This window comes from Haliotis cracherodii, unplaced genomic scaffold (assembly GCF_022045235.1).
Source record: "Haliotis cracherodii isolate W230 unplaced genomic scaffold, xgHalCrac1.p SCAF_31, whole genome shotgun sequence".
In the NCBI taxonomy this organism is placed as follows: Eukaryota; Metazoa; Mollusca; class Gastropoda; order Lepetellida; family Haliotidae; genus Haliotis; species Haliotis cracherodii.
This window is the reverse complement of record NW_027266288.1, coordinates 1095135-1155126: the sequence shown is the minus strand read 5'-3', so window position 1 is coordinate 1155126 and position 59992 is coordinate 1095135. Positions and strand designations below refer to the sequence as shown.

Below are 59992 nucleotides of genomic sequence, written 5' to 3'. Positions count from 1 at the left end.
TTCAGTATTTTGGATAAAACATATTCGAGTATTATGCACAGAAAAATAAAACATATCCCTTCAGCGAATTCATGCAGGTTAACGATTTAAATTTGAGATAGTTCATCACTATAGACAATATTATTTACCGTTCCAGTCGTATTTCCTGTCCTGCTAGTCATTGTTTTATACGGGTTAAAAATTACCCCATTATAAAACTTCAAAGAATTTTGACGCAATGATCGGCAGAATTGTATCTGAAACTATTATTTTATCAGAAATAACATTTTCCAAAATCGTTTCATTACATTCCAGGAGATATGTTGTTCTTTAATGTTTCAGCTCCACTTATGAGCGTCACTTCAAAAAATGTGTTGTTCTTAAATGTTTCAGCTCTATAATGAGTCGTGTTGACGATTCATATCCAGTTTGAGACGCGTCACTCAGACGAATCAGATTATGTTCCTTGGCATACTTAATCAATATTATGGTTTAAACTCGGCGCTACTCTAACTCCCTATAGTTTCTATAGTCATGGTGACGTGGACTGTATGTAAGCATGTCCTTCTAAAATTGTAAGTTATACCCAGACGACCAAGGTGCCTGGACATGGGTTACACATTGCAACTGTCCGTGGTCACGTGGGCTCCATCCTGAGAAAGCCATGCTATGCTGGACTTTCTCTGTGAAGAATGTGGTCAGTAGATATAGGGGTGTATTTTGCTGGTCCGAATGTTCCGAGTAGTGGGGAAAGTATAACCTTCCGCATTCATGGCGAAGTGTAAGAATGAGTTGCAGGTGCTGTCCACACCCAATGATACCCCAGTTACCGTAGAAAGGCAGTTGTAATGTCAGCTGAGGTCGTCTGGAAGTCTGATCCCTTTTGCACATATTTTGATAGTTATTAAAAAGCTCTTAGCTTTAGGTTAAAATGAAGATATACAATGTGTCCGTTTGACCATTGACATAGCACAATAGTCAATGCAAAGATTTCGAGTTATGGACCTCTCTTGTGCGTACTCGTTCCGGCTATTAAATCTTTTAGAGATTTATAACGATCTGTTATTCACTACCAAAGGATCATTGCAAAACCAAAATCAAGACTCTATATTGAAATGTGCCACCTCCTATAATGATTTCTTTGAGTGGCATTTAGAAGTTGGTGTTATGAAGTAAGACGAGTTCTATGGATGAACAACTTCTTTATTACAATTAGTACGACGTTTCGGTGTAGATCCTAACACCTTTATCAAGCAAGTGATGGATAGGGCTAAACAACATAGGTATATATACACTTATTGACATCTAAAATTATACAGTGACTAGTTGATGGACACACGTGGAAAATCCTACTTCTTGTTAAAATGGCTGATTGTGTTATGGTTTTTGCTCCAGTTGAGACCCGCCATCTCCTATTGTTATCAGATGGTCTTTAAATGTTTCAGCTCCCGTTGTGACACGCCACTTCATGGAATGAGTTGGTCTCTTATGTTTCAGCTCCAGTTGTGATGCACCACTTCATACAATGTGTTGGTCTTTTGTGTTTCTGCTCCAGTTGTGATGCACCACATCATACAATGAGTTGGTCTCATGTTTCTGCTCCAGTTGTGATGCACCATTTCATACAATGACTTGGTCTCATGTTTCAGCTCCAGTTGTGATGCACCACTTCATACAATGCGTTGGTCTTTAATGTTTCAGCTCCAGTTGTGATGCACCACTTCACACAATGTGTTGGTGTCTAATGTTTTAGCTCCAGTTGTGATGCACCACTTCATACAATGAGTTGGTCTTTCATGTTTCAGCTCCAGTTGTGATGCACCACTTCATACAATGAGTTGGTCTTTGATGTTTCAGCTCCAGTTGTGATGCACCACTTCACACAATGTGTTGGTCTCTAATGTTTCAGCTCCAGTTGTGATGCACCACTTCATACAATGAGTTGGTCTTTAATGTTTCAGCTCCAGTTGTGACACGCCACATGATAGAATGAGTTGGTCTCTAATGTTTCAGCTCCAGTTGTGATGCACCACTTCAAATAATGAGTTGGTCTCTAATGTTTCAGCTCCAGTTGTGATGCGTCACTTCATACAATGTGATGGTCTCTTGTTTCAGCTCCAGTTGTGATGCTCCACTTCATACAATGAGTGGGTCTTTAATGTTTCAGCTCCAGTTGTGATGCTCCAATTCATACAATGAGTGGGTCTTTAATGTTTCAGCTCCAATTGTGATGCGCCACTTCATACAATGAGTTGGTCTTTGATGTTTCAGCTCCAGTTGTGATGTGCCACTTCATACAATGAGTTGGTCTCTTGTTTCAGCTCCAGTTGTGATGCTCCACTTCATACAATGAGTTAGTCTTTAATGTTTCAGCTCCAGTTGTGATGCGCCACTTCATACAATGAGTTGGTCTCTAATGTTTCAGCTCCAGTTGTGCCGTGTCACTTCATATAATGAGTTGGTCTCTAATGTTTCAGCTCAAGTTGTGATGCGCCACTTCATACAATGTGTTGGTCTCTAATATTTTAGCTTCAGCTGAGATGCGCAACCTCCTAGTTTAGTGTGATGCTCTCTCATGTTTCTGATCCAGTTGAGATGTGCCAAATCCTATTATTAATATGTGTTGGTCGTTTAATGTTTGAGGTCCAGTTGAGACGCGCCACTTCCTACTATGATGAGTCTTGTTTTGATGATTCATATCCAGTTTGAGACGCATCACTCAGACGAATCAGATTATCTTCCCTAGCAGAATCATTTTTGTCAATATTATGGTTTAAACTCGGCGCTACTTTAACACAATATAGTTTCTATTGTCGTGGTGACTTGGACTGAATGCGAACATGTCCTTCTAAAATTGTAAGTTATACCCAGACGACCAAGGTGCCTGGACATGGGTTACACATTGCAACTGTCCGTGGTCACGTGGGCTCCATTCTGAGAAAGCCATGCTATGCTGGACTTTCTCTGTGAAGAATGTGGTCAGTAGATATAGGGGTGTATTTTGCTGGTCCGAATGTTCCGAGTAGTGGGGAAAGTATAACCTTCCGCATTCATGGCGAAGTGTAAGAATGAGTTGCGGGTGCTGTCCACACCCAATGATACCCCAGTTACCGTAGAAAGACAGTTGTAGTGTCAGCTGAGGTCGTCTGGAAGTCTGATCCCTTTTGCACATATTTTGATAGTTATTAAAAAGCTCTTAGCTTTAGGTTATAATGAAGAGATACACTGTCTCCGTTTGACCATTAACATAGCACAATAGTCAATGGAAAGATTTCGAGTTATGGACCTCTGTTGTGCGTACTCGTTCCGGCAATGAAATCTTGTAGAGATTTATAACGATATGTTATTCACTACCAAAGGATCATTGCAAAAACAAAATCAAGACTATATTGAAATGTGCCACCTCCTATACTGATGATTAGTCTTGTCATGTTTCAGACCCAGTTAAGACGTTGAAATTCCTATTTTTATCAATTGGTCTTTCAATGTTTCAGATCCCGTTGAGAAGCGCCACTTCTAAAGGAGTTAGTCTTTCAATGTTTCAGATCTCGTTGCGAAGCGCGACGTGCCATAATCAACGGCTACCTTTTTGTTTCAGCTCAAGCTGAGAGGCACCACTTCCTATAATAATGATGCATTTGGTGTAAAGTGTTTTAGCTCCAATTGATTCCAGCCACCTTTCATAATGAGTTGGTCTTTTTGCTCCAGTTGAGCCACGCCACTTTCTTTTGAGATGAGTTGATTTTCTAGCTCCAGTTATAAGGAGTTAGTCTCTTAGTGTTTCAGTTCTTCTCACTCGCCACTGCTCATTGTAATGATCTTACCTCTCGTATTCATGGTCAAGTGAAAGAATGAATTGCAGGTGTTCCAAATGATAGAGGGTGCCAACCCACCCCATCTAGGCATCCGGCATACCACTTAATTTGCATCGGGATCCAATTTTTAAAGAACTTTTGAGCGTTATCAATGAACACAGATGGTACTAGTAAATCAGATTTCCATATACAATGCGTGACCATTCGAGCTTATGAACTAAGGGCTATATATATATTCATATATTTTGCATAAATAACAGTATCACGAAAATTAAATTTTAACATGGACATTCTGGCACTCGCTTACCAGATAAACATTTCGTGGCATCCGGGTAACTGCACTGCGACTTCCAGTGTACCAAAAGGTGGGGGTTTGGTGGCCTCATGACGCCCCAGTCACTGTACAAAGGCAGGTGTGGTGTCAGCTGATGTCATCAGGAAGCATAATTTCGATCGTGTGTTTATAGTGAGTATGGTCTTACGCCGCTTTTAGCAATATTCCTGCAATATCACGGCGGGGCACACCAGAAATGGGCTTTACACATTGTACCCATGTCGGGAATCGAACCCGCGTCTTCGGCGTGACGAGCGAATGCTTTAACCAGTAGGATACCCGACCGCCCCTCGTGTGTTTATAACAATTTGGTACACCTACTAGACGATTGCAATCAAATATTTGAAAAAATATGTCTTCAGTAAATTTACGAAACTGTTAACCACAAGTTTGTACGGGATGTGAATGTTGAGAATTTAGATCCTTTATTTTAAGCAAGAAGTTTCATATGTGAGCTGTACGTTTTTTTATAGGCCACACGACATTCGCCACTCTCAGTAACCTGCAATCATGTTGGATATAGCAGTTTCAACATGTGAGTTATGCCATCCATATTTGACAGTACATGGTGTATTTTCTAACCGTACGGCATCCTTTACATCATCTATGAGACATAAAATTACAGGCATATGATTATTCTCAACGCTGTTGACTACTAATAGCTTACTTTTGCAACAGTGAGTGAGTGAGTTTGGTTTTACGCCGCTTTTAGCAATATCACGGCGAGGGACACCAGAAATGGGCTTCACAAATTGTACCCATGTCGGGATTCGAACCCGCGTCTTCGGCATGACGAGCGAACTAAGCTACCCGACCGCCCCTGTTTTTGTAACAGAAACGTTCGACTAGAAATGAAATAATTGATCCACCACTGTCTCCGACAACACAACACAATTTATTTACAATCTAAATATGTAGGAAAAATTCAAAAGCAAATTTCCGAATGTGTTAACCCAGCTCTCACTTGAATATCGGCACAGGCTCATCTGGAAAAATAATATTGATGCCGCTTCAAAATGTAGAGAAACAGGTGGCTGATTTCCACAGCCGACTCTGGTGTTAAAGTCTCCGTATAACTGAATTTGACAGGCTGCAACATAGCTGGGTTGTCATACATCCACTGCTCTAAACGTTCTTAGGGCGGTGGCCGGGGTAGCCTAATGGTTAAAGCGTTCGCTGGTCATGCCGAAGACCATGGTTCGATTCCCCACATGCTTACAGTGTGTGAACCACATTTCTGGTGCCCTCTGGATATTCCCGGAATGTGACTAAAAGCGGCGTAAAACCATACTCACTCACTCAATCCCTCACAAAACGTTCTTATAACATATAGGTTGACTTGTAACACTATCATATATCGACACATGGGGAGATCTTTAGCTGTATCTACAGAAGGGGCGGTCGGGTAGCCTATTGGTTAAAGCGTTCGCTCGTCACGCCGAAGACCCGGGTTCGATTCCTGACATGGGTACATTGTGTGAAGCCCATTTCTGGTGTCCCCCGCCGTGATATTGCTGGAATATTGCTAAAAGCGGCGTAAAACCATACTCACTCACTCACTGTATCTACAGACAAAGTTTGTAAGATCAGCTCTCAAACAGTATAAAGATTTTTTTTTAAACTTGAAAGTGAATTAATCCATTAACAAACGAGCCTTTCAGGTCCAACGGGCCTCTTCAGGCCATACTCAACACTATCCGTCAGGATCTGACTTTATTTAACAGCTAGTGCTCATAAAGAAAAAAAGTGCAGATGTACTTAAAGCGCCACTGACCTAGTTCGAATAGGTCTTCAGCAACCCATGCTTGGCAACTAACGGGATCGGGTGGTCAGGCTCGCTGACTTGGTTAATGCATGTCATCGATCCCAATTGCGCGGATCGATGCTCATGATATCAATCACTGGATTGACTGGTCCAGACCCGATTATTTGCAGACCGCCGTCATATAGCTGGAATATTGCTGAGTGCGGCCTTAAACAACAAACCAACCAACGACCTAGTTCGAGATGTCCGTACTGCCAAATATAACCGCTTGCGGTCATCTGACTGCCAATCCTAATCCGGATTGTAACCTGGTGATCACAACTTCGTTAATAAATAATTGCGATAATTTAGTGATTCATTATCAAGTGGCGAGGACTATAGTGTAGAGGCTAGTTATGAAGCAAAACGTCATTTGGCTTGGCGAAATGTATATCGCGTCAATTAAATATTAGGTTTGATCAATATCAGAACAACCTTGATAGACAACGGTATAAGGATCTATACCGAAACGTCGCCTTCAGAGTAATAAAAGCCGTTGTTATCCATAAATTGTGTCTTCTTTGTCAAAACAACTTCGATTTAGTTTTTCACATTCGAAAAGGAGGATTCACTCTCTCCTACCAGAGTTTTTTTGCGGTCATCTCTGTACCTCTTCCTCAGAGGTGTCAGAGTCTGTTGACACATTAAGAGAAACATAGATCGTGAAATGGTTTGAAACTTCGTTTGAGAAAATATTCTAGAACGTGGAACTTGGTTATTATCCCCCGCCCCAACGAAATTGGCGGGGGATATTGACATGGGTTTCGTCCGCCCGTCCGTCCATCCGTGCGTCCGTGTGTGCGTGTGTGCGTGCGTCCCAAAATCGTTTCCCCGGAGCAGAACTCAGAAACCGTTAAATATTTCTCTACGAAACTGTGCATGTCTATCCGGCTCATAATCAACAGATGCCCTTTTTTGAAATTTGAATTGTTCATGTTCCCTGACAACAAGTTGGATATACGTTTTAATGTAGGGTGGGTTCACTTACGGAGTATAACAAATAAACTGTTAAATATTTCCTTGCCAAACATTGCATGTCTATTTATAAAGCACATACTGAACTGGTGCCATTTGATATCAAGGAGTTTTAGAAATGTTTATTTTAGAATTTCCATTGCAGCTTTTTTGACATGGGCTAAGAGAAATGTTATGACAGTTAACTGGTTTGGGACCATAGAGTGTTAAAATGGGCGGGGGATATAGATGACTTCGTCGAGTATACGCTTGTTTAAGTTTGTTTCCAAAACCTTCCATTAACCGGACGTGATATTACACTAGCTGTGTGAAACGCCCCTAGTTCAGTATTTCCGAGTTACGCCAGTTTTACACGCACGTAAGACTTACGACTGCTTTGTGAAACGGTACCCTGCTCAGATTTCAGAATAAGCGCGTCTGCTTACAACAGGGGAAAACGCCGGACTGATAAGGTTTCTATTTTACAATGTCGAAAAACATTTTGTGTTTTAAGATTTCTGGGCATCGAATACTCTGAGAACGCATAATGTTTACCTTCTAAATATTCACCTACTGTAGATACGTGATCAGGATTTAATTCCCGAAGCTACCCGTTGTGTGAGTTAAACAGCTCTCTTGGTACCTTAGATGTCAAGTGTACAGAACATGATAACCACCATCCCAGTCTCTGGGGTCGTACGGGGCGGTGGGGGAGCCTGGCGGTGAAAGCTTTCGCTCGTCACGCCGAACACCCCGTGTTCGATTCCCCACATGGGTACAATGTGTGAAGCCCATGCCTGTTGTCCCCCGCCTTGATATTGCTGGAATGTTGCTGAAAGCGGCGTAAAACCATACTCACTCACTCTAGTGTCGTGCTGCATATTTGTATAGACTCTGTGTCATTGCAGTTTGGCATGGCGCTAGTCACGAAACGACATTGCAGATTGTCATTTTGTTTATGATGCTGGGCCTAGATTTTCGAAACGATCAGAGATAGGATATCTTAAGTTTATGATAAGATACAGCCTTGAAACTATCTGAACCTGTCTTATATCGTTTTTAACGTAACTCGTAGTCTGTCTTACAGACCCTGATACAAATATATCAACTACAGCCCATGCAAGTCTATGATGTTTGGCAAGTCTAGATTACTGCAGTATCAGGAAATGAAGAGAATCACTAGGCTCCCTTTTTATTATATTTTTATTAAGATAACTGAACAACTGGGTTTTTTTCTGTACGATATGTTCATTTCAGAGACTAGATGTTAGTCTACGTAACTCGGAGAGAGAACTCATTTCTGTTGGAGACTGAGAAAGCGTGATGTTTATCAATGACAGCACGGAGATTTCCCAGACGCAAACGATACCACGGAGAAATAACTCGGAATAAATGATCGGCTGATGGTTGTCAACTGGTCACATTGTGCAGCACGCGTCTATTTCCGTTCTTCCCGGTGACAAAAAATGTTTAGTGGCTCCAACAATACCATTCAATGTGTCAATTTTTCAACACTGACCGATTATATAGGCTTTGAATGTTTGTATACAACAAACGGTTGGCGAATATTCGGAAAAGACAAGGCCACAGAATAGATCCGAAACGCGGTAAAAACATGAGCAGCTGTGTGCATTTATTAGACGTGTCGTCAATAAGTAGTTGTCTATCAATGTATTGCGGCAAATACAATATGATCATTACAACTGTATGTAATTCATTTGTAGTCAACTCGTTCACATGGACAGCCGTACGCACAAACCTGTTATTGATTTGGCATCCACTGTTAAACAGATGCGCACTAATGCATGTTAGCTACATTAATCAGAACTTTCCTAATGTTTGCATACTACAGTCACATGTATGACACCTTTGTAAGTCTACGTATCAGGAATGCAGGTGAGAATAATTGTACATCCAGCTAGATTCTAGTCGTAGATGGGGTAGCCCGTCACGACGAAGACCCGGGTTCGAATCTCCACATGGGTACAATGTGCGAAGCCCATTTCTGCTGTCACCCGCCGGGATATTGGTGGAAAATTTCTACAAGCGGCGTAAAACTATCCTCACTCTCGTCGTTGATGCTACTCTTTGTAGCATATGTGTGTCATGTATTGACATTTTTCGAAAAGGAAAAAATGTTAAATATAGTGTTACTACACTATAGCTATTTGAATTAAAATAATGTGAGAAAAGTTACTATATTATTCTTGCTTGAAATTGTCATCTCGCGAATGCGCCGTTGCGTAAAAACAGGGAGTAAAGAGTCATGGACGAAAGTAAGGGAAGTTATTCTAAATGCAAATGATGAAACCTTTGATGGAACAGCAGATATTCATCATTATTCAAGTCTCTTGTATACTTGGTCAGTTTGACAATGCTGCTTATGTCTTTGTTAATGACCAAAGTCACCTTACTCGCGAAAACCCCAACATTACGCCTTGAAACACACAGGAAACAGCGCACACCTGAACTTGTCATTAATGTCAAGCTGGTTATATAATTATGTCTCCAATGTATTTCATGAATTATCAACGGAGACAATTATGATAACAAGCTGTTTGTGTGTACATGTAGGGAGTTTCCGTCATCTCGAAACCTAATAGACCATGTCCGTGCTGAAGAAATATTGTTCTTTAGGGTTACATATGTAACCCGTAACTTCCATCAGGATAGGATCGCCACAGATATAGAGCAGTAGTGTGCAGAGTAAGAGTAGGTTATTGAGGATCGTGTAAATGGAGAATGAATGCACAGGCCTTCAAGTGTTGTTCTTGTATTGTGAGTATTTCACGTAGGTGGACACCAATAATAGGATTCAGACGTTGAACCAACGTGGTACTTCCAGTCAGCCAGGAATGATAAAATCACACCATTTATCAATATGACTATCTGAATGGTATGAACACACAATGCCATTTAGAATGTGGTCAAATGTAACAAATGTCATATTTGGGATAACACTTTCTTGGGAAAGTACAGATTCTCGTACTTTTTTTCGATTGAGTCTCGGTCGGGTCGATTCCCGACATGGGTACAATGTGTGAAGCCCATTTCTGGTGTCCCCCGCCGTGATATTGCTGGAATATTGCTAAAAGCGGCGTAAAACCATACTCACTCACTCACTATTGATGAGGACATTTACTGCCCTGTTGAATTTGTACCACCTGCATGTGCAAACAATTCATCTTCCATAATTGCGTATAAAATATTTCACCTTTGTCTTGTCAATGGCCGATTGTAAGACACGTCAGGGGATTTTACTTTCATTGGGGCAAATGATTTCAACACCTCAGAGTGTGTGTGTCCCTATTTAACTGCCTTCACTGTAAAAACGCGCAGACTCAGATCATGTCCCCCTTCTCTTAACTTGAATTTTATCTCGTGAAGGAGTTAGTCATACCAACCATATTAATTTTATGAACGTGTTATCTGCAGGATTGGAGAGAGTTGAGTATTATGGAATATTGCATTTAAACAACTCTCGTTGAACATTTTGAACCAGTTTATATACGGAAGCAGTTAGACAGGTTTATGGAAACTGTTTACGAAAAGAACGACACTGCTGCATGTAGGCTTGTCAATGATTTGAGATCAAGAGGATTACTGATGAAAAAGACGAACTCAAACCGAGTATATTCTAGTATATTACAGCCTGAGTGGTTTGATCACGAATGTGTTGTTTTAAGAAATATTAGATTTTAACTTCGGAATTTGCCCAGATAGAGAAAACTTTCTCATGAAAAGGCACATGTAAATTTATGAATATTTGTCGTCAAATGGTTATGGATTTTTAATTAAATGTTTGTAAAATATGTGGGTAAAATATTGGCATATATACTAAATAAGAGAATACTGTTAATAATCTCCGAAAACAAGCAAAAGACGACTTCCATTGTAACTTAGATGGGTTTCTATCAACGGAATCCGAAGAAAATAACTCCAACTATTGGAAATTACTTAGATTTATTATAGTTATACCCAGGTTCCGTCCGTCTGTCCGTCCGTCCGTCCGAAAACTTTGTCCGCGCGATTTCTCAGTGGTTTCATCTCAAACTTAGTACATAAGTTTATAATCTGTGTCATAAGGAGGGGTGCAAGAATTGTTCAAAAGAATTGTTTTTATTAATTTTCAATTTTTTTGTGAATTTTTCAAACTCTAACCCTATCCTAGCTATTTAATTTGAAACTACTGACACACTAGGCGGGTCGGTGGTATTAGTGAGCCATGCTCACTTTTGCCCTTGTTCTAAAGGATTCTGGTACGACAACAACTATACCCCCTTTGGTCACTGATGTTTCGAGTATGGCAACCGATTTTTCAAATTCCGAAAAGTCTGAAGCGTTATATACATATATCAGTTCAGTCACAAATATCGATAACTGTAACCATGTGTTACCTGATACTTATAACAAAGGCGATGCTGAACTCCAAGATTTTCATGTTGAACATACGAAATAATCGATTTGATAAAGTCACTTCCAAGGTCCAGATAACATTAATCATCGCTTACTGAAACATATTGACCATTCAATAGCCACGCCATTGTATTAATTGTTCAATTTGTCTAAGCACGAATTTCCACACCAGAAAGGGGATAAATCTTCACCTTCCAACTATCACTACTATCATGTATCAGTAAGATTTTTGAGCGAATCGTTTTCAAGAGGTTGTATAATCATCTTATAGATCATAACTTGCTGTGTAAATACGGATCAGGATTTGTACCAGGGCACTCGACTACTTTTCAACTATTAGAGATATATCAGCAAATATGTAAGTCTTTAGATCAGCATGAATATTTTGGCATGGTTTTCTGTGACATTTCCAAAGCATTTGACCGAGTGTGGCATAAGGGTTTATTACACAAGTTACGACAATATGGTATTAGTGATAGCCAGCTTAAATGGTTCCAGAGCTATCTCACAAACAGACGCCAAAAAGTAAATGTTAACGGTTGTCTCTCCAGTGAACAAATCCTACACGCTGGCGTCCCTCAGGGGTCAGTTCTTGGTCCATTACTATTTTTTTATTTGTATTAATGATATATGCTATGAAATGAGAAATGTGACACGTTTGTTCGCAGATGATACTAGCATTGGCATATCATCTCCAGATATTAAGCATATTGAAAACTCCATAAATAAAGATCTATGCAAACTACATAAATGGGCACAAACGTGGTTAGTACAATTCAATCCCGGCAAAACCAAGAATATATTCTTCGCGCATGAAACCCCAGATGAAATACCATCACTAGTTTTCAATAACACATGTATAGAAAGGGTAGACTGTCACAAGCACTTTGGTGTTACGTTATCACAAGACACAAAATTGAACGATCATATCAATAATATTCTTTCAAGTGCATCAAAAATGGTGTCATCGATGAGAAAACTTAAAGTTCGGTGAAGTAGATCAAACTTGGCTAGAATTTATCTAGTTTTTTATCAGACCGACGTTAGAATATGCTTCATTTGTCTGGGACAGTTGTTCTTCCTGTAATGCTAATAAATTATAATTACTACAACTTGAGTGAGTGAGTGAGTGAGTTGGGTTTAACGCCGCTTTTAACAGTATTCCAGTTATATCGCGGCGTGTCAGCTTAATGTGGGAGGAAAGCCCGAAGTGATGCAGGTCTTAGACGTTTACCACTTTGGTGAAACCCACGAGCACAGGTATGGTGCTGACACACCTAGAAATATAATCGGGGCGAACCGGGATTCGAACCCAGAATCATAGGTTTCTGGCATGCCCAAGGGCTGAAACTCTGCACAGCGAAGACGACTGGGCCACCCGTGCCCCCTACTACAACTTGAGGCAGCGAGAATAGTAACAGGATTAACTATATTTTCCTCCCGTCGCAGCCTGTATCACGAAACTGGATGGCAGCCTAGCGTATAGAAGAAACGTCAACAAACTTGTAACTATGTATAAAATAATAAATAAGCAATGCCCTTCACGTGTAACTGATGATCTTATACCACCATCTGTGTCACAGAACGTCAATTATAATCTCAGAAACCGCCATGATGTTGTAGTACCATTTGCCCGGACATCTACGTATAAAAGGTCTTATCTTATAGACACATTAGGCCAATGGAAAAATCCATCATCAGAAATAAGGGATAGTTAGTCAATATCCTCTTTTAAGCTGTCGCATCTGAGCATCCTACATCACCACCTATGCACTATAATTGCGGTAATAGATCTACAAACATATTGCACACTAGATTGAGATACAATTGTAGCACACTAAATTCCAACCTGTTTCGTACAAACTTCTCTGATACTGTTTCCTGTAAATGCAGAGCTCCTCATATGATGATTTTACGGAGACATTACTGACAGCTATCGATAATCTTGGAGGACAAAAAACTCTACACAGTATTACTTTTGGTGACCCAAACCTAAATATTTTCCTGAACACAAAAATAGTCTTGTCTGTACACAAATGTATAGAAACGACTAACAGATTCGGTAGCTAGCATATTATTTCCAAATCGTTAATCATTAAATCTATAATCTATATTCAACACTAGCATGTATAATATTAGCATATGTATGAGATTCACACTGTTTTCACTTTCCAGCACATTGTACATATCCTTGATATGAGCACTGTATATATATTGCGCACTATGTTTCCACAATGTGAAGCTTCAACTGTAAATTGTTTATTTCCATTATGCAATATTATGTTTAACTGTATATAGGGAGAAGGCGGTAATAAGTGCTGCACGTGTGCCCAATCCCTTTGTCTTATTGGACAATAAAATATGGTTAATAATAACAAGAGAATGGATACTTTTCTAGAAGAGAATACCAAGGTGGGTTCCGGAAAAATCATTCAGACAATATATTCATTGTACAAGCATTTGTACAGAAACATCTAACAGGTAAAAAAGGAAAGTTTATTGCGATTTCGTTGACTTTAAGAAAGCATTTGATATGGTGAACAGAAATAAATTGATGTTTTACTATTAAACAACCGCATAACCCCTAAGCATATCTGGACTACAGCTTCTAAACCCTCGCAGAACAGACCATTAGAGCATTGTAAAAAATGATTGTACATTAATACATATATATGCTAATAATGCCTTTCGAATATTTCACGCGAAATTGATGTATAGTAGTGAGTTGTCGGGATACACCCAACGGGAGAGTATAGACATTTGACATAGAGAAATTATATATAGTTTTCAAATATGTGTTATTGCTTGCCAAATGCTGTTGCATATGGCAAATGTATACAAAATATGATGTCATATGTATTGAAGAAAGTTACGTTTTGTTTTTGTTTTTTGTTATTTAACGCCGCACTTTTGTTATTTAACGCCGCGCAACATTCCAGCTATATAAATAGTCCAGTCTGTAAATAATTGAGTCTGGACCACACAATCCAGTGATTGACATCATGAGCATCGATCAACGCAATTGAGATACGATGACATGCATCAACCAAGTCAGCGAGCCTGACCACCCGATCACGACAAGCCTCTTACGACAAGCAAAGTGAGTGAGTGAGTGAGTGAGTGAGTATGGTTTTACGCCGCTTTTAGCAATATTCCAGCAATATCACGGCGGGGGACACCAGAAATGGGCTTCACACATTGTACCCATGTCGGGAATCGAACCCAGGTCTTCTGCGTGACGAGCGAACGCTTTAACCACTAGGTTACCCGACCGCCCCGACAAGCAAAGTGTTTTGCATAATAATACACATATACACATCTGCTTTGGTGTTATCAAATGCTATACGATACATGTCAGAGGAAATACTTAAATTGGGCATCTCATATTAGAGATTTGCTGTTTAGTTACGGCTTTTGGCATGTTTGGATATCCAGGGAGTTGAAATAGCATCTATCTCTGTCCTGAAAAAATGTATTACTGATATTGTGCTAACAAAACTGGCATTCAATTCTCATAGATATACTCACACTTGTATTTTACTCAACCACAGAATCTGAATTTAAGTTGGAAACAATCTTGTCGAATCTGGGATTCGAACCCATGACCAATGGTTTCTGGTACGCCTGAGGGATGCAACTCTGAGTGAGTGAGTGAGTGAGGGAGTATGGTTTTACGCCCCTTTAAGCGATATTCCAGCAATATCACGGCGGGGGACACCAGAAATGGGCTTCACACAAAAAAAGCCTGTTTAAAATTTGGAAGTCGATACGAAAAGGTCAAATCAGTGTAGGGGATGAAGATTCTCTCTGCTCGGCGTCGCAATGTAAATGCCTAGAAGTATGTTTTGTTTGTATGTCCATCTGTCCATATACATATATAAATAATTAAATAAGTGGAGTAAGATTGAACACAGTTTTAATAGGCTAGCGCTTCCAACTCGTACCACGTACGAGTCTCATCAGGCCATAACTGAATAACGGAACTTTATTAAACATAACCCCTAAGCATATCTATTATATAGAAGCAGATATATATTGTGTTCTATATCTTTTATATAGATAAAATACAAAAGTCCAAAGATGAGCTGTATAATTTAGTCAACCGGTTTCACGCATGTGATTTTCAAGAGTACAGTAATACCGTTATGCTGTTTTGAATTAGATAAGTGGTGTAAGATTGAACACAGTTTTAATAGGCTAGCGTTTCAACTCGTACCACGTACGAGTCTCATCAGGCCATAACTGAATAACGAACATTTTAATTATTACTATATATATATGAAATGTATGTATATATTTTGGTGAGTGAGTGTCTGGCGCTCGGCATTAGGGGCTTAAACAAGCACTAGTCGGCTCGGGGTCAGTGAGCTAGCACTACAAATCGACATCCGTCAGGACTAGTACAATCAGCCACACACAGACACGTGCATGCACGTCGCTATAAAAGTGCAATTATCTTGGACGCCACTTTAAACCCCGTTTCAATGATAGTGTACATATTTGCAGCGCAACGTTGACATTGACGTTTCATTTTATATAGATCGGGTTTACAAAAATGTATTTCATAACCAACATTGTAGTTGCTTCTGAGCCCTCATGTGAAATATGCGGTACAATAACAATAACATTTTCACATTTTCTGTATGGAGTAAATCTTGAAACTTTATGATATTATTCATTATTAAATAAGATCCCATACAAACTAAATCCAAGTAACAAAAAACGTATTTCATCTTACACACATATGTGAAATTATTAAGTAAACACTTGGCAGAGAGGCGTGAACGGAAGGTCAGATCAGACCCCTGCTCTCGTGCAACGCCCCAGCTTGTGCGCAACAGATGCAGGGGACCAGTCTAAGAGGAATGTATATTTGGCGCACAAACGTTTTCGCTCCCTAATAACAAAGCCAGTCGAATATGCTAATATACAAAGGGACTGGTCATTTATCATAGGGAGGGGAGGCGTGGGGAGAGATTGGCCTTATCATATTTCGCCGACCCCGACCCCAACACCACCCTACCACCACCGTTGTATGTAACATTATTTTTCTATGGACACCCCCACCAAAAATAATAAATAAAAAAATAAAAATAAAAAAAAGTCCTCACCCGGTATAATAAATGAGCACTCCCACTAAGTTCAAATTTATATTTTCTTATTTAAAAAAATAGAACTGTGTCATACATTTTGGTGCCTCCCTCCCTCTCGTTATGCAAACGGGAACTAGTCTACATTTAATTTTACAATTAATATTGAAATTGAAGAAAACTGTATCTGCGGAACTATTTCAATATCAGCTCCGCAGAAACGCATGGTCCGGCAGAGTGACTTTCGTTGAAAATGTTACGGTTTGGGATCAGAGCGCGTCCCCGGAAGATGGCTTCTCTGGAAGGATTAGGCAGCGGCCCTGAGGGTAGACTGAAGCGTCTGAGGAAGATAGTGACCGGCTTGGTGCGTCACGAGAGACTGGAGATGCCGCACGGTACGGCGGACGAGGCGAGGGGATATGCCGAGAGGGTAAGGAAGCGCACGTACAAGGTGCAGCCGGGTGTTGATTGTCTTAACTGTTGAGTCTGTTCGATTAGTGAAGACTCCACGCGCTGCACTACTCATAGACATATCTTTGCAATATGTATCAGTTGCCTGAGAAATACGATGCAGTCACCGCTTGCCAATCAGAAGACCCAATACTTCGTCATCGCAGATTTGGGGAGATAACTCTGACTTAGTCTGTACATTTCATTGATCATGATCATGATGATTGAGTTTGCACAAGTCTCTGTTTGTACTTTATTGTCATAATGTGTTTTCCCTGGTTTCTAGGAACTGTCAAGACAACTTGTGTTTTTTTCTTCTATGTGTAGCAGCCGTAAAATACTGTGATGGGATTCGAACCACAGCCCAGGGGTAGACACCATGTAAAATTTGTCATATCCGATTAGTCATCAGCTCATTTCATTATATAAAACAAATAGATTTGGGGATAAGACACCCAGTCAATCTAGATTCAAGCCTCAAAGTTGTAACTAAAATTGTCGCCAATTCGACCTAAATTTCAATTTGTCTACGATTCCAGGGTAGAATAGGTCTTCAGCAAACCATACTTGCCGTAAAAGGCGACTATGCTTGTTGTAAAAGGCGACTATGCTTGTCTTAAAAGGCGACTAACGGGATCGGGTGGTGAGACTCGCTGACTTGGTTCATACATGTCATTGATCCCAATTGCGTGGATCGGTGCACATGATGTCAATCACTGGATTGTCTGGTCCAGACGCGATTATTTACAGACCGCCATCATATAGCTGTAATATTGCTGAGTGCGGCGTTAAACAACAAACAAAAAACCAATTTGTCTACTGTCTAAAATTCTTGAAAATATCTTGTGGCAACTAAATTCTATTGCTTCACATTTGAAGACACACAAATAAAAAACAGCTAAATGTGGTAAACAGCTAAATGTGGAAAACATGTCTCCTAGTAATTGTACTTGGGTAAAAGTCCTGCTAATGTTTGACAATGAACAGAAATACATGTCCCATGAATAATGATACATATGATATCATGTCCTTACTGTATCGTTTCACCCCTATTGGAGGGGTACGGTTGGCCCAGTCGTCTAAGGCGCCACGATTCGCTGGGCACAGTTGCGTCCCTTGGGCACGCCAGAAACCTATGATTGTGGGTTCGAATCCCGGTTCGCCCTGATTATGTTTCTAGGTTTGTCAGCACCATACCCGTGCTCGTGGGTTTCACCGAAGTGGTAAACATCTGAGACCTGCATCACTTAGGGCTTTCCTCCCACATTAAGCTGACATGCCATGATATAACTGGAATACTGTTAAAAGCGGCGTTAAACCCAACTCAATCACTCACTCACCCCTATTGGATGACTCAAAGCCCATGGTTAAAAATCGATTTTTTTCAACTTCTAACTTTTGCCATATGCCACATTCATTGTGTGTCAGGTTCACAGGGGAGACAAGCAATTGTTTTCTTTGCCTCGGGCTTATTACTTCATACATCGAGCTGCTAAAAGAGGGCGCATGGTACTGTTGATGTGTAATGGGATTAAGCGTCGCATTCAAGATTATATAGCAATGTGTGTCTGTGTCTGTGTTGACCTGTACTTGTCCGGACTGATGCCCATGTTATAGTGCTAGCCCACTGAGATACCATGTCGCAGTTTAACATGAATACCCCACTCGGACATTGTGGACTGACTCCGAGCCGACCAGTCTTGTTTTAGACCCCACAATGCTGAGCGCGGGACAGGTTAATTACATGTACCATCTTTTAATGTCTTTTGGTATGACTCGGTCAGGGATCGAACCCTGGACCTTCAACTCTCTGGCAGACGCTCTACCACTATGACCAGATACCATGCTTAGATTTAGATTTTGTGTAATGTTTATTTGGTGTTTAAAGCAGCATGAAATATTTCAGCTATTTTTAGGTTTGAATTTGTCCTCAGACCTCAGATCAGCTTAACCATGTTAACAGAGCTCCAGATAATTTTTTGAGCAATTGAGTTTTTACTCTTGGGTTTCTATTTCAATTGGGTTATTAGTAAAATATTACATTCTTCATTGGGTAATCAATATATTGGCACTCATCTATTCATCACTCGATTGTTTTTTTTCCCAAATTAGTGAACATTTTAAGATTTAAAAAAAATGAAATAATGTTTTAGATGCAAATAACTGTTCTAAATATAAAGGCTTGTCTCGGAAAGTAAATTGGCTCGTAATTGTGTTTTGGAAAATAGCTCCATTGTACACATGCTGGAAAAGATTCCTTGGGTATTTATCCGTGCTGTTTTTATACATTTGAGTTTTTCATTTAATGCATCCATTTAATTGAAAGTAATTGGGTTTTGAATATTTTGGGAGGGTATTTCACACAAATACGCTGCTTATCTGTAGCTCTTGCTTACACAAATGACCACCATCATTAGCTCACCTTGTCCGTCAACAACGTCATTCCTGACACAGCATATGGGCGCTACACCACCATAGTGACAGGAATTGTTTAAGTCCAACAGCACATTTCAGATTTGTGAGTTATGTAAAACAATGAGTCCCGCTAGATTTTCACTGGTCTCAGACCAACAGACCAGTGGTCGTGTCTATAACTGTAAAATAGAGATGTTGTTCCCATTATTCACCATTGCATCATAGAGTGGTGATAACCATTATAACAGTTGGCCGATATTTTTTGGGTCAAATATCTGTTTTTTCTTTTCTATTTTCTTGGGGTTTTTTGTCGGTCAGTCTTGTAAAACCAGGGGATACTTTTGGTCTGGAAATCACTTTTGCGATAACTATTGATATTTCAAGAAACTATTGCGATAAGTATTGATATTGCAAGCAACTACTGCGATAAATACCGATAGTTTTCAGTGTATCATCTTAGATGGATTTTAGATTTGAATCAAACCTTGGAACTGAAGTTTCCTTTGAATGTGATAACCATAACAACAAATAAAATGTAAAGTTTGAGATCACCCTCCGCCATTTTACTTTAAAGGGCAAGTTCACACGGAAATGAACCTTTTTTTCTTGTACTTTTTCCACATTAAAAGTGTTAACATAGAAGTGTCATAGACAAAAATATAATTAACATATTTTTTGCACTAAAACGATTTATATTTTTCACATTTACCAAGTGTTCTATTTCCATAACAAAAACATCATGGCTTATGTCCCTTGCAATATGACGTCATTGGTGCCAATTGATAAACATTATGACGTCATCATGCTTTGTTAGAGCCGCTTCACGTGGTGTAGGTACAGTTTTGTGATTCTAGCATCTCAGATGCCAGCCAGAATTGTGTTATGCTGAGTCACCACTGCGCCGCAGTGTGTCGTAGACCATGTTGTTTTATCGCAAACTGGTCCTTGATATCCTTTGCGTTGAGAATAGACAGGGACCCAGTTGAATTGGCACCAATTACGTCATAATCTAAGGGGGATAACTCAGGCCTATTTCGCTCGTAAAACGAAGGCCTCATAACGGCATATCAATTTCACACTATTGTGAGCTTCCTACTTTCACTGTGAAAAAAAATGAGTGTATATTTTCAAACACAGATACTAACTAATTCTAAAATTGCGTTTTGTTTAGAAAAAGAAAGAAAGTGATTTTTGCGTGTAAACTTCCCCTTTAAGAAAGACCAGTTGATTAGCATCAAGGGCAGTTAACTCTAATCCTCACTTGGCTACTTGTTTTGGTGACTCAATCGCATGATATGGTAAATACAATCGAAACTATCGATATTCCTAACTGAAATCGATACTATTGATCGAAAACGGATTTAACAATCAACTTATTGACTTTAAGTGCTTACCAATGGCAATATATTGATATTTAAATTTATCATGACACCCCTATGTAAAACAGCTAAAAAATATGAGGTCTTAAGAAGTTTTTATTTATTTGATGTTTGTTGCAGCTCATCCAGCTTGCAATGAAGCACGGAGATCAGCATCCTCCCACCATGGAGATGGCCGACTACTGGCTGCTGGTAGGTTGACCTTCACCTTGTAGTACAGTCATGGCCAGCTCCATCCCAGCGCGAGACACCTTTGTTACACTCCCAGCATTATCGCTGCCATCAGTGTTAGTGTTCCCGTTTACCAGTAATTATCATTTTTTTGCCGGTAAAATTAGGCTTGGACCGGTAATTCATGTGACTGCCATGAAGTACTTATAAATCTTTGTTGTTGAACAAAACATCAGTGATACTCATATAAGTACATTTTTCGAACAAAGTCAGCTTGTCTGTTACCATCAGGGTTTACCCTTGTCTATTTCTAGGGTAAATATTCAGTTGTAGCGACTTTATCTCGAAATATTAAAAAGTAAAGAGAAAATTGTGACTGAAGTTTGTGTGAATGATGTAATGATCTAACTAAGTTACTTCAGAGATGACATCTTTGCACTGAGCATAAAGTTGAAAGAATAAAAAAATAAATAATTTTCATACGTGTTTTATTTGTTGAAAGTTGCGTCTGGCAAAAATTAGGGAGGCGAGGGTGGGTGAGTGGGTGGTTTAGGTTACATACCCTACTTAAAGGGCCGAATCACTATGCAATCAGCTCATAGGGTGGTAGGGTAGTGATAGTATACAGAGCTCTGCAAACAACGATTGAGGATCTGTTGTGGTCTTGACCTTGTAGCATCGTTCACACAGGCTGTAATTAAGAATCGGCCTTGTAAAGTCTTTGAATCAGAAAGAATATAAGAATCGGCCTTGTAAAGACTTTGAATCAGAAAGAATATAGGAATCGGCCTTGTAAAGTCTTTGAATCAGAAAGAATATAGGAATCGGCCTTGTGAAGTCTTTGAATCAGAAAGAATATAAGAATCGGCCTTGTAAAGTCTTTGAATCAGAAAGAATATAAGAATCAGCCTTGTAAAGTCTTTGAATCAGAAAGAATATAAGAATCGGCCATGTAAAGTGTTGGCTGTTGGTGTCTGCCTCCAGGAGAAGGACCTCATCCACAAGCTGTTCAAGGTGCTGGTACCACGGTTCCAGAACAGCCCGCACAGCTTCACGTCCATGTGGAACCTCCCTACCAAGTACCCTGGGCCAGGTGGTGCCATGGCCATTCTCGAATTTAAAGGTAACCGCTGTAAACCAATAAACTTCTGTCGTATCAGAGCTCCAGATAAACTACATATTTCCATAAAATATGCCAAATAAATCACCAATTTAACACGTAAGCTCTGTACATGCATACGCACGCACACGCACGGAAACACGCACACACGCACGCACCAGGTTGGAGCTAATTACTTTCAAAGATGAGACAATGCTCTCAATGATCAAAATGAAACTTACTGGCCAAATTTGGCTGATCTTTACTGTAGCAGTTTGCTGCCAAGTGCCTTTAGTGTGAGTGAGTGAGTGAGTGAGGTTTTACGCCGCTTTTAGCAATATTCCAGCAATATCACGGCGGGGGACACCAAAAATGGGCTTCACACATTGTAGCCATGTCAGGATTTGAACCCGGGTCTTCAGTGTGACGAGTGAAAGCTTTAATCACTGGGCTACCCGACCGCCCGCCTTTAGTTTGAACTCCTGGATTAAACCCTGCCATGTCGAAATAACAATAACCGAGACAGAGCATCTTTTTTGTGCGTTTTTTTCTGCATGTGTGATGAAAAGAATATATATTTTTATCAAAAAACAACATTGTTTTCATGCCAACAAGTTGGCTCGTTTCCAGAGCAGAACTCCAAAACCATGAATATTTCTTGTAGAAACTTGCTATTCAGATCAGTCTCGTGGTGAACTGGTGCCTTTTGATGATTTGGGATATTCAAAAATACTGAACAGCATTATTTTATCTTCACTGAACTGTAGGTATCTGATGGCAATGAACCAAACGTGGGGTATAAGTAGCCAAACTCCATTCCCGAATTGCACCAGACAGGGGGGGTTGTGTCTTCTCCTGATGTTGAGATAGAAACAGGCACTAGTCCTTTAGCCCTTGCCAAACTGCCCAATAGTGAATGTATCCTAAGGACTAAAGTACTCACGGAATTGAAAAAAACCCTGTTTTTTCGACCTCAGATCTTAAATAAATGCAGTTAATATACAAAATATGTAAATATTCAAACAACTAAGTTAGTACTAATTGGGCCGTGGCACAAATACAGCGTATCAAATGTTTTTATGCTTTTTTACACGTAAAAGTGTGTAAAAATGTTAATAAAACAGTTTTGTGAAACAGGGCATAACCAGGTGTAAGTAGATCAAGGTGACCTATGACACCTTGACGAAAGGTGAGAACAGGTGCATAATGCCTATAGTCTGTTTCTGCTATGTCAATTTGGATGTTGAAAGTGCCGACAAATTACCTCCTGTTAAGTACATTTTGTATTGTTCACTGAGATCAAACTAGTACTTTTCGAGTTGTTTTGTTATTTCGTATTTACAGCTACGTAACACTTTGTATCGATTTCTAAATTGAGAAAAACAGGTTTTGTTCATTTCCGTGAGTACTTTAGTAGAAATTTTCCAATTTTAAAGGTTTTGCTCTATGTTATCATTATAAGGACCAGTAGACTGAAACTGTTAGTTTCTACCGCTGTAAATACTGTTATTTTCAGTCTCCTGTTTCATGGGAATACTGTGACATATATGACTGGCTTAAAACTACACATTGAAGTTGTCGTCTTGGTGTACACTTTTGGCAATGAGGATTTATTTTCTCTGTGCCATTACAATTATCACATTGGCTTTTGTTTTCTATACTTGTGAAGATCCAAGGTAGAATAGGTCTTCAGCAACCCATGCTTTCTGTAAAAGGTGACTGTGCTTGTCGTAAGAGGTGACTAAAGGGATCAGGTGGTCAGGCTCGCTGACTTGGTTGATGCATGTCATCGTATCCCAATTGTGTAGATCGATGCCCATGATGTCAATCACTGGATTTTCTTGGCCAGACTAGATTATTTATAGACCGCTGTCACATAACTGGAATATTGCTGAGAGCGGCGTTGAACAACAAACAAACAAACAAAAAAGCATATTATATATTGCCCTTACATATGCCCAATATCCTGCAGGGTTCGAGCCAAAAAACATTCAGTGACATTTCCAAATCTGCAGCAGGTCGTTTTTGTGGAGTAATGAAAATACGTAATTATTTTGCTGCCTGCTAACTTAACTGTGAGGACCCAGTATATAAGTTCTGCTTGGAGGGGAGATAACTCCGTGAGAACTATTGTACAAAACAGGCTGCATCACCCATCATGGTGAAGTCATTTATTGATTTGTGACGATGAAGACAGCAAACCTGTATTGGAGGCAGGTGTTGCAGTTACCGTTGTTGCACACAGCAAGTTGGCTTCCCACTGCTGAGTTCCGTTGTCTTATTGTAGCACTGTAGCATTGAATTATCTATTCACTAGGGCTGGGACGAGTCCAAATTTACTACCCCGGTACCCACCCCCCTATTACCCGACCCTACCCACTGTAGGTCTCAAGAGACAGGTACAAAATGTCAGATTGGAAATATTTTTACCATATCCTTGGCAAAACGTATTAAGATACATGCATCAAACTATCTGGTCATGCATACACTGAAGTTGAATTAAGTTATATCTTTATTCAACCATGAAAAGTCAGAAGGAATGGGTGCATAGTCAGAAAGTCGCAAATATTCGTGACTTGTAGTGTAACCATAGATTTGTACACAATTTTTGTCATTGTCGCAATCTTTATAGGTCACGGAAAACCAATCAAGTGTTCCAAAATACGTAAAACAAAAAGTTTATTTACATATGGTTGCCCAGTCTCTTGTCACGCTCAGTTTCGTAAGCGAGGAAATTGACTCACGGCAGCTAGTGAGCCCCAGCAGCTGAGAAAAGGCCAGAGATTAGTGCCCCCTTAAACAATATATCATATGACTAACCACGGGTCCGGGTAGTCCTGTGGGTACCCGGGTCCTACTCAGTACCCACCCGACCCGGGAACCCGAGTTAACCGTCCCAGCCCTACTAGACACTCAACTCAGTTTGTTGTTTAACGCTGCATTCCGCAATATTCCATCTACATGAAGGCGGCCAGTAAATAATTGTCAGTGAGTCCCCTACAATAAATGGTCCTCTCCGAGCTGTCCCCCACTAATAGTACTCGTATGACCTCTGTTGATTTGGTTGATGCATGTCATCGTATCCCAATTGCGTCAATTGATGATCATAATATCAATCACTGGATTGTCTGCTCAGTATTGCTGAGTGCGGCGTTAAACAACAAACAAACATATTTCCTGTAACGACCCTTGAATTTAATTATTGGGGTCATTAGACCCCTAATTTTGTAGGTCAAGAACATTGTGTATTTTTTTTTGTTTAACGCCACACTCAGCAATATTCCAGCTATATGACGGCAGTGTGGAAATAATCGAGTTGAGTCTGTTGAAATTAATTATTGGGGTGCTTTAGACCCCTAATTTGGTAGGTCAAGAACAATGTTTGTGTATTTTTTGTTGTTTAATGCCACACTCAGCAATATTCCACGTATATGACAGCGGACTATAAATAATCGAGTCTGAACCTGACAATCCAGTGATTAACAACATGAGCATCAATCAATGCAATTGGGATCGATGACATGCATCAACCAAGTCAGCGAGCCTGACCACCCAATCCCATTAGTAGCCTCTTACGACAAGCATAGTCGACTTTTACGGCAAACACGGGTCGCTGAAGACCTATTCTACCCCGGATCTTCACAGGCTCAAGACAAGCCAGCTTGATGACGGTGAAAGAATCTACATTGAAACTTCGCTATATGAAATAAACCAGACGTTGTTATCCATAAAATCGTACATTTTTCTTAATTAACTTCTAGAATGCCAACCAAACAGTTTCAGGCAAAAATGGTGCAAATAAAATACATGTATAACAAATTTATCACTAAGTTTACAAGTTGGCCATCAGAATCTCACCATGGTAACGTGAAGTGTGGACAGGGTCACTTGTGGCTTGACACGAATGTGACGTCACATCAAACAGAAGGACGTCCTCAATTCATACAGGCCGGCAAGTGAGATAGCGAGATTTTTGGACGAGTAGTGATATCCTCTTTATATGTGTTGATGGCATATAAAAAACATTGAGCAGGATGTTGTATATCATACAATAAAACACTTGCGGTGAGAATAAACCATGACAGGCACAGCTCAACCCAAACTCGTCATTTATTTCTCATATGAGATTTCAACATTGTTTTCAGCCTCTTTAAGGATGATGATAAAATGTGCAAGTTTTAGAAATATTTACCAATTCTTGGCCATCATGTTTATCTGTGTTGTCCAGCTACATCTATGGGGAACAACTCACTAGACACTTCCCCCCTCACAAATAACGTCGTCCAATATACGACGTCATCAAGGTGTGAGCCAAAGGTTCGAATCTCCAGAAATGACTTTATAATAGAGGGGGGCATGGATGGCCCAGTCGTCTAAGGCGCTGCGATTCGCGGTGCAGAGTTGCATCCCTTGGGCACGCCACAAACCTATGATTGTGGGTTCGAATCCCGGTTCGCCCCAATTATGTTTCTAGGTTTGTGTGCACCATACCCGTGCTCGTGGGTTTCACCGAAGTGGTAAACGTCTCAGACCTGCATCACTTCGGGCTTTCCTCCCATATTAAGCTGACACACTGTGATATAACTGGAATAATGTTAAAAGCGGAGTTAAACCCAACTCACTCACTCACTTTATGATAGAACAATGTATTATTGTGAAATGAACCAAACTTCATTCTTCATTGTTCTTTGCGATTCACCGGGTAGCTAGCTGTCTTATGTTTTACTTTAAAGATCGTCAAAGTCCCCATCCTATATACCTGTGCTCATCTTCATTAGACAATACATCCATGCTACCAGGACTGGCCCTTCTGTTCATCTGTCCGGCACTCCCAAAGGAGTTAGAACCTTGACCATACCATGCAAACCGATATTATCCCCACCCTTTGATAAACAGATACATTATATACATTTTTTTGTTTTGAAGAGAATAATACCTTTAATATGATTGATCCTGGATCATGACATGGAAACGGTTCAGATCTTCTGCTACATTTGTATCTAGAGAAATACACATTCATGCTGTCAGATTTGCCATCCACCCATTTTAAATGCTGACAGTCAAAATTACAAAATAATGGCAGTATTATATACATGTACAATGCAAATGTATATTTTGTCATCATTGCGTAAATACAATCAATCATCATTATTTTTGTTCAGAAAGACTGTCAATTATCCATCGATGATACAATGATAAATTTTGCCAAATTTTTAATGTACGTGTTCTCAACAATAGAAAGTATCAATTAGGTAACTATAAGATAAAAATATATATGATGTAAATGTATTCATATGGGTCAGTTGTCCTTTGTACAAATAAATCTGTCTGTCTGTATGTCTGACTGTCTGCCTGTGTTGGGTAGGTATATCATGGCAGCCCAAATTATCATTATTATGGGTATGCAGTATTACCGGTATATTGTGATGCAAATCTTCAGCAATACGTATTACAAAAGTAACAATACGTTTGTAAATGTAGCAATATATTGGGGCAAATATTAATAAGTATATTTATGTGTTCCTAATCGACATGGCGATGGAAAATAGTATTTCTGATACATCTTGCCTCTGACGATCTTTTTATCAGTTAGCGTGTACACATTGCGACTATCAAGCTCCTCGCAGCGATAGCCCTTTTGTGAAGCTCCCTATACCGAGAGTATAACGAAGGTGTCACACGCTGGGAAGGAGCTTGATGGTATCTGACATTAATACTGGGTATTACTCTGATTGCAATATCACAATACAGGTTAAAGTATGGCCTGCTGACTTGGTTGATACATGTCATTCATCCCAATTGCGTAGATCGATGATCATGATGTCAATCACTGAAATTTCTTGGGCAGACTAGATTGTTTATAGACCGCTGTCATATAACTGGAATATTGCTGAGTGCGGCGTTAACCAACAAACCAACCAACCACAGTCGACTGGTGAAGGTCTGGGGTAGAATAGGTCTTCAGCAACCCATGCTTGCCATAAAAGGCGATTTCGCTTGTCGTGAAATGCTACTAATGGGATTGGATGGTCAGGCTCGTTGACATGGTTGATGCATGTCATCCATCCCAATTGCGTGGACTGATGCTCATGAGGCCAGGCTTGATTATTTTCAGACCGCCGTCATATAGCTGTAATATTGATGAGTGCGGCGTTAACAAACAAACAAACAAACAAACATTGATTATTTACAGACCGCCGTCATATAGCTGTAATATTGCTGAGTGCGGCGTTAACAAACAAACAAACAAACAAACATTGATTATTTTCAGACCGCCGTCATATAGCTGTAATATTTCTGAGTGCGGCGTTGAACAACAAACAAACAAACATTGATTATTTACAGACCGCCGTCATATAGCTGTAATATTGATGAGTGCGGCGTTAACAAACAAACAAACAAACAATGATTATTTTCAGACCGCCGTCATATAGCTGTAATATTGCTGAGTGCGGCGTTAACAAACAAACAAACAAACAAACAAACATTGATTATTTACAGATCGCCGTCATATAGCTGTAATATTGCTGAGTGCGGCGTTAACCATCAAACCAACAAACAAACAAAATTCATTATTTCCCTTGTTCCCATGTTACAGGGAACCCATGGCCACCGGTGCAGGCAAAGCAAAGAGACACTCGGTTCCTGTTGTCTAATGTTCTGTTGGATGCCGCTAAGCAAGACTACAACAAACAGAAGAAGATGGAGCAGAGCCTGGAGACAAGGCAGTCACATGACCAGGGTGAGACAACTGCAGCTGAACACCATGCTGAACAGGAAGTGACATCACAGGATGGCAGTGTTGCGTTTGTTGGACAGAGTGGCCAGAGTACTGTAGACTGTGAAACACAAGACATTTGGGATGTGACCTCACAATCAAAGAACACAGATCTCAAACCAGCATGACATATCTACAGGCTGTTGTAGAGAATTGTTTCACGTCAGCATTTTATCTAGACTTGCTTTGAGGCCATATTCAGCCCCATGTCAGAAAAAACTCCTATTTTGGAATTAAACATTTCCCAGTTGATGCTGTTATGTTGAGGACCAATTTGGAGGAGTGAGTGAGTGTGGTTTTACACAGCTTTTAGCAATATTCCAGCAATATCACGGCAGGGGAAACCAGAAATGGGCTTCACACATTGTACCCATGTTGGGAATCAAACCAGGTCTTCAGTGTGACAAGCGAATGCCTTAACCGCTAGGCTACCCGACCGCCTCTCTAATTTGGCTTCAATGCTGTGTTAAAATACAATGTTAAAATACCTCTATATTCAGGAAAATAGCAACTTGAAAATAAATCCCAATTTTGAACAAAATAATGGTTTTTTTACTAATTTGTGTGCTTGGGCACTTATTTTGGAATTCTATATAAATCTATGCATGCAGCTTCCGTATGTGATGAGGAATAACATAAGAGTTTGTGTGTGAAATTTTGTCTGTTGATCCATGTTGTGGGAATATTAGCAACAAAAACCTTATTAATAATCATAAGAAATGTCTGCTAATAGTACGATTGTACAATTCCGACTATCGTCGCATGTGTTTGTGAATTACTGTGAAGATCCGGGGTAGAATAGGTTTTCAGCAACCAATTCCAGACTCAATTACTTACAGGCCGTCTTCGTCTCATGCCTGCCCCTCAATTCAACGTTCAATGGGACACCAAGCTGAACATTTAAATGTGTTCCACACTGGGGATGTTAGAATCACAATGTCACTTCCTGGTTGTCTCTGGAAATTGTGCGCCGTAAAACAATAAAAAATCCACTTCAGACGGATTTAAGGCTCCACAAGTCGCTGTCATTTAGTCATACCAGAAGCCATGATCGTGGGTTCGAATCCCAGATTCACCCTGATTATGTTTCCAGGTTTGTCAGCACCATGCCCTTGGTCTCGACCTGTTATGACCTTTCACATTAAACTATGCCGTGTTAAACAAAACTTACTCAAGTCTGGATTTCTTCGTAGCATGACGACTTACAAAATGCTGTCTGAAGTATATGTACTACCTAAAATAATTTAAAGAAAACCTGATTTTCCATCTGGTGTTTGTTAACTGTCATGTCTGATGGGTAACTTGTTTTGAGTAGTACATCTTTTAGGATGAGGGAGCCTCGAGAAGATCGTGGTTACAGGGTATACTCGTCACGCCATAACACCCCAGGTATGTGCATGATACACACGGGCGGCGGGGCAGTCTCGTGGTTACAGGGTACACTCGTCACGCCATAACACCCCAGGTATGTGCATGATACACACGGGGGGCGGGGCAGCCTCGTGGTTACAGGGTATACTCGTCACGCCATAACACCCCAGGTATGTGCATGACACACACGGGGGGCGGGGCAGTCTCGTGGTTACAGGGTATACTCGTCACGCCATAACACCCCAGGTATGTGCATGATACACACGGGCGGCGGGGCAGTCTCGTGGTTACAGGGTATACTCGTCACGCCATAACAACCCAGGTATGTGCATGATACACACGGGCGGCGGGGCAGTCTCGTGGTTACAGGGTATACTCGTCACGCCATAACACCCCAGGTATGTGCATGATACACACGGGGGGCGGGGCAGCCTTGTGGTTACAGGGTATACTCATCACGCCATAACATCCCGGGTATGTGCATGATACACACGGGGGGCGGGGCAGCCTTGTGGTTACAGGGTATACTCATCACGCCATAACATCCCGGGTATGTGCATGATACACACGGGGGGCGGGGCAGCCTCGTGGTTACAGGGTATACTCATCACGCCATAACATCCCGGGTATGTGCATGATACACACGGGGGGCGGGGCAGCCTCGTGGTTACAGGGTACACTCGTCACGCCATAACACCCCAGGTATGTGCATGATACACACGGGGGGCGGGGCAGTCTCGTTGTTACAGGGTATACTCATCACGCCATAACACCCCAGGTATGTGCATGATACACACGGGGGGCGGGGCAGTCTCGTTGTTACAGGGTATACTCATCACGCCATAACACCCCAGGTATGTGCATGATACACACGGGGGGCGGGGCAGCCTTGTGGTTACAGGGTATACTCGTCACGCCATAACATCCCGGGTATGTGCATGATACACACGGGGGGCGGGGCAGTCTCGTGGTTACAGGGTACACTCGTCACGCCATAACACCCCAATATGTGCATGACACACACGGGCGGCGGGGCAGCCTCGTGGTTACACGGTATACTCGTCACGCCATAACACCCCAGGTATGTGCATGATACACACGGGGGGCGGGGCAGTCTCGTGGTTACAGGGTATACTCGTCACGCCATAACACCCCAGGTGTGTGCATGATACACACGGGGGGCGGGGCAGCCTCATGGTTACAGGGTATACTCGTTAGCGGAACACCCACAAGGTTACAATGTGTGAAGCCCATTTCTGGTGTCCCCAGCCGTAATACTTCTGGAATATTCCGGCTTAAAAACCACACTCTCCTACTCACATAATACACACACTGAACAACTTCATGAAACACAAACTGCCAAGGGTGATTAATCCGAATCTCACCCAGCGCTACAGATGTCTGTATACTCAATATGGGCGTCAAGTGAAGATTGGAGACGATTATCAGGATATTGCCTACACCACCCTTCCTGTAGGATGTGTTGCTCTGTGTCCTGTCACCCCTGATATTGACATGGTGAGTTGAGTGCCTACACCACCCTTCCTTTAGGGTGTGTCGCTCTGTGTCCTGTTACCCCCGATATTGACATGGTGAGTTGAGTGCCTACACCACCCTTCCTTTAGGGTGTGTCGCTCTGTGTCCTGTTACCCCCGATATTGACATGGTGAGTTGAGTGCCTACACCACCCTTCCTTTAGGGTGTGTCGCTCTGTGTCCTGTCATCCCCGATGTTGACATGGTGAGTTGAGTGCCTACACCACCCTTCCTTTAGGGTGTGTCGCTCTGTGTCCTGTTACCAGGCATGGCTTTTGTCAGTGAATTTGTTGTGAAAAAACATTGATCCTACGAATGACCAAATATTATGCTGTTATTTTAAATAACATAACATTACACCACTTTATACAACACAGTTACATTTCTCCGTCAGTAATGAGTATAGATATATCTTTTATTTGTAGTATATTTTAAATTGTTCAGGTGTTCTGGTGTCCAGTGCGGAAAGACTTTGTGGACGATTGCTTTAAACAAATAATTGTCAATGATAGTTGGCAAAATGCTTAAAATAAGGTTATCAAAATAGTAACTGTCAGGACTTGAAACACAAACAAGATCAAATAAGGCAGCTCGCGTGCGAGCGTGCGTGCTTGCGTGCATGTCTCTGTCTGCCTGTCTGTCTGTATCAGTCAGAACCTGATAGTACTGCCAGTCCTCTGAGATACCATGCTGCAATTTGAAATGGACACAGATCCCGAGCCGACCTGTCCTTGTTTTATCCCCTGGATGCTGATCGCCAGACAGGGAAACACCAATACCATCTTATAAAATCTTTCGGTATGACGCGGCCGGGGATTGAACTACCGACCTTCCACTGCATTCACTGTACAATGGAGACGATCCCGTACGCAGAACACACCAACGTTTCTGATGTTTGGTCACTACTCCAATTCGCACAATCTATATCTCTGATAGGAGTGCCAAACATTTACGAACAAATTGTTAATTATAAAACCTTTTGTTCAACACATCCGGCATATCCAAAGAGTGAGTATTGTTTTACGCCGCTTTTAACGACATTCCAGCAATATCACGGCGGGGGACACCGAAAATGGACTTCACACATTGTACCCATGTAGGAATCGAACCCTGGTCTTCGGCGTGGCATACGAACGCTTTAACCACTAGGCTAACCCACCGCCCCGCACATGTTTTGAGTGTAAAACCTGTGGCAAAATTACACATATTGTTTTAAAAAACAAAACAAAAGGCAAACCCAGAGCTGTTTGTTTATTAAAATGATCATGTGCGTCGTCCCAATATATCGTTGATGCTGTTTGTGATCGAACGGTAATTAACTTTTCTAGATAAAAGAAATATGTATAAAAGACATATGTATAAAGATCCTTAGTTTCAAGGTCAATTAACAAGGCGTATATCATGTCTATCAAGGTTAGTGTCCCTGAAATTAGAGGTCGTGGGTTATTTTACACACTTCCATACAGGGAGACATGTCAGTTTTGTCAAGGTTAAGATCTTTGAAGAAGGATTACTTCATCAACTGTGCGACACGGGCAATACAGACACGGGCATCCTTCTGGCAAGTCACCAAGGTGCCCACCAACTCGGAGTTGGAGAGCGACGGTCCTGTGTCAAGAGTGGCTTCCATGGTCGCTGCACACGACTCCATTCTTGTTACGACTTTCATGAGGTCATTGCGGAGACGTCCTGGCAACATGTCATCCATTGCTATGGCAACGTTTTCGATCACGTGATGAAGTTCGAGTATGATACTGAGCATGCGCCTCAGGAAGTTAAAAGTTAATCTGAATAATGGTTGGTCAGCTATTTCTTGAGTATGGTCGCACATTCGAGTTATTAGTTTCTTGTTCAAACCTATTTCAGCGGTAAGGCGTTTGGTTAGAGTGCGCTCCCGGGAGAATTATTTCTGAATATTAATATTCTGTCGCTGCTGGCGATGTTCCAATGCAGTGGTGTACAACTGTGTCCTTTTGAACTCGATACAGTCAATGGCATTCTCTTCAATTATAAAATCTCTCTGTTCTTTGGGAAGACAAGTATGGCATTGATGCGATGTGAGTGTGGCGCATCTCCAGCAGAATTTAGCCCCACAAGGACAAGTCATGTTGGGACATCCAGATATCTTCTCGATGAACCGACTGCACTTCGGGCAGCTCTTGCCATTCACAAAAACAGCATTGGGGAAAAGATCAAGGAAGGTGTCCTTCGCAAGGTTGATGTAGTCCTTCAGTGCAATCACCTTCTTACGGAACTGCTTGGCCTGGGCACATGTAGCAGGCCAGTGGGCGTTTTTCATGCAGGCAAAACATAGATCTGTGCCACAGGAACACACTACGGGAATAATTTTGTTCCTGATAGGAGGTCCTTCTGCCAGAATGGCCCGTCCACACTGAGGTTTAGGGCACCAGTTTGCCTGAGCGGAGCAGTTGATCTTCTCACTTGTCTGCCTCTCGATGTGTTTCTTGACGTCACCGATGTGAAGGAAGGAAAGAAGAGTGGGGAAGTCTGCTTCTACATTGCAGCCATACTCAGGGCACGTGAAGGCACTAGCTCCAGATCGCAGTTTGCTGACCAAATGTTGCCTCCAACAACTATCACAGAACCAGTGACCACAGGCGTCGAGACTAGTTGCAGGGGAACGTGTGTCAGTAGTTTCAGAGGAAACCCTAATGTCGTCAAAGCAGATACCACAGACATCGGGAGGACTGCCAATCTCTGCAGATTCTCTGTAGGTCCTCTGCAGACTGCAGAGGTTGTCGGATAACTCGTGCGGGTGGATGCAGTTCATGCTCCATCTCCTTCCCTCAGGCACGAGCTGAAACGTCATGAACGGTTTTACCAGGCAGCTGAAGGCGTCACGTTTCACGAAGACGTCCCTTGGGAGAGCATCGATGTATGATAGGCAGTTGTCCTCGAGCTGTGCCAGTGTGTAGGTCTCCATCTCCTCGACCGTGTCCATCTTAATAGACTCCATGTGAGAAGCAATGTTCAAGGCAACGTGATAGACACTCAGAGTGACAGCGTCCCCACATTTTTCAATCTCAGTAAACGAAAGGTACCCATGGAGATCCAGCGATGATGACGTCACATCTTTGAAGAATTTCGACGTTCTAACATGGTCTCTAAGTTTGTCGGTCATATTAATACAAAACTTGCGAGGTTCACACCTTGCCTCGATATAACGCCGACCATACACAGTTTGTAGGTTATCAAAAGCGGCTTCATTTGAATCAACCTTAACAGCTACAGGAATAACACTTGTTGGGTCTTTGAGGCAGATCGAAGGGGAATTCTCACCGTGAGAATATTTTTCATATCCGGCTGTCACTGAGCGAGCAGACGACACGTCTTTATCAACAAACACAATGCGACTTCTCTTAAACTCACGGTCGTCTTCTCCGTGGCTAGGTCGCCGAGTGCGAGATTTCCGGTTCGTTTTCCGTGCAGGTTTGATAAAGTCTCTCAATGTAAAGTTTCCGATTGGAATCACATCCCCAGTATCGGAGTCGTCTGCGCCAAGAAGATCAAACTCCTCGCTCCTGTCATCTAACACCTCGTTCAAATCTCGCAAAGTTTGACGAGACCGTCGCTTCTTTTTCCTCCCTACATTCACAGAGGCGCTTGCACTGTCTCTATCCACCGGCTTGATGTACTTCGGGTTATGAACAATGGAGCTTCTCGGGGAACAGGGGTAGAATACCTCATAGCTGACTGTTGATTCATCACTATCTGGTTGAAGTGTTTCATCAATGTCCGTCACCGTATTCTTACCCCTCCCCTCTTGTTTTGGACGTGCTTTGAAATGTGTTGCCGCCCTTCCGCTGAAGTACCGTCCCTCTTTCGGAACGAGGCGCTTTATATGCCCCTTATCTGCGTAGTAAGCAACACAATTAGCTTGTCTCTTCAACTTATGCCTTAAGATTAAATCTGTTTTTATAGTGTCTAAAGGCGACTCGTCCGACTGGATGTATTTTCTGATGACGTCTGGCAAAACCCACCGTTCTCTTTTGTTGAGCGAGAATTCAACATCAAAATCTGGAATATCGAAGTTTTCAATTAACTGTTGAATTTGTGAGTATGACTTGTGGCTGCTCTATTAACATGGTTCTTGGCATAGTATCTATTTTTAAAACTCGCTGTAATTGCTGCGTTTGTGAATACTGCACAAGGTGTACCAGCTATTTTTGTTTAAGAACACAGGATAACCCGTTGTTTGACGATGAAGCAGACAGTTTATACATTGGTTGCATATTCATGTATGTACGCGTTAACAACTGATCCACCTCGCTCAAATACAACACAGCCTCGGTTTCAAATGCAGGTAAACCCGAGCCCGATTGTGTGTTCTATTATTAGCCTTCACGTTTGTCAGATGCATGTAAAAACACAAACATCAGTGAGTGAGTGAGTGAGTGAGTGAGTGAGTATGGTTTTACGCCGCTGTTAGCAATATTCCAGCAATATCACGGCTTTTAACAGTATTCCTTTTATATCACGGCGTGTCAGCTTAATGTGGGAGGAAAGCCCGAAGTGATGCAGGTCTCAGACGTTTATCACTTCGGTGAAACCCACGAGGCACGGGTATGGTGCTGACAAACCTAGAAACATAATCGTGTCGAACTGGGATTCGAACCCACAATCATAGGTTTCTGGCGTGTCCAAGGGACGCAACTCTGCACAGCGAATCGCGGCGCCTTAGACGACTGGGCCACCCGTGCCCCCCACAAACATTAGTCTACGCCAGGACGGCGAGGGTTACATGAAGGCACATGTATAGTGGGAATCGTATAATGGACTGTGTTTAGTCCGTATCTTTTGTGACTGTGGAAATGGATATGTCGGTTGTCATGCTTGCGTAAAAGGCGACTATCGGGATCGGGTGGTCAGGCTCGCTGACTTGGTTGATGCATGTCATATATCGTATCCGAATGTGTAGTTCGATGTTCATGATGTCAATCATTGGATTGTCTGGTCCAGACTCATTTATTTACCGACCCCAGTCACATAGCTTGACTATTGCTGAGTGCGGCATTAAACCACAAACAAACAAACAAACAAAATGTTATTTCATGCAGAACGGCGCCCAGGTCAAGACTGAAATAACAATCCACCCGAACTTTTACTGTTGGCGACGTCTTCCAAGTTCAAATGAGGGTCTGACCCGTGAAGATCCGGGTTAGAACAGGTCTTCAGCAACCCATGCTTGCCGTAAAAGGCGACTATGCTTGTCGTAAGAGGTGACTAACGGGATCGGGTGGTCAGGCTCGCTGACTTGGTTGATGCATGTCATCGTATCCCAATTGCGTGGATCGATGCTCATGATTTTCAGGTCCAGACTCGATTATTTATTTTCTGTCAAATAGCTGGAATATTGCCGAGTGTGGCGTTAAACAACAAACAAACAAACAAACCAAACCAAACCTTGGGTCGGGTACGGCCACGAACGCCAACTGTATATTATAAACATTTTTACTCCAAAGGAGAAGTATAAACAAGGGTTCATTATACGCCTTTCTTTCTCGCAGTGACATAAACCTGTTTCTCTTTGTGATGTAACAAAACCAAGCGGTTAAAGCGCTCGCTCGTAACGCCGAATGCCCGGGTTCGATTCCCCATATGGGTACAATGTATGAAGCCCAATTCTGGTGTCACCCGCCATGCTATTGCTGGAATATTGCTAAAAGCGGCGTAAAACCATACTCACCCATTCGGGTCGGGTACCCGTTATCATCAATAGAAACAGGGAAGTACTGACAGAATAGCCTAGGGTACCCGTCAACATCGATAGAAACAGGGAAGTACTGACAGAATAGTCTAGGGTAACCGTCATCATCGATAGAAACAGGGAAGCATTGACAGAATAGTCTTGGGTACCCGTCATCATCGATAGAAACAGGGAAGTACTGACAGAATAGCCTAGGGTACCCGTCAACATCGATAGAAACAGGGAAGTACTGACAGAATAGTCTAGGGTACCCGTCATCATCGATAGAAACAGGGAAGTACTGACAGAATAGTCTAGGGTACCCGTCATCATCGATAGAAACAGGGAAGTACTGACAGAATAGTCTAGGGTACCCGTCAACATCGATGGAAACAGGGAAGCATTGACAGAATAGTCTAGGGTACCCGTCATCATCGATAGAAACAGGGAAGTATTGACAGAATAGTCTAGGGTACCCGTCATCATCGATAGAAACAGGGAAGTACTGACAGAATAGTCTAGGGTACCCGTCATCATCGATAGAAACAGGGAAGTATTGACAGAATAGTCTAGGGTACCCGTCATCATCGATAGAAACAGGGAAGTACTGACAGAATAGTCTAGGGTACCCGTCAACATCGATAGAAACAGGAAAGCATTGACAGAATAGTCTAGGGTACCCGTCATCATCGATAGAAACAGAGAAGCATTGACAGAATAGTCTAGGGTACCCGTCATCATCGATAGAAACAGGGAAGTACTGACAGAATAGTCTAGGGTACCCGTCATCATCGATAGAAACAGGGAAGCATTGACAGAATAGTCTAGGGTACCCGTCATCATCAATAGAAACAGGGAAGTATTGACAGAATAGTCTTGGGTACCCGTCATCATCGATAGAAACAGGGAAGTACTGACAGAATAGTCTAGGGTACCCGTCATCATCGATAGAAACAGGGAAGTATTGACAGAATAGTCTAGGGTACCCGTCGTCATCGATAGAAACAGGGAAGTATTGACAGAATAGTCTTGGGTACCCGTTATCATCGATAGAAACAGGGAAGTATTGACAGAATAGTCTAGGGTACCCGTCATCATCGATAGAAACAGGGAAGTATTGACAGAATAGTCTTGGGTACCCGTTATCATCGATAGAAACAGGGAAGTATTGACAGAATAGTCTAGGGTATCCCTCAACATTACCAATAATCTGTTCAGTGGAGGAAGACAACTATCTCCGCCAGTTTAGAAATAACAGAATGGTGCATGTTAAACGGTGGACTAATTCAGAGATACGTTTCTGGGAATTTGTCCCTGGCAGGTTGCCATAGTTTGACCCAGGCCAGCTGTCCAGAAGCTTGAATAAAACACGCACCATCAATTAACAAACAAACTAAGACGATTTACTAATTATGAAACAATTAGAATTATGATTACAACTATATGCACCTAGTCAAAGATGCAACATATGGTTATTTGTTATATATATTTCGAGTTATAACTCGAGGTAATGAGATCAACTGATATCAAATGGTTGCAGGTTACAAAAATCAACAAAATGTACGAAAATATCTATTAGAAATTATTCTTTTAATCATTCTATTGTTTTATATTTTACATCAATAATTTGTAACAGCACTGAAAGCTTTTCATTGTTGTCTATCTTTACGTCCCTTGCTTAAAGATAGTCATCGAGTCATCCTAAAAGGCTGGAAGACCTTAAGTGACACGTGGCCTAATTACGTCACAATGGAAACCCTTTTTGGCACAGGTACCGACAATTTATTCCAAGGACAATATCCGTGCCCTTTGGTTGTTTTTTGAAACGAACTTGTATTTTGAAACGAACATATTTTACAAACTTTCTCGTTGTCAACGTTGATATAATCTGTTTCACAATGATTTCATCTGCCCTACATTAGGTTGTACAATATATCATCATTTGTTTGTTTTCTTGATGTTTACCGCCGCACCCGGTTATATGACCCCGGCCTGAACGACATTTGTTTACATTCCTGACTATGTACTGATCACAATCTGGATGAATAGAAGCAGTTTGTAAATATCTCTCCACACAGGCCACTGGACACAGCTTGGAATCTGCCCTGCTAATAACAAGCCATGCGCCATCCCTGTATATATCTCTCCACACAGGCTACTGGACACAGCTTGTATATATCTCTCCACACCAGCTACTGGACACAGCTTGTATATATCTCTCCACACCAGCTACTGGACACAGCTTGTATATATCTCTCCACACCAGCTACTGGACACAGCTTGGAATCTGCCCTGCTAATAACAAGCCACGCGCCATCCATGTATATATCCGTCTTTGATTGGTCAATAAAAACAACCATGTGTGACTTATAAAACAAAATATCAGATCGAGATATATGAATTAGTTCTGCAGACCTTAAAAATCCGGCCAAAGCTAATAAACACATAGATACTACGCACAGATCCAGTAAAGATGCATTGATTATTTTTTAATCATACAAACGTTCAAGTATATCAACTATGATCGGCTCCTTTTTAAACACTGGCTTACACAATTTGCGCCTAGCTTCTTCCAAAACATTCTTGACAAGGCTATTTTCAGTGGGACTCTCTAGTCCAATGCTACAATGAGCAGGCCTTAAACTATGAAATGCCGTTGAAACTGGTGATAATGTTTCACTCTGTTGCACAATAGACAACAGATAAATAGCACAATGCAAATGTGAAACGGGTAACTGATCACAGATATTATTTGCGTTTGCCCACCATTTCCAAGCAGCAAATCCAGTGCTATATTAAGTAGAGACTGCCCTGGCCCGCGCCAACAACCCTGGTAGCTGTCCAGCTAACTTGGGCACATTCACAGGGAGTTCATCAAGTTCACGACCATAGGCATTCAGAAGGATATCTTTAAATATACAATAATACCTACCTTTATGGTACATACCTTTATATGAAATACACACAGGGAGTTTGTCAAGTTCACGACCATAGGCATTCAGAAGGATATCTGTAAATATACAATAATATCTACCTTTATGGTACATACCTTTATATGAAATACACACAGAGTTGGCAGTGTATGATTAATAAATACAAGACGTCATCGCCAGAGAATAACCAGTCTCGACCATCTGCCGAAACAGACTCGAACCGGCACAGAAGGCACAACAAGAGTGAAAACTATATGAATGGATCACTGAAAATCAGTGATGACACCAGGTGTTCGCCAAAAGGGTAATTATGTCCTGCCCAACAGGTAGAACATACACCTGTTTGTAGTTTACCTGACTTTAGTCACGGATGCATCATGTGAAGAGCACTTAGTTTAAGCACATTCTGTGATTTTAAGCACAGTCTGCGACTTTAAGCACATTCTGTCATAATGTAGGTCTCTCGTTGAGTGTCCCACTGAGTTCAAATGTACTGTGTGTTTTGATAATGTAGGTCTCAAGTGGAGTGTCCCACTGAGTTCAAATGTACTGTATGATTTGATGATGTAGGTCTCTAGTGGAGTATCCAACTGAGTTCAAATGTACTGTATGATTTGATAATATAGGTCTCTAGTGGAGTGTCCCACTGAGTTCAAATGTACTGTATGATTTGATAATGTAGGTCTCTAGTGGAGTGTCCAACTGAGTTCAAATGTACTGTATGATCTGATGATGTAGGTCTCAAGTGGAGTGTCCAACTGAGTTCAAATGTACTGTATGATTTGATAATATAGGTCTCTAATGGAGTGTCCCACTGAGTTCAAATGTACTGTATGATTTGATAATGTAGGCCTCTAGTGAAGTATCCAACTGAGTTCAAATGTACTGTATGATTTGATAATATAGGTCTCTAGTGGAGTGTCCCACTGAGTTCAAATGTACTGTATGATTTGATGATGTAGGTCTCTAGTGGAGTGTCCAACTGAGTTCAAATGTACTGTATGAATTGATGATGTAGGTCTCTAGTGAAGTATCCAACTGAGTTCAAATGTACTGTATGATTTGATAATGTAGGTCTCTAGTGGAGTGTCCCACGGAGTTCAAATGTACTGTATGATTTGATGATGTAGGTCTCTAGTGGACTGTCCTACTGAGTTCAAATGTACTGTATGATTTGATAATGTAGGTCTCTAGTGGAGTGTCCAACTGAGTTCAAATGTACTGTATGAATTGATTATGTACGTCTCTAGTGAAGTATCCAACTGAGTTCAAATGTACTGTATGATTTGATAATGTAGGTCTCTAGTGGAGTATCCCACTGAGTTCAAATGTACTGTATGATTTGATAATATAGGTCTCTAGTGGAGTGTCCCACGGAGTTCAAATGTACTGTATGATTTGATGATGTAGGTCTCTAGTGGACTGTCCTACTGAGTTCAAATGTACTGTATGATTTGATAATGTAGGTCTCTAGTGAAGTGTCCCACTGAGTTCAAATGTACTGTATGATTTGATAATGTAGGTCTCTAGTGGAGTGTCCCACTGAGTTCAAATGTACTGTATGATTTGATGATGTAGGTCTCTAGTGGAGTGTCCAACTGAGTTCAAATGTACTGTATGAATTGATGATGTAGGTCTCTAGTGAAGTATCCAACTGAGTTCAAATGTACTGTATGATTTGATAATGTAGGTCTCTAGTGGAGTATCCCACTGAGTTCAAATGTACTGTATGATTTGATAATATAGGTCTCTAGTGGAGTGTCCCACTGAGTTCAAATGTACTGTGTGTTTTGATAATGTAGGTCTCAAGTGGAGTGTCCCACTGAGTTCAAATGTACTGTATGATTTGATGATGTAGGTCTCTAGTGGAGTATCCAACTGAGTTCAAATGTACTGTATGATTTGATAATATAGGTCTCTAGTGGAGTGTCCCACTGAGTTCAAATGTACTGTATGATTTGATAATGTAGGTCTCTAGTGGAGTGTCCAACTGAGTTCAAATGTACTGTATGATCTGATAATGTAGGTCTCAAGTGGAGTTTCCCACTGAGTTCAAATGTACTGTATGATTTGATAATATAGGTCTCTAATGGAGTGTCCCACTGAGTTCAAATGTACTGTATGATTTGATAATGTAGGCCTCTAGTGAAGTATCCAACTGAGTTCAAATGTACTGTATGATTTGATAATATAGGTCTCTAGTGGAGTGTCCCACTGAGTTCAAATGTACTGTATGATTTGATGATGTAGGTCTCTAGTGGAGTGTCCAACTGAGTTCAAATGTACTGTATGAATTGATGATGTAGGTCTCTAGTGAAGTATCCAACTGAGTTCAAATGTACTGTATGATTTGATAATGTAGGTCTCTAGTGGAGTATCCCACTGAGTTCAAATGTACTGTATGATTTGATAATATAGGTCTCTAGTGGAGTGTCCCACGGAGTTCAAATGTACTGTATGATTTGATGATGTAGGTCTCTAGTGGACTGTCCTACTGAGTTCAAATGTACTGTATGTTTTGATAATGTAGGTCTCTAGTGGAGTGTCCAGCTGAGTTCAAATGTACTGTATGAATTGATAATATAGGTCTCTAGTGAAGTATCCAACTGAGTTCAAATGTACTGTATGATTTGATAATGTAGGTCTCTAGTGGAGTATCCCACTGAGTTCAAATGTACTGTATGATTTGATAATATAGGTCTCTAGTGGAGTGTCCCACGGAGTTCAAATGTACTGTATGATTTGATGATGTAGGTCTCTAGTGGACTGTCCTACTGAGTTCAAATGTACTGTATGATTTGATAATGTAGGTCTCTAGTGAAGTGTCCCACTGAGTTCAAATGTACTGTATGATTTGATAATGTAGGTCTCTAGTGGAGTGTCCCACTGAGTTCAAATGTACTGTATGATTTGATGATGTAGGTCTCTAGTGGAGTGTCCAACTGAGTTCAAATGTACTGTATGAATTGATGATGTAGGTCTCTAGTGAAGTATCCAACTGAGTTCAAATGTACTGTATGATTTGAAAATGTAGGTCTCTAGTGGAGTATCCCACTGAGTTCAAATGTACTGTATGATTTGATAATATAGGTCTCTAGTGGAGTGTCCCACGGAGTTCAAATGTACTGTATGATTTGATGATGTAGGTCTCGAGTTGAGTGTCCCACTGAGTTCAAATGTACTGTATGATTTAAATAATGTAGGTCTCTAGTGGAGTGTCCCACTGAGTTTAAATGCTTGGCGACGGCTTTGTCCCCTTGGTGGTTGATGTCGGCAAAGTGTTCTATGAGTCTGATGCAGAAGTGATGTTTTGTTTCTCCTACATATTATTTCCCACATTTGGAGCAGTTTCACAAGTAGAAGTGCAGTTTAAGTGCGTTTTGAATTTGTATTTTTTGCCTGTCGTGTGGCTAAATGAAAGTGTTTACTGTCTCATTCATTGTGTAGTCTGTCCTAAGGTCATACTTGACCAAGTTGTTGCTGAGGAACTCAGAGTGTGATTGGGGCGTGTTATAGACTAACATATAGTCTCTGAAATGAACATATCATACAGAAAATAAAAATCTAATAAAAAGAGAGCCCAGTGATTCTCTTCATTTCCTGATACTGCAGTAATCTAGACTTGCCAAACATTATAGACTTGCATGGGCTGTAGTTGATATAAATGTATCAGCGTCTGTAAGACAGACTAGGGCGTGTTATTGAATACAGTAAAGGTGAAAGGTTATTACATACCAGTATTTATTAGTTTTGTCAACTGGAATAAACCGTTAAATAACAAACCCACCGTATACTGCAGCTCCAGTCATTAATATTGTTATCAAATTCATTTTTTTTGTCCTAAAGAAGACATGCGAATAACCAACTTTACCTGAAACCAAGATTTAAAGTTCCCTTTTATACAGAAATTCTTCCAAATGCCAAAAATTAAAACAGTATGGTTGGAGATAACTTTGTGACGTCACAATCTAAACCGTTAAATAACAGAATACAGATCAACAAACACACCTGTATCGGTGTCAGTTTCTGTCGTTCAAGCGATGGTAATATCCAGTCAATAATAGTCACCATAGTAACACAACATTCCCCCGACTTGAGCGTCGCGGTTTCAGTGTTGTCCATCACCGATAATATTTGCCATCATTGTTTACAACCGGACGAGACACGGACATGGACGTACAACTACGGAAGCATTTTAGGCAATTTGTTTTTGTTATATATATTTAAAAAAATTTAACTTGTAATTTTTACTAATTATCTTGAATTTCAAGTATCCTCAAATCTCAACTTAGTATGTTCAAATTTCAAGAAAAAACAAAAAAGACCATATGGCCCCAAAAGGCTTCCGTATTAAACCCAGGTGAGGTGAGGTGAAATTTGGTTTAACGTCGCGTCCAAGATCATTGCACTTATATAGCGACGTGCATGCACGTGTGTGTGTGTGTGTGTGTGTGTGTGTGTGTGTGTGGCTGCTTGTACTAGTCCGGACTGATGCCGATTTATAGTGCTAGCACACTGAGATACAATGCTGCAGTTTAACATGAATACCCCACTCATACACAGTATACTGACTCCGAGCTGACCAGTCCCTGTTTTAGCCCCTTAATGCCGAGCGCCAGACAGGGTTACAAGTACCATCTTTTAACGTCTTTCGGCATGACGCGGCCGGGGATCGAACCCAAGACCTTCCGCTCTCCGGGCGGATGCTCTACCACTAGACCACGGAGGCGGTCTATTAAACCAAGACTTGAGCATGTTGAGGTTTAGAGGCTTAAAAGAAATGTGCATAATTTTGAGTTGCGTGAACGTTGTTCAGTTCTCATAGAAACCTAATTGTTTCTTGAGTGTTTTGTAAGAAGTTTCAGCTTGACTAGATGGGACTTCATTGACAGTTAAATATAAATTCAGCTGTATTGAACAACGAACATAACTAATATTTTTTTATGGAAAAGGTAATGTATTTTATATATTCGTTTCATGAAACTATTTTAAATAAACAAGATCGGAGGTTAGAATGACGACAAAATAATACCTAAAAACAACAGAAACAACATCTTCTCTTGACAATATTGTGGATCAAGAAATCAGGAACTCAAAAATGATACAGAAAACATACTTGATTCTCAAGTCAAGATGCTTCCCCGCTCATCAGTGTCATGTGATACTTATCAATAGGATGTGATACCCCTCAATAAGATGTGATAGTCCTCAATAAGATGTGATCCATAAAAAATTGTGTCTATCTTGATGTGATACTCGTCAATAAGATGTGATACTCCTCAATAAGATGCGATACTCCTCAATAAAATGTGGTACTCCTCAATAAGATGTGATACTCCTCAATAAGATTTGACACTCCTCAATAAGATGTGATACTCCTCATTAAGATGTGATACTCCTCAATAAGATAATCCCGTCTTAGTTAACTCGTGGGCGAGAAGTAATTACAAACGTGGGAAAATTCGGAGTGCCTGAACAATAGTATAACGGCTTTTGTACCTGAAACTCAAACAGTACTTAATTTGTGACGTGTTAACACGAACTCTAGATAGTCAGCGATTATCTCATAGAACGCGTACACAAATAAGGAAGTTTGTTTAATAAGTTTAAAGAAGACGTTGCTCCTGTCGCAGTTTCCATTATGTGTATATTATTGCATGTTGTACGCCTGTCAACAATGGACTATCAATGTCTTCTTCTACCAAAGAATCTACCCAGGAAATTGAGTTGCGTAGCATTGAATACATTCCAAGTGATTTCGTGGCATCTGATTGGCAGGTGTTTTGCAGAAATAAATAGCCCCCGCCCACTAATTGACTACTGTTTCCTGATTGGCTGATAATAGAATGGATGGTGCTTATTTGCATCATTGCCTTGTCAGTGTCACTGAGTTGAGCTGAACCAGGAACCACTGCAATGACCAGTGGGTGCTGTTTAACGAAACAGTATTTCAGTAACATGAGTAACACAGCGACCTGTACATCATGGAAAACAATAACGTGTGGTTGATAACATGAGCACCGATCCACACCGTCATTCAGCAAAGTAACACGTTATGACCACTCATCCCCAGTACTGTCGGGTCTTACATGATGTCACCACTGATTATTTCAGTGACCCCTACATAAAATTGTCACCGCGTTTTTGTCTTTTACGCCCAATGGAATCTGTTTCGTAGGATAATCGAGACTGGTTAGTCTCTGGTGTTGACGTTTTCTGTTTACAAGAACTGATTATTCTCTGGTGATGACGTTTTCTGTTTACAAGAACTGATTATTCTCTGGTGTTGACGTTTTATTTTTACAAGAACTGATTATTCTCTGGTGATGACGTTTTCTGATTACAAGAACTGATTATTCTCTGGTGATTACGTTTTCTATATACAAGAACTGATTATTCTCTGGTGATGACGTTATATTTCCTTAAATGGGGGTACCTGGGATCTACCCTGCCAAGGATTCCCAAATGGGGACAATTAACAACAATTTAGATGTAAGTGTACGCCATGCATATGAAAATTGCCAATACTGCATTTGAACAAATAAAAACACGTCATGTAAACACGTAACTATACACTACAACTTGACACCAACAAATACCGGAATGGACTAATAATATGTGAGTTGGGTTTAACGCTGCTTTTAACAGTATTCTAGTTATATAGCGGGTGTCAGTTGAATGTGGGAGGAAAGCCCGAAGTGATGCAGGTCTCAGACGTTTACCACTTCGGTGAAACCCACGAGCACGGGTATGGCGCTGACAAACCTAGAAACATAATCGGGATTCGAACCCACAATCATAGGTTTCTGGCGTGTCCAATGGACGCAACTCTGCAGATCGAATCGCGGCGCCTTAGACGACTGACACAGCCACCCCCAATCCCCCCCCCCCCACCCCCCCCCCCCACCCCCCCCCCACCCCCCCACCCCACCCTCAACACCCCACCCCCCACCCCCCACCCCACCCCGAGGAAAATCAGAAGTGATACAAGTCTCCGATGTTCACTCGGGTGAAAACCCCGAACACTGGTTCTGAAGCTGTCAGATGTTGTAATGCAATCATACTTGGGTCGGTACATGTGGGTAGATGTTTGCCAGCAGAAAATTGCATTTATGAAATAATTCCCAAATTAAGGGAACAGGATATATATTTCTGGCTGCACTGCCCATTGATGTAGTTTGTATCTTTCAGAAATTCCTGTTTTATAAACAACAGCGATATATTAAAATATAATCTCTCAGCGCTAAGGCCACCACGTGCACAATGTGTCCTACTTCCTTTGTTGTTTTGACGAACACTCACTGGAACAATGACTGTGAAACTTGAAAACAAAGAAACTGAAACAGATCAATCCTCTAGCAACATCTTATTCGGATTGTTGTGAAAAAGGGTTGTTTTCTTGATGGATAATATCTAATGTTATAATTATCAGAGCTGAATCATCCAAAGTTCAAACAAGCCGGTCATATCGGTGTTCATATCCCACAGTAAACTTTTCATTTCATGAATTAATTTAATCAATATTATCTCGGGATTCTCTAAGCCATATATATACAGGGGAAATAGAAACGTTCAGAATTATTTCACAATTCAGAATACAGTAAAAAAACAAGTATTGTACTACTTGTATTACAGTGAAACCCCGTTAATCCGGATTGCTAAATATATGGTCAAAATGTCCGAACTAACAAATTTTAGGATTAAAGTACCGATGATACGAAACTGTGCGGATAAGTGGCGTTACTGTATGTTTTAAAGGTATTGACAATAATGATTATTTACATAATTTAAATATTATTTTTATTTCTGTATTCTGCTTATGCAATTGCAAGAGGAAATTACAATGTACCACGTGACGTGGTGTATTTAGTATTTTACGCGTTTTTACTAAAGCACTTGAAATTGTAGGCTCAAGTTTGTAATTTTTGTTATGCTTTTGTATGCTGTGATAGAGCTGCAAATATGACTAAACCCACGCCTTAGCAATTTTGATTTACAGACGATTTTCAGTCTGATCTTTGCAATGGCTGCACAGGTGAATGAACATTTCCTTTGGCTAGTAAACGTCTTATTTATAAAAAAATCCTTTGGCTTATAAATGTCATATTCACAACAATTCCTTTTGCTTGTAAATGTCTTATTTATAATAATTGTTCACGCTTGTAGACATAATATTTACTCCAATGTCTTTGGCTTGTAAATGTCATATTTACAACAATTGTTTAAAAGTGTTTACAAGCTAGTAAAGGTATATTTCTTCTTGCGCTGTATGCTTCCAAGAAATGGTACACTTCTTCTATTCTTGATTTGGGGTACTTTCGTGACTTTTGAACGGAGATGAATTCACCGTTACTCAACTTTAGGAACCCCGGTATTTATCTGATTATAACATCACGAAATGATTTCTTCATACAGTAAACTAGTCGGCCAAGCAGACCTGTAAACAGCCTCATGAAAATGATTCCCTGTTACCCCCATCCCATGGTGATATGCCCTGTGACATATTAGATTAGTTTATTGGTTTGTAACCATTACCATCAACCCACCCACGTTCATTTCTATAACTTGTCAATGATAATCGGCTTCCATCTATCCCCATTCCATTTGTTCCTATTCCTTCTATCCCTTTTCCATCTATCCCTATTCCATCTATCCCTATTCCATCTATCCCTATTCCATCTATCCCTATTCCATCTATCCCTTTTCCATCAATCCCAATTCCTTCTATCCCTTTTCCATCTATCCCTTTTCCATCCACCCCTTTTCCATCCACCCCTTTTCCATCTATCCCTTTTCCATTTATCTCTATTCCATCTATCCCTATTCCATCTATCCCTATTCCATCTATCTCTATTCCATCTATCCCTATTCCATCTATCCCTTTTCCATCTATCCCTATTCCATTCACCCCTTTTCCATCTATCCCTTTTCCATCTATCCCTATTCCATCTATCCCTATTCCTTCCACCCCTTTTCCATCTATCCCTTTTCCATCTATCCCTATTCCATCTATCCCTATTCCATCTATCCCTATTCCATCTATCCCTATTCCATCTATCCCTATTCCATCTATCCCTATTCCATCTATCTCTATTTCATCTATCTCTATTCCATCTATCCCTATTCCTTCTATCCCTTTTCCATCTATCCCTATTCCATCTATCCCTATTCCTTCCACCCCTTTTCCAGCCATCCCTATTCCATCTATCTCTATTCCTTCTATTCCTATTCCATCTATCCCTATTCCATTTATCTCTATCCCATCTATCCCTATTCCATCTATCTCTATTCCATCTATCCCTATTCTATCCACCCCTTTTCCATCTATCACTATTCCTTCTATCCCTATTCCATCTATCCCTATTCCATCTATCTCTATTCCATCTATCCCTAATCTATCCACCCCTTTTCCATCTATCACTATTCCTTCTATCCCTATTCCATCTATCCCTATTTCATCTATCCCTATTCCATCTATCCCTATTTCATCTATCCCTATTCCTTCTATCCCTTTTCCATCCACCCCTTTTCCATCTATCACTATTCCATCTATCCCTATTCTATCCACCCCTTTTCCATCTATCACTATTCCATCTATCCCTTTTCCATCCACCCCTTTTCCATCTATCTCTATTCCATCTATCCCTATTCTATCCACCCCTTTTCCATCTATCACTATTCCATCTATCCCTATTCCATCTATCCCTATTCCATCTATCCCTTTTCCATCAATCCCTTTTCCATCTATCACTATTCCATCTATCCCTATTCCATCTATCCCTTTTCCATCAATCCCTTTTCCATCTATCACTATTCAATCTATCCCTATTCCTTCTATCCCTTTTCCATCAATCCCAATTCCTTCTATCCCTATTCCATCTATCCCTATTTCATCTATCCCTATTCCATCTATCCCTATTCCATCTATCCCTATTCCATCTATCCCTATTCCATCTATCCCTATTCCATTCACCCCTTTTCCATCTATCCCTATTCCATCTATCCCTATTCCATCTATCCCTATGCCTTCCACCCCTATTCCATCTATCCCTATGAGTATGGTTTAACGCAGCAATATTCCAGGAATAACACGGCGTGGGACTTCACACATTCTACCCATGCTATGAGTTCCTTGCTATGCGACTGCGTTATGAAGTATGTGTTCCTTTGCTGTGCGACTGTTTTGTGAAGTATGTGTTCCTTGCTGTGCGACTGCTTTGTGAAGTATGAGTTCCTTGCTGTGTAACTGCTTTGTGAAGTATGTGTTCCTTGCTGTGCGACTGCTTTGTGAAGTATGTGTTCCTTTCTGTGCGACTGCTTTGTGAAGTATGTGTTCCTTGCTGTGCAGCTGCTTTGTGAAGTATGTGTTCCTTTCTGTGCGACTGTTTTGTGAAGTACGTGTTCCTTGCTGTGCGACTGTTTTGTGAAGTATGAGTTGGTTGCTGTGCAACTGCTTTGTAAAGTATGTGTTCCTTTCTGTGCGACTGCTTTGTGAAGTATGTGTTCCTTGCTGTGCGACTGCTTTGTGAAGTATGTGTTCCTTGCTGTGCGACTGCTTTGTGAAGTATGAGTTCCTTGCTGTGCGACTGCTTTGTGAAGTATGAGTTGGTTGCTGTGCAGCTGCTTTGTAAAGTATGTGTTCCTTTCTGTGCGACTGCTTTGTGAAGTATGTGTTCCTTGCTGTGCGACAGCTTTGTGAAGTATGTGTTGCTTGCTGTGCGACGTGAGAAACTACCTTGCACATGAATTGACAGGAAAGCGTATTCCTTCCGACAACAACCCCTGTAGTTTGTTTTGTCAACAATATTGTCGTAGTTAGAACTCAGGCTTAACATGAAGACACTGTCATTTGTAATTGATATAATCATATATTCCTTTATAGAGCCCAGGGCAACATGGAATGTCGGAGGTAAAGTTGTATTTAAAGCGGAACCAGGTTCATGTTTATTGGCGGACCTCGCAATGTGTATTCAAGTCATTCGAAGCCTGTTTGTCTGTAAACTCGCAATGTTAGATGTATAGCAGTTAATGATTGGTCTAGTTTGAGTCAATGTTTAGAATCATTCGGGTTAGAATTGGTCTTCATTAAGTCATTCTTGTCGTTGACTTGGTTGATGCATGTCATCGTATCCCAACTGCGTAGTTCGATGCTCATGATGTCAATCACTGGGTTGTCTGTTCCAGGTTCAATTATTACATACCGCCAACATCTAGACCTAGACTGGACATGGGATCTGGACTGTGGAGTCAAGCTTGTGAGTGAGTGAGTGAGTGAGTGAGTGAGTGAGTGAGTGAGTGAGTGAGTGAGTGAATGAGTATGGTTTTACGCCGCTTTTAGCAGTATTCCAGCAATATCACGGCGGGGTACACTAGAAATGGGCTTCACACATTGTACCCATGTGGGGTAACGAACCCGAGTCTTCGGTGTGACAAGCGAACGCTTTAACCACTAGGCTACCCGTCCGCCCCTCAAAGCTTGTGGGAATGAACCAAAGGAGATACTGTGAATCCCCTTCTTTGAACGTACTGCAGTACCACCAGTCTGGCGCACGCGATACCCCAGCGGACATGGAGATACTGTGAATCCCCTTCTTTGAACGTACTGCAGTACCACCAGTCTGGCGCACACGATACCCCAGCGGACATGGAGATACTGTGAATCCCCTTCTTTGAACGTACTGCAATACCACCAGTCTGGCGCACACGATACCCCAGCGCACATGGAGATACTGTGAATCCCCTTCTTTGAACGTACTGCAGTACCACCAGTCTGGCGCACGCGATACCCCAGCGGACATGGAGATACTGTGAATCCCCTTCTTTGAACGTACTGCAATACCACCAGTCTGGCGCACACGATACCCCAGCGGACATGGAGATACTGTGAATCCCCTTCTTTGAACGTACTGCAATACCACCAGTCTGGCGCACACGATACCCCAGCGGACATGGAGATACTGTGAATCCCCTTCTTTGAACGTACTGCAGTACCACCAGTCTGGCGCACACGATACCCCAGCGCACATGGAGATACTGTGAATCCCCTTCTTTGAACGTACTGCAATACCACCAGTCTGGCGCACACGATACCCCAGCGGACATGTGTCTCACGCAACACTGAAACACTGATTCGAGTCGTGAGGAAATGTTCACTTCACAGCTGGGAAACAGCCATAAGCTTAATCGTGTTATATGTTTATTGACGTTATTATCGCAAGTCCTTCAAAAGGACTCCAACTTATTAGTGACTGTTCGCTATGGGTAAGCCGCGGGGTTGTGACATCCTAAACCAGCACACGGTGTCATGTCAACCTCCTGCCCGTCTTGCCACGGGGGCATCACGGAAGTAAATGTCTGAAACCGGTAGCTGAGTGTGGGGGTGAAGATATCCAAGTTTAACAGTAACAGCAAGGGCCTAATGCTTCACCTTGGCGCAGACACTCTCGATGTGAAAGTCTGTCACACTGGACATGTCTCTTTGTTCTACCATGACAACCGATACCCCGCATGACTTCATATAAGTAGCAAGAAAAACATTTCTGAAATTCCCATCTCAAGTAGGATTTTGTACATTATAAAAAGGTCTTGAATGTTGATTTGACATCAATTCTACTAGTCAGCGACTCATTGCGAACTGTGTGATGGATATTGTCACAGTTATAGTCTTCGGAACCGCAATCCTAGGTGGACACAATACCCAAATATTGAATATGATATTATGTGTTATACATTTTATCTATTCAATCTCTACTATCCTTATTACTATAATTATGTTATCTGAGACAAAATATCATATTTTATGCATTTGCATATAATGCTTAATTATTTAATTCAGTGTGAACTCATGTATATTCGACTTTTGTTAATTCGTTTGTAACATTTCGTACGTGTATATTTATAATATGAAGGCAGTGTTTACAACGTTGGTTTGTCGTGATGAAAATCGTGTTTCCATTTCCCAAATGGACCCAATGAGTGAAACCAAGTCTCTGCGTACATTGTTACTATATTGTTACAAACGTTTAGAGGACAGTATATGTTTTTGTTCACCCCTCCAAGACACAGATGGACAGAATTTTTTTGTCAGTCAATGAGAGGCGCGGAATATATGTCTTTTGTAAAACATTGCAAATTTCACTTAGTATTTCTTTTCGAAGCAAGTCACATCCCCCGAATATAGAACCCTTTCTCAAATATATTTTATTGCAACGTCCATCTAATATGAATTATGTTTCTCATTCAGGTGTGTCCTGCGACTGTCGGGCCAGAGATGACGCATCCAGAAGTTCTACGTGTGCTGTTTGTAACAGAGGCTACAATTTGGCCTGTACAGCAGAACATTTATCTAAACAGGTATATCACACGATCTCCTATATATAACCACTTCTGTGCTCTAGGGGATAGACCCCCTGGCCGGAGAGCGAAGTATACTGTGTATTCTGTGTCTGGGTGGGGTATCCATGTTAAACTGCAGCATGGTATCTCAGTAGGCATGTACTGTACAGGGATTGAATGAGAACTGGTCGGCTCGGAGTCAGTATACTGTGTCTGGGTGGGGTATCCATGTTAAACTGCAGCATGGTATCTCAGTAGGCCTGTACTGTACGGGGATTGAATGAGAACTGGTCGGCTCGGAGTCAGTATACTGTGTCTGGGTGGGGTATCCATGTTAAACTGCAGCATGGTATCTCAGTAGGCCTGTACTGTACAGGGATTGAATGAGAACTGGTCGGCTCGGAGTCAGTATACTGTGTCTGGGTGGGGTATCCATGTTAAACTGCAGCATGGTATCTCAGTGGGCCTGTACTGTACAGGGATTGAATGAGAACTGGTCGGCTCGGAGTCAGTATACTGTGTCTGGGTGGGGTATCCATGTTAAACTGCAGCATGGTATCTCAGTGGGCATGTACTGTACAGGGATTGAATGAGAACTGGTCGGCTCGGAGTCAGTATACTGTGTCTGGGTGGGGTATCCATGTTAAACTGCAGCATGGTATCTCAGTAGGCATGTACTGTACAGGGATTGAATGAGAACTGGTCGGCTCGGAGTCAGTATACTGTGTCTGGGTGGGGTATCCATGTTAAACTGCAGCATGGTATCTCAGTAGGCCTGTACTGTACGGGGATTGAATGAGAACTGGTCGGCTCGGAGTCAGTATACTGTGTCTGGGTGGGGCATCCATGTTAAACTGCAGCATGGTATCTCAGTGGGCCTGTACTGTACGGGGATTGAATGAGAACTGGTCGGCTCGGAGTCAGTATACTGTGTCTGGGTGGGGTATCCATGTTAAACTGCAGCATGGTATCTCAGTAGGCCTGTACTGTACAGGGATTGAATGAGAACTGGTCGGCTCGGAGTCAGTATACTGTGTCTGGGTGGGGCATCCATGTTAAACTGCAGCATGGTATCTCAGTGGGCCTGTACTGTACGGGGATTGAATGAGAACTGGTCGGCTCGGAGTCAGTATACTGTGTCTGGGTGGGGTATCCATGTTAAACTGCAGCATGGTATCTCAGTGGGCCTGTACTGTACAGGGATTGAATGAGAACTGGTCGGCTCAGAGTCAGTATACTGTGTCTGGTTGGGGTATCCATGTTAATGAAGCATTAGTGGGCGAGCACTCTCGAACCAACATAAGTCATGGCGTATATATCACATATACACACACGTATATTTGAAATGGCTTATTGCTTGATTATTATTGTTCACTCACAGGTTCACTCACTCGTTCACTCACTCGTTCACTCACTCACTCACTCTCTCATTCATTCACTCGTTTAATCAGTCACTCACTCACTCACTCTCTCACTCACTCGTTCACTCACTCACTCACTCACTCACTCACTCACCCACTCACTCACTCACTCACTCACTCACCCACTCACTCACTCACTCACTCACTCACTCACTCACCCACTCACTCACTCACTCACTCACTTGTTCACTCACTCACTCACTCACTCACTCACTTGTTCACTTGTTCACTCACTCAATCACTCACTCACTCACTCACTCACTCACCTGTATGTTGTGTTTCAAGCTACCTGACAAGTGGCCTGGAACAACAAATGGGAACATACTCTGTCCAGCCAAGAGGAATCTCCTGAAAGGGGTAAGTTTCGACAACCAACCCACCGACATCTTATCAAAAATAGCTCCTGCTAAATGACATAATTTACATATTCAACTGATCGTGAGACCAAGTTTATCTCACTGGTTTACAATCGAGAAAATGCTTTCCACGAAAGCTTCAAAGATCGCCATCGACACTTGCTCAAACGTTGATGACCTGGCCCTTGCATGTGTTTGTGACGGGCGTCACCAGTGAGCCAGTGAGACAGGATACGCTCATCTGTTAAGCGAACACTTGGAAACATACCTATGTTATGGACCATCAGTGACCACATGCTGATGATATATTCGGAATGGTACAACTGAATCCGATTAAATAGAAATTCTATTTGTTTATGGAAATAATTCGCTGTGCAGAGGTGCGTCCCCTAGACGCCAGAAACCTATGATTGTGGGTTCGAATCCCGGTTCGCCCCGATTATGTTTCTAGGTATGTCAGCACCATACCCGTGCTCGTGGGTTTCACCGAAGTGGTAAACGTGTGAAACCTGTATCACTTCGGTCTTTCCTCCCACATAAAGCTCACACGCCGTGTTATAACTGGAATACTGTTAAAAGCGGCGTTAAACTCACTCACTCACTCATTCACTCACTCACTCACTCACTCACTCACTCACTCACTCACTCACTATATTGTTTCTTTGCAATGCATTATTTGTTCAAAATGTCAGGATACAGTACATAAGGATTTCCCCGTGTCTATAATCAGTCTAACTCTGCTCTTCTCTGTCTTTGCCGGGTTCAGATTCAGAAGCAAGAGAGCCATCTGGCTGCTATCCACGTCTTATCTCAATACACCGGGCACCTGCTGCAGATATACAAGAAAACACAAACAGAAGCGGCCATGTTGTATACCTGTACATCTAATGAACGCATCGGTGCCACTCTCACAAAAGTTCATGACGAGGATTTGAACTGGCCGGATAACAAAAGCTACAACATCACTCTTTCCTCAGAGGCTACAGAGACAATGAACGCTCGATTTATATTTAAACAAATTAAATGTTTCGGGGAATGTTTACAGGGACGTCATAAGGCCAGCAACTACCACAGATGTGCGAAGGAGTTATTGAGGGGGTGCGGGAAAAGTCAAAAGAGAAGAAAAGGGGGACGGAGGAGGGGGAAGGGGAGAAAGGGGGAAAAGGGGAGAAAAGCTCCAAAGGATGGAAAGAAAAAAAGAAAGGATAGAAGAAGAAAGGGTAGTGGTAGGACGAAAACAACGCAGGTGAAAAACAAGAATTAACCTGAGGTGGTTTACTTGTCGCATACAGTGTAGTTTCATGGTAGTATTCATTCAACATGTCTGTCAATAACACAACACGTGCTGCATGGAGAAAGACACCCCACCTCGGCCCGGACTCGGTTTTATATCTTCAAGATTGACAGGGTCCTTAACCAACTTGCATAACTGGACTTCTGGAGCAAGGCCCCTTGTGATTCCTATTCTACACATTTCACACATTCCACACATTCCATATATTTCACACATTCCGCATATTCTTCATATTCCTCACATTCCTCATATTCCACATATTCCACACATTCCACACTTACCATACATTTCATACATTCCACACATTCCACACTTACCATACATATCCCACATATTCCACACATTCCACACATTTCACACATTCCACATATTCCACACATTCCACACATTCCACATATTCCACACATTCCACACATTCCACATATTCCACACATTCCACACATTTCACACATTCCACATATTCCACACATTCCACACATTCCACATATTCCACACATTTCACACATTCCACATATTCCACACATTCCACACATTTCACACATTCCACACATTCCAAATATTCTACATATCCCACATATCCCACATATCCCACATATTCCACAAATTCCACATATTCCACACATTCCACACATTCCAATTATTCCACACATTCCACACATTCCAAATATTCTACATATCCCACATATCCCACATATCCCACATATTCCACACATTCCACATATTCCACACATTCCACACATTCCACATATTCCACATATTCCACACATTCCACACATTCCACACATTCCACACGTTCCACACATTCCACACATTCCAAATATTCTACATATTCCACATATCCCACATATTCCACACATTCCACATATTCCACACATTCCACACATTCCACATATTCCACACATTCCACACATTCCACATATTCCACACATTCCACACATTCCACACATTCCACATATTCCACACATTCCACACATTCCACACATTCCACACATTCCACATATCCCACATATTCCACACATTCCACATATCCCACATATTCCACACATTCCACACATTCCACACATTCCACATATCCCACACATTCCACACATTCCACATATCCCACATATTCCACACATTCCACACATTCCACACATTCCACATATTCCACACATTCCACACATTCCACACATTCCACATATCCCACATATTCCACACATTCCACATATTCCACACATTCCACACATTCCACATATTCCACACATTCCACACATTCCACATATCCCACATATTCCACACATTCCACATATTCCACATATTCCACATATCCCACATATCCCACATATTCCACATATTCCACACATTCCACACATTCCACATATTCCACACATTCCACATTGTCCATGTATTCCACATATTCCACATATTCCACACATTCCACACATTCCACACATTCCACATATTCCACACATTCCACATATTCCACACATTCCACACATTCCACACATTCCACACATTCCACATATCCCACATATTCCACACATTCCACATTGTCCATGTATTCCACACATTCCACACATTCCACATATTCTACACATTCCACATATTCTACACATTCCACATATTCTACACATTCCACACATTCCACATATCCCACATATTCCACACATTCCACATTGTCCACGTATTCCACAGACAGCTTTCAGAACCCAACTCTTGCTTTGTTGTAGGAAACCGTCAAGGATATTAAACGTGACAAATGCTACAAACGTTACCATGGAATTGCCGTTCTTCAGTGACGCTAAAAAGGCATGGTAATTTAACTCTTCAAACTACAATACTGGTTCTTGTTTGTCTTGTTTGTCATATTTATTATTAAGTTATTAGCCATCGGTGATTGGAAGAGACATGACTGATTTCTGTGCATTATGCAGTTTCATCAAATAGAATTTTCATTATTTATATTATGTGACAAAATCGAATTACTATTCCACTTGTTTATCATTCGTTATCACGTTGTCTTTCTGTACATAATTAAGATTGCATAAATCAGATGTTGAAGAGAAAATAAATCGGACATTATTTTTATAGATATGATTTTTTTCATTTTCAATTTACAATGTACAAATGATAGCCCAAAATGACTATTTTTTCTGGACTCGTAGTCTAGTGGAAAGACGTTTGCCCGAACGACGTAAGACCATTGGTTCGATTCCGTGGGCGCGTCATACCAAAAGACGTTGGAAGATGGTACTTGTTGATACATTGCCTGGTAGTCAGCACAAACTGGACAACCAAGGACTGGTTGGCGTCGGAGTCAGTGTAATGCGTCAGAGTGGGAAATAACGGCTTCATATAAGCACACACACTCCTATACATTCAGGAGCGCAAGCACCTACATGTCCATGCACGTCGCTATTTAAGAGCAATAATCTTGAACTCGACGCTAAACCACATTTAACCTCATCTCGCGGAGCTGTGCAAATGTATCAATATGTGATGGATAATGGAAATGTTGCAAGAACATTTGCCACACCTGCAGGTTATTTCAGTAAGTGAGTATGGTTTTACGCCGCTTTTAGCAATATTCCAGCAATATAACGGCGGGGGACACCAGGAATGGGCTTCACACATTGTACCCATGTCGGGAATCGAACCCGGGTCTTCTGCGTGACGAGCGAACGCTTTAACCACTAGGCTACCCGACCGCCCCGCAGGTGATTTCAACCCCCACAAACTACAACTACTAACAGGGCAAGTGAATGACGTAATTGGGTAACGACTAGTGGTTGATAGAATGAGCATAATGTGAATGAGAAAGGTAAACGTTGAACAATCATGCCACAGGTGATAGTTCAGCGGATCCTGGTACAACTATGGGCGTCAATCTTGCACATGGATTTGCGATGCCTTAGATACCTGGACAACCCATACCTGCACGGATAAACCAGGTGTATTTGATGCTATAAATATGCGGTTGTTCTTGGCTGACAAATGTTACTGATTGTAGTTATATACTGGTTAACGAAAATGTTAGAGTGTTGACGTTAGAACCTGACCTGATTGTACTTATATACTGGTTAACGAATATGTTAGAGTGTTGACGTTAGAACCTGACCTGATTGTGGTTATATATACTGGTTAACAAATATGTTAGAGTGTTGACGTTAGAACCTGACCTGATTGTAGTTATATACTGTTTAACGAATATGTTAGAGTGTTGACGTTAGAACCTGACCTGATTGTGGTTATATACTGGTTAACGAATATGTTAGAGTGTTGACGTTAGAACCTGACCTGATTGTACTTATATACTGGTTAACGAATATGTTAGAGTGTTGACGTTAGAACCTGACCTGATTGTGGTTATATATACT

General features: G+C 41.3%; 1 protein-coding gene and 1 pseudogene across 1 annotated transcript; one reads left to right on the top strand and one right to left on the bottom strand.

Moving 5' to 3' along the window:
* The first annotated feature begins 16586 nt into the window (after positions 1 to 16586).
* LOC139477131 (large ribosomal subunit protein bL17m-like) lies at positions 16587 to 29947 on the top strand. The gene is made up of 4 exons (XM_071259685.1): positions 16587 to 16822; positions 20757 to 20828; positions 21792 to 21930; positions 28505 to 29947. Exons 1-4 carry the CDS (start codon positions 16646 to 16648, stop codon positions 28810 to 28812), a joined length of 696 nt encoding a protein of 231 aa, XP_071115786.1. The 5' UTR covers positions 16587 to 16645; the 3' UTR covers positions 28813 to 29947.
* A 3153-nt stretch (positions 29948 to 33100) lies between these two features.
* Positions 33101 to 52720, bottom strand: LOC139477078 (uncharacterized; annotated as a pseudogene).
* Positions 52721 to 59992: the final 7272 nt, after the last annotated feature.

Coding starts and splice junctions, on each gene's coding strand:
- LOC139477131 (XM_071259685.1), top strand. CDS start 16,646: ATGTTACGGTTTGGGATCAGAGCGCGTCCCCGGAAGATGGCTTCTCTG. Junction 16,823..20,756: donor CGAGGGGATATGCCGAGAGG/GTAAGGAAGCGC, acceptor TGTTTGTTGCAG/CTCATCCAGCTTGCAATGAA. Junction 21,931..28,504: donor GGCCATTCTCGAATTTAAAG/GTAACCGCTGTA, acceptor CCCATGTTACAG/GGAACCCATGGCCACCGGTG.